The 72,089-nt window shown below is 44.2% G+C and overlaps 1 protein-coding gene across 1 annotated transcript; it reads right to left on the bottom strand.

The window, feature by feature from the left end:
• Window positions 1–38,368: 38,368 nt before the first annotated feature.
• Window positions 38,369–44,555, bottom strand: PCDH18 (protocadherin 18). The gene is made up of 4 exons (XM_044300964.1): window positions 41,706–44,555; window positions 41,334–41,419; window positions 41,083–41,249; window positions 38,369–39,276 (listed from the first exon to the last, which is right to left on the bottom strand). The coding sequence occupies exons 1-4, from the start codon at window positions 44,202–44,204 to the stop codon at window positions 38,597–38,599; spliced, it is 3,432 nt and encodes a 1,143-aa protein (XP_044156899.1). The 5' UTR covers window positions 44,205–44,555; the 3' UTR covers window positions 38,369–38,596.
• Window positions 44,556–72,089: the final 27,534 nt, after the last annotated feature.

The following is a 72,089-nucleotide window of genomic DNA, read 5'->3' as shown; positions in this document are numbered from 1 at the left end:
AAAACTGCATGATTTTAGGATTGTTTTTTAATATAAGTAGGGACATGGAAATTGAAAATAAAAAAAATAAAATAAATATTTTTTACATAAACACTTGATTTAAACAATAATTCATTTTCCGATGACACAGTCCTTAAAACAGAACTTGATCTTGGAAGGCAGTAGAAAAAAAAAAAAAAACTTCCCAAAGAAAACATTTATGTGGCTTGTCATCCTCTCTTCTTCTCTGAGGACCCATGTAATACTACTGTCTGTGCACGCCATACTGTGAGTAATTAAGGAGTGGTGTCCCATGAGAAACAACATTTTTGCAGTTTAAAAGCAATGTAATATGATGCTCTCTAGAACCATCAAGGGATGTTGATATAGTCGACATGTATTTCATGCAATTCACTACTGCCTAAAGAAAGAAGTGCTCTCTATAGTTAACTCCGTCCATGCTGTGACACTCACAACTCTAGTAATCCACAAAAGTCATATTTAAGGGCTGTAATTCATTATTGAAAGGAATTTAACCTAAGATAATCGTTTTCCAGGAGAAAATGACATATTTCAGTGGATTTTCTCGTTTTGGCTACACCTTAATAAACCAGAGCACTTGGGATCTTCTAGGGTTTGGTTAGTGAAGTAATCCTGTTTGTTTAATGAAAATGACATGAACCATCACATCGCCCATAGATTACGAGCAGGCCGAATTCGATGACCTGGAAGGGTGCGCCCAAGAATATTTTTTCTATGTTCTTCCTAGATCCCATCCACACCAATAGATTTTAGGTCTTGCGCAGTTTGCTATATTACAGCAGTTTTTTGTACAGAAGCCATTATAATATACCAGCAGAATTGCACTGCACTTCTATATGCCTCCAGACAAGTTGGAAACAACTATGGCATGATGTATCAGATGCCATTATGCATCATGGAGTTTTCTTTCCTTAAAAGCATTGTGGGTTGCTCTGCTGTGTGCATGTGCTCTGCCACTCCATTCAAAGTTTACAGGACTGGTGGAGACAGTGGTGTACAGAGCCTGGTGTGGCATGGCTCATATTTGACCGACGCTCCATTCAGACTCCTCCTCACTGTGGTCATGAAGTTAGGAAGGGCGGTCCCTGTTCTGGTGATCACCGGAGTTCCCAGCAGTGGAGCCCCTATTGATTAGACATTTATCATCTACAGTATCCTATGGATTGTGAATAAACCCCTTTAAGCTTTACACTACATAGCATTCTGTCAATAATTTTAATGTTTTTTTAACAGTATGTAGAGATGCTCAGATAAAAGGCTACTAGACATACTCAAATTTCCTACTATAGTGTATTAAAGTGGTCATCCAGGCGTTTAATATTGATGGCCTATCCTTAGGATATAATAATATCTGTTTGGTGGGGTTCCGACACCCGGCACCCTCACTGATCAGATGTATGAGGAGACGGCGCGCAGTGTGCACGTGTCATCTCCCATCTCTCTTACTGTTCCTCGCTGCTTTGCCAACTGCGCGCACTGTCTCCTCATGCAGCTGATTGGCAGGGGTGCCAGGTGTCCGACCCCCGCCGTTCTGATATTGATGACCTATCACGAGGATAGGTCATCAATAGAAAAAGCCCGGGAAACCCCTTTAAACAATTAAGTCCTCGAGCTCTGATGTCCGATCATAATTTTATTTCACCTATTAGTGTGGAATATGTACATACTGTCAGGGGCGGACTGGGAAGTTAAAGTGGCCCTAGAAAAAAAACTAAAAATGGCTGCATGGCGTGTAGATGGGTCTAAATTGACAGAAGGCAGATCCAACAAAAGTAGATGGGGCCAACCCAAATAGTGGGGGCCAGCAATAAAATTTTGCGGCACAAAATACCACCCCAACAGAGCCAAATACCGGAGTGCAGCACAATATGCTGCCCCAGCAGGACCAAATGCCACAATGCACCACAAAATAATGTTCCAGCAGCACAAAATACCTCCCTAAAAGATGTTCCACTGTAGTGGCCAGCACAACTTTCTGTCCTCCTACTCAAGTTGCCTCTGGATGGCAGTACAGTTGAATTCAGAACTCAGGAGGACACTTGTAGTCGCCAGCCAGTTACATAGCTACTTGATATTCCCAGATATAGGAAATCATTACTTACTTAGGCTACTTTCACATTTGCGTTCGGGGCTCCGCTTGTGAGTTCCGTTCAAAGGCTCTCACAAGCGGACCCGAACTGATCCGTACTGCCCCAATGCATTCTGAGTGGATAAGGATCCGCTCAGAATGCATCAGTCTGGCAGCGTTCAGCCTCCGTTCCGCTCAGCAGGCGGACACCCGAACGCAGCTTGCAGCGTTTTAGTGTCCGCCTGGCCGTGCGGAGGCGTGCGGATCCGTTCAGACTTACAATGGAAGTCAATGGGGACGGATCCGTCTGTCCTGGCTCCGCTTTGACACGGATCCGTTAGAAACCGTTCACGTCTCTGTGCATGCCCAGTAACTTCCTGTCCCTCCCCCTCATCGTCGGCCATTTTGGATCATCGACTTGGTGAGACTGGTAAGTATATGAAGTTTTGTCTGTTTGTCTATCTTTCTTTTTTTACTATCTATCCATCTATCTATCTCTCTATTTCTAGGGTGGGGGGGCTGCTGGCACTTGGGAAGGGGTGTGTGTGTCTGGAACAGTGGGAGCCGCTGGCACTGGTGGTGTGGGCTGCCTTTATGGGGGGCTTCTGGCACTGGGGGGGGGGGCGTGTGTGGCTGGAACTGTGGTTGCTGCTGGCACTGCGGGGGTGTTTGTGGCTAGAACTGTGCGGTTTGCTGGCATTGCAGGGGTGTTTGTGGCTGGAACTGTGGTTGCTGCTGGCACTGCGGGGGTGTTTGTGGCTAGAACTGTGTGGTTTGCTGGCATTGCAGGGGTGTTTGTGGCTGGAACTGTGGTTGCTGCTGGCACTGCGGGGGTGTTTGTAGCTGGAACTGTGCGGTTTGCTGGCATTGCAGGGGTGTTTGTGGCTGGAACTGTGCGGTGCTTCTGGCACTGCGGGGGTGTTTGTGGCTGGAACTGTGCGGTTTGCTGGCATTGCAGGGGTGTTTGTGGCTGGAACTGTGGTTGCTGCTGGCACTGCGGGGGTGTTTGTGGCTGGAACTGTGCGGTTTGCTGGCATTGCAGGGGTGCTTGTGGCTGGAACTGTACGGTGCTTCTGGCACTGCAGGGGTATTTGTGGCTGGAACTGTGCGGTTTGCTGGCATTGCAGGGGTGTTTGTGGCTGGAACTGTGTGGTGCTTCTGGCACTGCAGGGTTTTTTGTGGCTGGAACTGTGTGGTGCTTCTGGCACTGCAGGGGTGTTTGTGGCTGGAACTGTGCGGTGCTTCTGGAACTGCAGGGGTTTTTGTGGCTGGAACTGTGCGGTGCTTCTGGCACTGCGGGGGTGTTTGTGGCTGGAACTGTGGGGGCTGCTGGCATTGGGGGGGCTGAGGGCACTGTGGGAAAGTTGTTTTGAACTGGGGGCCTGATGTCATTGTGGGGGGCTGCTGGCACTGTGCGGGGCTGCTGTCTCTGGGGGTGTTTATATCACTTGGGGGGATTATGGCTCCTGTCGGATTAATTTTTTTAATCATTTTATTATTAGGGTCGTTCCAAAAAAATAAATAAAATTTGAAAGAGACATCTGCGGTGGGGAAGCCCAGATCTAAATTTTAAAAAGTAAGTATTAAAAAAAAAAAAAAAAAAAAAAATGTTGATATATGAGGAAATAGTGCTCTACAAGTTCCTTTAACGTTATCTGCATTTTGTCTGGTATTCTGTTGCGTACAGATGTCATCAAAGAAGACATCCGCCATAGACTGGAGTAACCCACCCAGAAGGCGCCGCCGTATCCAGTGGCCGGTAAGTATAAAATCAACACTTGGAGTTTTTACTGTTTGATTCGTTGCATTAATCAGTATGTGCTCTTATTATAGAGTTCTTCTTCATCATCTGCGGAGGGCTCTCCAGCTATGCCCAGCTCACCTGCCGGAGCACCAGTGCTGGAATCGCCAGCGTCCAGGGGAGGTGGACCAAGCCAGGACCGGGGCTGTCAAGAAGTAAGTATATATATATATAGATTTCGTAATTTTTTTATTTATTTAAGTACAGTCTTCTAAAAAAAAAATATTTGTATTAGCAATCTGCACCTAGAGCCGCCAGCGAGGATCCCCCAGTCGCCTCCAGAGTCCACAGGAATGAGCGTGGCGGTCGTAGACGTGTAAGTATTGAATTTAGTAGTTTTAATTAGCATTTTGTATTAGGATTTACATAAAATTTTCTATTTCCTTTTTTCAGGGTTCCCTAGGCTCCACCAGCGAAGATGAGGAGTTCGGGGTTCCGAGCATATATAACCTGCTCCTCATCCAACTGGTGGAGGCGTGTCCAGCATTATGGGACCACTCCGACCGCCACCACGCCGATCATCGCCGTACCCAGCGGCTCTGGAGGGATATCTCTGCTGAAGTTTTTGAGACCTGGGGGGATCTAGATGCGGCGGCTCAGGAGAAATATGGTAAGTAAAACAATATGTATTTTAAAACATTAAAATATTGTTCTTTTCCTTTCATCATGCTGATTTTTTTATTTTTATTTTTTTCGATAGTCAAACTGGTTATAACGCGTTGGCGATCTATCAGGGACCGCTTCAGGAGGGATTACAACAAGGAGGTTCAGGCCCCGAGTGGCTCCGGAGGAACCTCAGGGGCCACCTACATCCATACGGCGGCCCTGGGGTTCCTACGAAAGGCAATGGCACCAAAAAGGTAAATATTTATAACAACTGTTTAAAAAATAAATTGTAAAGGGGCTGTCTGAGACAGGGTAGCGTTTGGCTCCCCTGTTTTGGCCAGCCCCCCACAGTCAGATGGACAACTGTTCTCTCTGTCTGAGTGTAAGGGGCTGTCTGAGACAGCGGAGCATTTGGCTCCCCTGTTTTGGCCAGCCCCCCACAGTCAGATGGACAACTGTTCTCTTCGTCTGAGTGTAAGGGGCTGTCTGAGACAGCGGAGCGTTTGGCTCCCCTGTTTTGGCCAGCCCCCCACAGTCAGATGGACAACTGTTCTCTCCGTCTGACTGTAAGGGGCTGTCTGAGACAGCGGAGCGTTTGGCTCCCCTGTTTTGGCCAGCCCCCCACAGTCAGATGGACAACTGTTCTCTCCGTCTGAGTGTAAGGGGCTGTCTGAGACAGCAGAGCGTTTGGCTCCCCTGTTTTGGCCAGCCCCCCACAGTCAGATGGACAACTGTTCTCTCCGTCTGACTGTAAGGGGCTGTCTGAGACAGGGTAGCGTTTGGCTCCCCTGTTTTGGCCAGCCCCCTATGGTATACGGTAGACATAGCATAGAACATAGATGTTTTATTTAAAGAATAGGGATGAGCGAACTCGAACTGTATAGTTCGGGTTCGTACCGAATTTTGGGGTGTCCGTGACACGGACCCGAACCCGGACATTTTCGTAAAAGTCCGGGTTCGGGTTCGGTGTTCGTCGCTTTCTTCGCGCTTTTGTGACGCTTTCTTGGCGCTTTTTGAAAGGCTGCAAAGCAGCCAATCAACAAGCGTCATACTACTTGCCCCAAGAGGCCATCACAGCCATGCCTACTATTGGCATGGCTGTGATTGGCCAGAGCACCATGTGACCCAGCCTCTATTTAAGCTGGAGTCACATAGCGCCGCCCGTCACTCTGCTCTGATTAGCGTAGGGAGAGGTTGCGGCTGCGACAGTAGTGCGAGATTAGGCAGATTAACTCCTCCAAAGGACTTGATTAACTGATCGATCTGCAGCTGTGGATCATTGAGCTGCTGATCCTCAATTGCTCACTGTTTTTAGGCTGCACAGACCGTTTGTCAGTCACATTTTTCTGGGGTGATCGGCGGCCATTCTGTGTCTTGTGGTGCGCCAGCACAAGCTGCGACCAAGTGCATTTAACCCTCAATGGTGTGGTTGTTTTTTGGCTAAAGCCTACATCAGGGTGAAGCTGTCACACCAAGTGCATTTAACCAGCAATAGTCTGTTCATTTTTTGGCCATATACAAAATCAGGGGCAAGCTGCGCCTGTCACCAAGTGCATTTAACCCTCAATGGTGTGGTTGTTTTTTGGCTAAAGCCTACATCAGGGTGAAGCTGTCACACCAAGTGCATTTAACCAGCAATAGTCTGTTCATTTTTTGGCCATATACTAAATCAGGGGCAAGCTGCGCCTGTCACCAAGTGCATTTAACCCTCAATGGTGTGGTTGTTTTTTGGCTAAAGCCTACATCAGGGTGAAGCTGTCACACCAAGTGCATTTAACCAGCAATAGTCTGTTTATTTTTTGGCCATATCCCAGTCTAATTCTGTCACTAAATCCATACCGGTCACCCAGCGCCTAAATACTAGGCCTCAAATTTATATCCAGCTAAATCTGTCCCTAGTGCTGTAGCTGGGCGAGTTATTTAGTGTCCGTTCAAGCACATTTCTTGTTCTGGGTTGAAATACAATTCCCAATTTAGCAATTTCATAATTTAGTGGTTTCTGCTATATCAGAGCTATTTGAAATCTATCCCTAAAAGGGTATATAATATTCAAGGTGCACATTGGGTCATTCAGAATAACTTCACACACACCCGCTACTGTGTATTTCCAAGTCTAATTCTGTCACTAAACCCATACCTGTCACGCAACGCCTAAATACTAGGCCTCAAATTTATATCCAGCTAAATCTGTCCCTAGTGCTGTAGCTGGGCGAGTTATTTAGTGTCCGTTCAAGCACATTTCTTGTTCTGGGTTGAAATACAATTCCCAATTTAGCAATTTCATAATTTAGTGGTTTCTGCTATATCAGAGCTATTTGAAATCTATCCCTAAAAGGGTATATAATATTCAAGGTGCACATTGGGTCATTCAGAATAACTTCACACACACCCGCTACTGTGTATTTCCAAGTCTAATTCTGGCACTAAACCCATACCTGTCACCCAGCGCCTAAATACTAGGCCTCAAATTTATATCCCGCTAAATCTGTCCTTAGTGCTGTAGCTGGGCGAGTTATTTAGTGTCCGTTCAAGCACATTTCTTGTTCTGGGTTGAAATACAATTCCCAATTTAGCAATTTCATAATTTAGTGGTTTCTGCTATATCAGAGCTATTTGAAATCTATCCCTAAAAGGGTATATAATATTCAAGGTGCACATTGGGTCATTCAGAATAACTTCACACACACCCGCTACTGTGTATTTCCAAGTCTAATTCTGGCACTAAACCCATACCTGTCACCCAGCGCCTAAATACTAGGCCTCAAATTTATATCCCGCTAAATCTGTCCTTAGTGCTGTAGCTGGGCGAGTTATTTAGTGTCCGTTCAAGCACATTTCTTGTTCTGGGTTGAAATACAATTCCCAATTTAGCAATTTCATAATTTAGTGGTTTCTGCTATATCAGAGCTATTTGAAATCTATCCCTAAAAGGGTATATAATATTCAAGGTGCACATAGGGTCATTCAGAATAACTTCACACACACGCTTCTGTGCATTTCCAAGTCTAATTCTGTCACTAAATCCATACCGGTCACCCAGCGCCTAAATACTAGGCCTCAAATTTATATCCAGCTAAATCTGTCCCTAGTGCTGTAGCTGGGCGAGTTATTTAGTGTCCGTTCAAGCACATTTCTTGTTCTGGGTTGAAATACAATTCCCAATTTAGCAATTTCATAATTTAGTGGTTTCTGCTATATCAGAGCTATTTGAAATCTATCCCTAAAAGGGTATATAATATTCAAGGTGCACATTGGGTCATTCAGAATAACTTCACACACACCCGCTACTGTGTATTTCCAAGTCTAATTCTGGCACTAAACCCATACCTGTCACCCAGCGCCTAAATACTAGGTCTCAAATTTATATCCCGCTAAATCTGTCCTTAGTGCTGTAGCTGGGCGAGTTATTTAGTGTCCGTTCAAGCACATTTCTTGTTCTGGGTTGAAATACAATTCCCAATTTAGCAATTTCATAATTTAGTGGTTTCTGCTATATCAGAGCTATTTGAAATCTATCCCTAAAAGGGTATATAATATTCAAGGTGCACATTGGGTCATTCAGAATAACTTCACACACACCCGCTACTGTGTATTTCTAAGTCTAATTCTGTCACTAAACCCATACCTGTCACCCAGCGCCTAAATACTAGGCCTCAAATTTATATCCTGCTAAATCTCTCGTTAACGCTGTCCTGTTGTGGCTGGGAAAGTTATTTAGTGTCCGTCAAAGCACATTTTTTGTTCTGGGTTTAAATACAATTCCCAATTTAACAATTTCATAATTTAGTGGTTTCTGCTATATCAGAGCTATTTGAAATCTATCCCTAAAAGGGTATATAATATTCAAGGTGCACATTGGGTCATTCAGAATAACTTCACACACACCCGCTACTGTGTATTTCCAAGTCTAATTCTGTCACTAAACCCATACCTGTCACCCAGCGCCTAAATACTAGGCCTCAAATTTATATCCTGCTAAATCTCTCGTTAACGCTGTCCTGTTGTGGCTGGGAAAGTTATTTAGTGTCCGTCAAAGCACATTTTTTGTTCTGGGTTGAAATACAATTCCCAATTTAGCAATTTCATAATTTAGTGGTTTCTGCTATATCAGAGCTATTTGAAATCTATCCCTAAAAGGGTATATAATATTCAAGGTGCACATAGGGTCATTCAGAATAACTTCACACACACGCTTCTGTGCATTTCCAAGTCTAATTCTGTCACTAAATCCATACCGGTCACCCAGCGCCTAAATACTAGGCCTCAAATTTATATCCCGCTGAATTTGAATACAATACATTGGGCCAAATAATATATTTGTTGTTGTGGTGAACCATAACAATGAGAAAAACATCTAGTAAGGGACGCGGACGTGGACATGGTCGTGGTGGTGTTAGTGGACCCTCTGGTGCTGGGAGAGGACGTGGCCGTTCTGCCACATCCACACGTCCTAGTGTACCAACTACCTCAGGTCCCAGTAGCCGCCAGAATTTACAGCGATATATGGTGGGGCCCAATGCCGTTCTAAGGATGGTAAGGCCTGAGCAGGTACAGGCATTAGTCAATTGGGTGGCCGACAGTGGATCCAGCACGTTCACATTATCTCCCACCCAGTCTTCTGCAGAAAGCGCACAGATGGCGCCTGAAAACCAACCCCATCAGTCTGTCACATCACCCCCATGCATACCAGGGAAACTGTCTCAGCCTCAAGTTATGCAGCAGTCTCTTATGCTGTTTGAAGACTCCGCTGGCAGGGTTTCCCAAGGGCATCCACCTAGCCCTTCCCCAGCGGTGAAAGACATAGAATGCACTGACGCACAACCACTTATGTTTCCTGATGATGAGGACATGGGAATACCACCTCAGCATGTCTCTGATGATGACGAAACACAGGTGCCAACTGCTGCGTCTTTCTGCAGTGTGCAGACTGAACAGGAGGTCAGGGATCAAGACTGGGTGGAAGACGATGCAGGGGACGATGAGGTCCTAGACCCCACATGGAATGAAGGTCGTGCCACTGACTTTCACAGTTCGGAGGAAGAGGCAGTGGTGAGACCGAGCCAACAGCGTAGCAAAAGAGGGAGCAGTGGGCAAAAGCAGAACACCCGCCGCCAAGAGACTCCGCCTGCTACTGACCGCCGCCATCTGGGACCGAGCACCCCAAAGGCAGCTTCAAGGAGTTCCCTGGCATGGCACTTCTTCAAACAATGTGCTGACGACAAGACCCGAGTGGTTTGCACGCTGTGCCATCAGAGCCTGAAGCGAGGCATTAACGTTCTGAACCTGAGCACAACCTGCATGACCAGGCACCTGCATGCAAAGCATGAACTGCAATGGAGTAAACACCTTAAAACCAAGGAAGTAACTCAGGCTCCCCCTGCTACCTCTTCTGCTGCTGCCGCCTCGGCCTCTTCTGCTGCTGCCGCCTCGGCCTCTTCCTCCGCCTCTGGAGGAACGTTGGCACCTGCCGCCCAGCAAACAGGGGATGTACCACCAACACCACCACCACCACCTCCGTCACCAAGCGTCTCAACCATGTCACACGCCAGCGTTCAGCTCTCCATCTCACAAACATTTGATAGAAAGCGTAAATTCCCACCTAGCCACCCTCGATCCCTGGCCCTGAATGCCAGCATTTCTAAACTACTGGCCTATGAAATGCTGTCATTTAGGCTGGTGGACACAGACAGCTTCAAACAGCTCATGTCGCTTGCTGTCCCACAGTATGTTGTTCCCAGCCGGCACTACTTCTCCAAGAGAGCCGTGCCTTCCCTGCACAACCAAGTATCCGATAAAATCAAGTGTGCACTGCGCAACGCCATCTGTGGCAAGGTCCACCTAACCACAGATACGTGGACCAGTAAGCACGGCCAGGGACGCTATATCTCCCTAACTGCACACTGGGTAAATGTAGTGGCAGCTGGGCCCCAGGCGGAGAGCTGTTTGGCGCACGTCCTTCCGCCGCCAAGGATCGCAGGGCAACATTCTTTGCCTCCTGTTGCCACCTCCTCCTTCTCGGCTTCCTCCTCCTCTTCTTCCACCTGCTCATCCAGTCAGCCACACACCTTCACCACCAACTTCAGCACAGCCCGGGGTAAACGTCAGCAGGCCATTCTGAAACTCATATGTTTGGGGGACAGGCCCCACACCGCACAGGAGTTGTGGCGGGGTATAGAACAACAGACCGACGAGTGGTTGCTGCCGGTGAGCCTCAAGCCCGGCCTGGTGGTGTGTGATAATGGGCGAAATCTCGTTGCAGCTCTGGGACTAGCCAATTTGACGCACATCCCTTGCTTGGCGCATGTGCTGAATTTGGTGGTGCAGAAGTTCATTCACAACTACCCCGACATGTCAGAGCTGCTGCATAAAGTGCGGGCCGTCTGTTCGCGCTTCCGGCGTTCACATCCTGCTGCTGCTCGCCTGTCTGCGCTACAGCGTAACTTATATGCGACGTGCCCACCAGGTGGAACTCCACCTTGCACATGCTGGACAGACTGTGCGAGCAGCAGCAGGCCATAGTGGAGTTTCAGCTGCAGCACGCACGGGTCAGTCGCACTACAGAACAGCACCACTTCACCACCAATGACTGGGCCTCCATGCGAGACCTGTGTGCCCTGTTGCGCTGTTTCGAGTACTCCACCAACATGGCCAGTGGCGATGACACCGTTATCAGCGTTACAATACCACTTCTATGTCTCCTTGAGAAAACACTTAGGGCGATGATGGAAGAGGAGGTGGCCCAGGAGGAGGAGGAGGAGGAGGAGGAGGAGGAAGAGGGGTCATTTTTAGCACTTTCAGGCCAGTCTCTTCGAAGTGACTCAGAGGGAGGTTTTTGGCAACAGCAGAGGCCAGGTACAAATGTGGCCAGCCAGGGCCCACTACTGGAGGACGAGGAGGACGAGGATGAGGAGGAGGTGGAGGAGGATGAGGATGAAGCATGGTCACAGCGGGGTGGCACCCAACGCAGCTCGGGTCCATCACTGGTGCGTGGCTGGGGGGAAAGGCAGGACGATGACGATACGCCTCCCACAGAGGACAGCTTGTCCTTATCCCTGGGCAGCCTGGCACACATGAGCGACTACATGCTGCAGTGCCTGCGCAACGACAGCAGAGTTGCCCACATTTTAACCTGTGCGGACTACTGGGTTGCCACCCTGCTGGATCCACGCTACAAAGACAATGTGCCCACCTTACTTCCTGCACTGGAGCGTGATAGGAAGATGCGCGAGTACAAGCGCACGTTGGTAGACGCGCTACTGAGAGCATTCCCAAATGTCACAGGGGAACAAGTGGAAGCCCAAGGCCAAGGCAGAGGAGGAGCAAGAGGTCGCCAAGGCAGCTGTGTCACGGCCAGCTCCTCTGAGGGCAGGGTTAGCATGGCAGAGATGTGGAAAACTTTTGTCAACACGCCACAGCTAACTGCACCACCACCTGATACGCAACGTGTTAGCAGGAGGCAACATTTCACTAACATGGTGGAACAGTACGTGTGCACACCCCTCCACGTACTGACTGATGGTTCGGCCCCATTCAACTTCTGGGTCTCTAAATTGTCCACGTGGCCAGAGCTAGCCTTTTATGCCTTGGAGGTGCTGGCCTGCCCGGCAGCCAGCGTTTTGTCTGAACGTGTATTCAGCACGGCAGGGGGCGTCATTACAGACAAACGCAGCCGCCTGTCTACAGCCAATGTGGACAAGCTGACGTTCATAAAAATGAACCAGGCATGGATCCCACAGGACCTGTCCGTCCCTTGTCCAGATTAGACATTAACTACCTCCCCATAACCATATATTATTGGACTCCAGGGCACTTCCTCATTCAATCCTATTTTTATTTTCATTTTACCATTATATTGCGATGCTACCCAAAGTTGAATGAACCTCTCCTCTGCCTGTGTGCTAGGCCTAAATATATGCCAATGGACTGTTGCAGTGGTGGCTGACATGAAGCCTGATTCTCTGCTATGACATGCAGACTAATTCTCTGCTGACATGAAGCCAGATTGTCTGTTACGGGACCTCCCTCCTCTGCCTGGGTGCTGGGCCTAAATTTATGACAATGGACTGTTGCAGTGGTGGCTGACGTGAAGCCTCATTCTCTGCTATGACATGCAGACTGATTCTCTGCTGACATGAAGCCAGATTGTCTGTTACGGGACCTCTCTCCTCTGCCTGTGTGCTAGGCCTAAATATATGCCAATGGACTGTTGCAGTGGTGGCTGACGTGAAGCCTGATTCTCTGCTATGACATGCAGACTGATTCTCTGCTGACATGAAGCCAGATCCTCTGTTACGGGACCTCTCTCCTCTGCCTGTGTGTGTGCTGGGCCTAAATATATGCCAATGGACTGTTGCAGTGGTGGCTGACGTGAAGCCTCATTCTCTGCTATGACATGCAGACTAATTCTCTGCTGACATGAAGACAGATTCTCTGTTACGGGACCTCCCTCCTCTGCCTGGGTGCTGGGCCTAAATATATGCCAATGGACTGTTGCAGTGGTGGGTGACGTGAAGCCTCATTCTCTGCTATGACATGCAGACTAATTCTCTGCTGACATGAAGCCAGATTGTCTGTTACGGGACCTCTCTCCTCTGCCTGTGTGTGTGCTGGGCCTAAATATATGCCAATGGACTGTTGCAGTGGTGGCTGACGTGAAGCCTGATTCTCTGCTATGACATGCAGACTAATTCTCTGCTGACATGAAGACAGATTCTCTGTTACGGGACCTCTCTCCTCTGCCTGTGTGTGTGCTGGGCCTAAATATATGCCAATGGACTGTTGCAGTGGTGGCTGACGTGAAGCCTCATTCTCTGCTATGACATGCAGACTAATTCTCTGCTGACATGAAGACAGATTCTCTGTTACGGGACCTCCCTCCTCTGCCTGGGTGCTGGGCCTAAATATATGCCAATGGACTGTTGCAGTGGTGGCTGACGTGAAGCCTCATTCTCTGCTATGACATGCAGACTGATTCTCTGCTGACATGAAGCCAGATCGTCTGTTACGGGACCTCTCTGCTCTGCCTGTGTGCTAGGCCTAAATATATGCCAATGGACTGTTGCAGTGGTGGGTGACGTGAAGCCTCATTCTCTGCTATGACATGCAGACTGATTCTCTGCTGTCATGAAGCCAGATTGTCTGTTACGGGACCTCTCTGCTCTGCCTGTGTGCTAGGCCTAAATATATGCCAATGGACTGTTGCAGTGGTGGGTGACGTGAAGCCTCATTCTCTGCTATGACATGCAGACTAATTCTCTGCTGACATGAAGACAGATTCTCTGTTACGGGACCTCCCTCCTCTGCCTGGGTGCTGGGCCTAAATATATGCCAATGGACTGTTGCAGTGGTGGGTGACGTGAAGCCTCATTCTCTGCTATGACATGCAGACTAATTCTCTGCTGACATGAAGCCAGATTGTCTGTTACGGGACCTCTCTCCTCTGCCTGTGTGTGTGCTGGGCCTAAATATATGCCAATGGACTGTTGCAGTGGTGGCTGACGTGAAGCCTCATTCTCTGCTATGACATGCAGACTAATTCTCTGCTGACATGAAGCCAGATTGTCTGTTACGGGACCTCTCTCCTCTGCCTGGGTGCTGGGCCTAAATTTATGACAATGGACTGTTGCAGTGGTGGCTGACGTGAAGCCTGATTCTCTGCTATGACATGCAGACTGATTCTCTGCTGACATGAAGCCAGATCCTCTGTTACGGGACCTCTCTCCTCTGCCTGTGTGTGTGCTGGGCCTAAATATATGCCAATGGACTGTTGCAGTGGTGGCTGACGTGAAGCCTCATTCTCTGCTATGACATGCAGACTAATTCTCTGCTGACATGAAGCCAGATTGTCTGTTACGGGACCTCTCTCCTCTGCCTGGGTGCTGGGCCTAAATTTATGACAATGGACTGTTGCAGTGGTGGCTGACGTGAAGCCTGATTCTCTGCTATGACATGCAGACTGATTCTCTGCTGACATGAAGCCAGATCCTCTGTTACGGGACCTCTCTCCTCTGCCTGTGTGTGTGCTGGGCCTAAATATATGCCAATGGACTGTTGCAGTGGTGGCTGACGTGAAGCCTCATTCTCTGCTATGACATGCAGACTAATTCTCTGCTGACATGAAGCCAGATTGTCTGTTACGGGACCTCTCTCCTCTGCCTGGGTGCTGGGCCTAAATTTATGACAATGGACTGTTGCAGTGGTGGCTGACGTGAAGCCTGATTCTCTGCTATGACATGCAGACTGATTCTCTGCTGACATGAAGCCAGATCCTCTGTTACGGGACCTCTCTCCTCTGCCTGTGTGTGTGCTGGGCCTAAATATATGCCAATGGACTGTTGCAGTGGTGGCTGACGTGAAGCCTCATTCTCTGCTATGACATGCAGACTGATTCTCTGCTGACATGAAGCCAGATTCTCTGTTACGGGACCTCTCTCCTCTGCCTGTGTGTGTGCTGGGCCTAAATATATGCCAATGGACTGTTGCAGTGGTGGCTGACGTGAAGCCTCATTCTCTGCTATGACATGCAGACTAATTCTCTGCTGACATGAAGACAGATTCTCTGTTACGGGACCTCCCTCCTCTGCCTGGGTGCTGGGCCTAAATATATGCCAATGGACTGTTGCAGTGGTGGCTGACGTGAAGCCTCATTCTCTGCTATGACATGCAGACTAATTCTCTGCTGACATGAAGACAGATTCTCTGTTACGGGACCTCTCTCCTCTGCCTGGGTGCCGGGGCCTAAATATCTGAGAATGGACTGTTCCAGTGGTGGGTGACGGGAAGCCAGATTCTCTGCTATGGAACCTCTCTCCAATTGATTTTGGTTAATTTTTATTTATTTAATTTTTAATTTAATTCATTTCCCTATCCACATTTGTTTGCAGGGGATTTACCTACATGTTGCTGCCTTTTGCAGCCCTCTAGCTCTTTCCTGGGCTGTTTTACAGCCTTTTTAGTGCCGAAAAGTTCGGGTCCCCATTGACTTCAATGGGGTTCGGGTTCGGGACGAAGTTCGGATCGGGTTCGGATCCCGAACCCGAACATTTCCGGGATGTTCGGCCGAACTTCTCGAACCCGAACATCCAGGTGTTCGCTCAACTCTATTAACCCCTTAAGGACCGAGGACGTACCGGTACGCCCTATTTCCCGAGTCCTTAAGGACCGAGGACGTACCGGTACGTCCTGACTTAAAACCGTAACTCCGGCGCCGCGGGGGTTAATCGGAACGGGATTTCGGCTGAAATCATTCAGCCGGCATCCCGTAACAACGCAGGGGGGGGTCATTTGACCCCCCCGTATCGGCGATCGCAGAAAACCGCATGTCAATTCAGACCTGCGGTTTTCTGCGTTTCCGGTCCATTCGGGTGTCCTGTGACCCGATGAACCGGAAAAAGACTGCGATCGGTGGCGTAATTATACACCACCAATCGCAGTCCGAGGATTTGAGGAGGCGGTGCTGGCCCTGGTGCTGAACACTGCTGTCCAGGGTGCTGATTGGTGCAGGGGAGAGAGGCGCGAGATTCAAACTTCCTGCGCTCCTCTCTCCCCTCCTCTTCCTGTTCTGCACGAGCACCCGGCAGCATCGTCCAGCACCAGCTCCTGTGTCCCCCTAATCGGCATCCATCACCCTCCTGCACCCATCGCCACCCAGGTAGGTTAGGGTCAGTGAGGGAGAGGCACCGTTAGGCAGGGAAAGAAGGGAAAAGTAAGTTAGGAAAAAAAAAAAAAAAAAACTTATCCAAACTTCCATCTATCCATCTAACCCTAACCCAGACCCCCCCCTGCCACTTGCCCCCCCCCACCAGCCCCCCCACCCCACACCAGCCCCCCCCACCCCACCCACCCCCCACCAGCCCCCCCACCCCCCACCAGCCCCCCTCCTCACCACCACTTTTTTTTTTCTGCGTGCGCTGACTGGCCGGCACTTTTTAGCGTCCGTCCACTGTTAGCGCATCGCCCGCCCCACACCCCACCGACCGCTGATCACCGTTGTACCGCTGATCAGCAAGTTTTAACTTTTTTTTTTCCTAACACTTGCCCTTTTTTTTTGCCTTTTTTAGTACGCGAACACCCGTTGCCCACACACACACGCACATATAATAAAGTTTTACACACACGCACACCTACACGCACACACACCCATGGCCCGCCGGGTGTTCTCGGCCGAGGAGGCATATGCCCAGATTGCCTCCGACTCTGAGAGCCCCAGTGAGGATGAGGATGACCCCACGTTCCTCTTATCATCCGCATCCTCCTCATCATCATCGGATGACGATGAGCCACCAAGGCGGCGGAGACGCCGCCAGGCGGAGCCAGGGGCCCCACATGCTAGGGATCCTGTGGCCCACCCTAGTACGAGCCGCCCTGGGGTTCGTACTGGTTTCCCGGCCCACCAAATAAGTCCACCGGAGACCCCTGCCGATGAACTTAGCTGGTGTCCCCCAGTGGACTTTGAGCCTGAGATTCCGGATTTCGCTGGCAATCCTGGAATCCAGATTCCCACAGTGGGGTTTACTGAAATAGACTATTTTAGTTTTTTTTTCAGTAACCCACTGGTGAATTTGATGGTGGAGCAGACGAATCTGTACGCCCAACAGTTCGTCGCTCAAAACCCAGGCTCAGTTTTGGCTAGACCCGGTGGCTGGACGCCGGTCAGTGCAGCCGAAATGAGGACATTTTGGGGCCTCGTGCTGCATATGGGTCTAGTCCAAAAACCCAGTGTCAGACAATACTGGAGTGGGGACGTCTTGTACCAGACCCCACTGTACAGTATGGTCATGACACGTCACCGGTTTGAGGCCATCCGGAAATGTCTGCATTATTCCGATAATGCAGCATGTCCACCCCGAGGTGATCCTGCCTATGACCGGCTGTATAAGATACGGCCGGTCATCGATCACTTTGGGGCCACATTTCAGCAGGCCTACGTACCTGGAAGGGAGGTCGCGGTTGATGAGTCGCTCATTGCGTTCAAGGGGAGACTCAGTTTCCGCCAATATATTCCCACAAAGCGGGCGAGGTATGGCGTGAAGCTATACAAAATTTGTGAGAGTACCTCAGGGTACACTTACAAATTTCGTGTGTACGAGGGGCGAGATTCCCGTATTCAACCCCCAGAATGTCCCCCCACTCTGGGTGTTAGCGGGAAACTCGTGTGGGACCTTATGTACCCACTGCTGGATAGTGGTTACCACTTGTACGTGGATAACTTTTATACCAGCATTCCCTTGTTCAGGTCCCTTGCCGCCAGATCCACGTTCGCTTGTGGGACCGTGCGGAAAAATCAGCGCGGCCTCCCTGCCTACCCCCTCCAGGTACCTATCCCCAGGGGTGAGACCCGTGCACTTACCAGTGGAAACCTGTTGCTGGTCAGGTATAAGGACAAGAGGGATGTCCTTATGCTGTCCACAATCCACGGTAACGGCACCACCCCAGTCCCTGTGTGAGGTACCGCGGCAACGGTCCTCAAGCCCGATTGTATCGTCGACTACAATCGGTATATGGGAGGAGTTGATCTCTCTGATCAAGTCCTCACGCCATATAACGCCATGCGCAAAACCCGGGCATGGTACAAAAAAGTTGCGGTCTACTTGGTGCAGGTTGCCATGTACAACTCTTTTGTACTATCCCGAAGCGCTGGCAGCACAGGGACATTCCTCCAATTCTATGAGGCAGTCCTCAAGGACCTGATCTTTTCGGACCGGGAAAGAGCAGGCCGGAGTACCTCGGGAACTGGAGGCGCCCGGATCGTCCCTGGCCAACACTTTCCAGGTGTGGTCCCCCATACTGGAAAGAAGGGACGAACCCAAAAAAAGTGCAGAGTGTGTCACAAGAGGGGGATACGGAAGGACACCACAACTCAGTGTGACACGTGCCCCGATCATCCGGGCCTCTGCATTATCAATTGCTTCAGGGAGTATCACACTTCCATGGAGTACTAAATTTTTATAATCCCCAACAGTTCACTAGAGAACATAAAACACTATGGCTCTCAGACTTTGGAGACACGAAAACTATTTTTCTTTCCCCAAAAAATATTAGTTTTAGTGCAGGCATCCTCAAACTGCGGCCCTCCAGATGTTGTAAAACTATAACTCCCAGCATGCCCAGACAACCTACAGCCATCATCAGGGCATAGTGGGAATTGTAGTTTTACAACATCTGGAGGGCCGCAGTTTTAGGATGCCTGCTTAGTGTGTCCAAAGTCTGAGAGCCATACATATTGGGCATCGTCGCGTGCGTAAAAGTCGTCGCTATAAAAATAACTTTTGACCAAACGCCTCGGATGAACGGTGTTAAAAATATAAAATAAAAACTGTGCCAAAACACCTATTTTTGGGCAAAATTTCAATTTAAATCCATTTTGCCGGTAATAAAGCAAGGGTTAACAGCCAAACAAAACTCAATATTTATGGCCCTGATTCTGTAGTTTGCAGAAACACCCCATATGTGGTCGTAAATGGCTATATAGCCGCACGGCAGGGCATAGAACGAAGGGAACGCCATACGGTTTCTGGAAGGCAGATTTTGATGGACAGTTTTTTTTTTGACACCATGTCCCATTAGAAGCCCCCCCTGATGTAGCCTAGACTAGAAACTCCAAAAAAGTGACCCCATCTAAGAAACTACACCCCTCAAGGTATTCAAAAGTTACTTTACAAACTATGTTAACCCTTTAGGTGTTCCACAAAACTAAATAGCGAATGTAGAAACAATTTTAGAATTTAATTTTTTTGTTACATTGCCTCAAAAAAGAGTAATATAGAGCAACCAAAAATCATATTTACCCCTAAAATAGTCCCAAAACAACAACCACCTTATCCCGTAGTTTCCTAGATGGGGTCACTTTTATGGAGTTTCTACTCTAGGGGTGCATCAGGGGGCTTGAAAGGGTACATGGTGTAAATAAACCAGTCCAGCAAAATCTGCCTTCCAAAAACCATATGGCGTTCCCCTTCTTCTATGTCCTGCCGTTTAGCCAAATAGTAGTTTACCACCACATATGGGGTGTTTCTGCAAACTACAGAATCAGGGCAACCCATTTTGAGTGTTGTTTGGCAGTTAACCCTTCTTTTACTCCTGGAAAAAATTGATTATATTGGAAAATTTTCCAAAAAATTGAAATTTCAAAATAGTTTCTCCATCTGCCATTAACTCTTGTGGAACACCTAAAGGGTTAACAAAGTTTGTAAACCCAGTTTTGAATACCTTGAGGGGTGTACTTTCTTAGATGGAGTCACTTTTCTGAAATTTCTATTCTAGGGGTGCAACAGGGGGCTTCAAATGGGACATGGTATAAACAAAACCAGTCCTGCAAAATCTGCCTTCCAAAACCCATATGGTGTTCCCCTCCTTCTATGTGCTACCGTTCGGCCAAACAGTAGTTTACGACCACATATGGGGTGTTTCTGCAAACTACAGAATCAGGGCAACCCATTTTGAGTGTTGTTTGGCAGTTAACCCTTGTTTTACTCCTGGAAAAAATTGATTATATTGGAAAATTTTCCAAAAAATAGAAATTTCTAAATTGTTTCTCCATCTGCCATTAACTCTTGTGGAACACCTAAAGGGTTAACAAAGTTTGTAAACCCAGTTTTGAATACCTTGAGGGGTGTACTTTCTTAGATGGAGTCACTTTTCTGAAATTTCTATTCTAGGGGTGCAACAGGGGGCTTCAAATGGGACATGGTATAAACAAAACCAGTCCTGCAAAATCTGCCTTCCAAAACCCATATGGTGTTCCCCTCCTTCTATGTGCTACCGTTCGGCCAAACAGTAGTTTACCACCACATATGGGGTGTTTCTGCAAACTACAGAATCAGGGCAACCCATTTTGAGTGTTGTTTGGCAGTTAACCCTTGTTTTACTCCTGGAAAAAATTGATTATATTGTAAAATTTTCCCAAAAATAGAAATTTCTAAATTGTTTCTCCATCTGCCATTAACTCTTGTGGAACACCTAAAGGGTTAACAAAGTTTGTAAACCCAGTTTTGAATACCTTGAGGGGTGTACTTTCTTAGATGGAGTCACTTTTCTGAAATTTCTATTCTAGGGGTGCAACAGGGGGCTTCAAATGGGACATGGTATAAACAAAACCAGTCCTGCAAAATCTGCCTTCCAAAACCCATATGGTGTTCCCCTCCTTCTATGTGCTACCGTTCGGCCAAACAGTAGTTTACGACCACATATGGGGTGTTTTTGCAAACTACAGAATCAGGGCAACCCATTTTGAGTGGTGTTTGGCAGTTAACCCTTCTTTTACTCCTGGAAAAAATTGATTATATTGGAAAATTTTCCAAAAAATAGAAATTTCAAAATTGTTTCTCCATCTGCCATTAACTCTTGTGGAACACCTAAAGGGTTAACAAAGTTTGTAAACCCAGTTTTGAATACCTTGAGGGGTGTACTTTCTTAGATGGAGTCACTTTTCTGAAATTTCTATTCTTGGGGTGCAACAGAGGGCTTCAAATGGGACATGGTATAAACAAAACCAGTCCTGCAAAATCTGCCTTCCAAAACCCATATGGTGTTCCCCTCCTTCTATGTGCTACCGTTCGGCCAAACAGTAGTTTACGACCACATATGGGGTGTTTCTGCAAACTACAGAATCAGGGCAACCCATTTTGAGTGTTGTTTGGCAGTTAACCCTTGTTTTACTCCTGGAAAAAATTGATTATATTGGAAAATTTTCCAAAAAATAGAAATTTCAAAATTGTTTCTCTATCTGCCATTAACTCTTGTGGAAGACCTAAAGGGTTAATAAAGTTTGAAAAAACAGTTTTGAATACCTTGAGGGGTGTAGTTTCTAGAATGGGGTCATTTTTGGGAGGTTTCTATTATCTAAGCCTCACAATATGACTTCAAACCTGAACTGGTCCATAAAAAGTGGGATTTTGAAGATTTCTCAAAAATTTCAAAATTTGCTTCTAAACTTCTAAGCCTTGTAACATCCCCAAAAAATAAAATATCATTCCCAAAATGCTACAAACATGAAGTAGACATATGGGGAATGTAAAGTCATCACAATTTTTGGGGGTATTACTATGTATTACAGAAGTAGAGAAACTGAAACTTTGAAATTTGCTAATTTTTCTAAATTTTTGGTAAAAAATGTATTTTTTTATGCAAAAAAAATAACTTTTTTGACCCAATTTTAGCAGTGTCATGAAGTACAATATGTGATGAAAAAACAATCTCAGAACGGCCTGGGTAAGTCAAAGCGTTTTAAAGTTATGAGCACTTAAAGTGACACTGGTCAGATTTGCAAAAAATGGCCCGGTCCTTAAGGTGAAAATGAGCCCGGTCCTTAAGGGGTTAAAGAACAATTCCTAACTTTCCTTTTTTTTTTCTACAGAAGTGCCAGCAGCACTCGGGAGCCTGACCAACCTCCTGAGGCGGAACCAGAACAGATCGCCAGCGCCAGCCCTCCTGTCCCTCATGTATCGGCTCAGGATAATCCGGGTCCCCTACCGGGTCCCTCCGCTCAACAGAGGCTCTTAGGTTTCCGTCAAAATTTGAGAGCCCTGGTGAGCGGGCAGAGATCCGGTAGGCCAAGTCGAGCCGATTATGCGAACCTTGTAGAGGTCGTTTCCGACGCTCTAGAAGGTTTTGCCCAACATCAGATGGAGTTTGGTGCTGACTTGATTTGCCACTGGGAGGAGGCGGAGTCGGCGTATCAATGCAGCCCAAACTACCATTATGGGCTAAGCATGATCGGTTTGATGGACTCAATGACGCCCGAGCAGTTGCATGAGTTTAAGATCATGGTAGAGAACGGGTCATGGGATCGTAGACCCTATGATTGGCACATGAACAAGCAAATGCTTGTTCATTGTTCAATCTTGTGCCCTTTCATATGAGCCCTTGTGGTAGTCACGGTCTGTCAGCATCATCAGGAATTCATTAATACATTGTGATTTTAACGTTTAATGATTTCGCGATGACGCTAATATAACTAGTGTGATAACCACAAGGGACACGCAAGGGACATACAGTTTTTAAAGGGGTATTCACATAGACAATGGGGGGATTTCACTTGAATATGCCCCCATTGTCTTATAGGTGTGGGTAACATTGGTAGGACCCGCACCTATATTGAGAACGGAGCCCGGAGCACTGTTGCTGGAGGACAAGAAATTTCCCATGGTATGTCCACCACCAAGAGCTAATCTCCGCCTCTCCCATAGAAATGAATGGAGGGCGGCAGCACAGTGCGACCTCATCTACTTTCTTGGCTTCGTTCTCAATATATGTGAGGGTACCAGCCGTGGGACCCGCACCTATAAGACAATGTAGGTATATCTTAAAGTGGTATGTCCCCATTGTATGAGATGAGAAAACCCCTTTAAGGCCTCTTGCACACGACTGTATGCCACAAGAGACATACGGTCCGTGAGCGGGCCATATGTCCCGTAGTGGCATTGATTGTGCACATTGTGCACATGAGCTGCCCGCGGGGATATAGTCTTGCACTAATAGATTATATGAGTGCGGGACAATAGCCCAGTTTGCGGCACAACATGGTCAGCATCATGATGCTCTGTACTCCTGTACACACGATCAATGACGATCAGGGACATATGGCCCTCTAACGAACACTATACATTAAGTGCATGTAGTCGTGTACAAGAGTCCGAAAGGTGTGGTCCATTATCAAAGTTGGACCAGCTTTGGAACTTCTATAAGATAGCCATGGAGAAATATAGGAGCATTACAACCCTATAGATCTCAATACATGAAGATGGAACCTAGAGATACTTTTCCTTCCAAAACGGATCCGCTAAACGGATGACAAAACAGAAACCAACGTGGCAAACGGATCCGTAATACAGACGGATCCGTACAAACGGATCCGTCTGAATGGCTTCCGTTTGGCTCCGTTTAGTCAGTTTATTGACGGATCCGTTTGAAATGCCCTTCAAACGGATCCGTGAAACGCTAGTGTGAAAGTAGCCTTATCTGGTGTTCATAAAGGTTCAGGCAGTCCTCTGGGCATTGGCTCTCCAGGAAGTTTCCCTGTAGGGTCTATGGCCAATTCACCCCTGCATACTGTATATCAATTTGACTGTATACTAAAATGTACTACCCCTCCTCCACAGAAATTCCTGAAAGATCAAAGTTGGCTCCTTTATTGAGCTCTATTGTATTTTCCTTTAGACATCTTTAGGCTACATGACCTCAGTGTGGAGTAGCCTGAATATTTCTCAGCTGCCTGAGCAAGGAGTTTTGTTGAACTCGGAGACATAATGAGGTACTGTATGGCCCCACATTTTCGTTTTATGGCTCCATACAGCTTGGAGATTGTGCATGTGGATTGCCTACATTAACCTGCATGCTAAGTAGTGGATGTATCTCATGTATCTCACTTATGTGTGGGAAATTAGAATACAATCTAGCTAATGTACTTTTGAGGATAAGCCTCCATAGGCGTCCTTAGGTTTTTCTGGATTGCCCTATAAAACAAATAGGATGTGGGAATGCTGAACTACCGGCAGTCTCTGGAGACAGCCTACATAAGGACATTTTCTAATGAGTGGTTCACTGGGTTACATTTCTGTTCCATTCCAGTTGTGCACTCCGAATGACCTGCCAGATGTAACCCTTCTGTTCTCAGATACAAGTTTGTTAGCATTTTCCTCTTTTGTGTTTGCTTAAGCTGATTTTGGGCATCTGGCCGGGCTTTGTGAATGATTCTTCGGCTCCTTCTTTCTCCATAGAAATAAACAGGGAAATCTGCCTTTTACAAATGTCCTTTCGTAGTCCATGTATCTACAGCTAATTCCTCAATTAAGGCAGACACCATTTCATAGCTAAAAGTAAAGATTTCATTATTATAATTAAAATAATGACACATTCTGTAGAAAACCACTTTGCCCTGCTTGTTATATGGCCTATTAAACGAGGAAAAGTTACATTAAATTGCTGTGGCAGTTATAGCGAAAGTAGCTTCCATTCTGCTTGATACAAGATGACTTCTCCTATGTTCTCTTTGACCTTCTCTGGGTATGCAGGTACAATGCACCCTTTTGTCAAATGTCTGCCAAAAAGGAAAAAAAAAAAACGTAAAATACCACAGCGTCCAGACTGTTCATTGCAGGAGTCATCAAACTTTAAAACCAACATCATTCAAAATTAATTGCTACAATTGTATACCAGATCGTCATTTAAAGGCTATTCATGAAATCTCCGACCAGTCATAAAATATGATTAATTGCAGTGTGTGAGTAATTGTATAAGGAACCCTGCTCTGAGATAACATTAGTGCTTTATGAGCCTGTAATACATTCCTGTGTAGGGTATTTTATACAGAATAGAATATGATTGCATCATTTCTTGAAGTAATTGAGATTTAAAAAAAAAAAAATGTTGGGAAAATATTGCTACAAATTGTATGAGAACTTGTGGGGTCATTTATCAAACTGGTGTAAATTAGAACTGGCCTAGTTGCCCATAGCAACCAATCAGATTGCACCTTTCATTTTTAACTACTCCTTTGGAAAATGAAAGGTGGAATCTGATTGGTTGCTATGGGCAACTAAGTCAGTTCTACTTTACACCGGTTTGATAAATGACCCATTTATTTTTAATGGTTTCTTTTGCTATTATACAGGTAGATATTTTGTCTGTCCTATTAAAGGACACATTTGATATCCTTCATTTAGCACATGTTGATTAACTAAAATTAGGTTAGACATCTGTAGAGCTAGAATTATTACTTCATTGACTGCACGTTAAACTACCATTTGCATTTTGCACGTGGTAACACAGCACTGGCTAATATACATGTAGAGCACGAGTGCACAACCTTTTCTGGTTGGGGGCCACATTGTCCACATTGTTGGGGGCCAAAATAAAACTTGAATAGGTGTTACCTACTGAAATACTATGGCATAGCAAACATACATCAATAATGTCTAGTTACATTTCCTGGACTCCCATCTAATGGGAGAATACATGAAAGATACATGTGAGCAGCCACAAGACATAGACATACTGTTACCAGCTAGTTGGGGGGCCACACAGAATGTTAGGATCCTGGAACCTAATATGGAAGGATCCGCATGGGATTATGATCATGACTAGGTCATTAGGTGAGGTTTTGGCGGGAAATTTTCCCGCCGAAAGTGGTGGTCAGTGTGGCTAAATTTAGCCATTGTTGCTGAGGGGAGGTCAAGGGTTAGGGATTGGCTAGTTAGGGCACCTATAGGGGAAGGTTGCTGGGCAGATTAATTGTTGATGCCCAGCAACAGTTAGGGCATTGGCTGATGATTTGTGGGGTTGGGGTCTATCTATGTATATATTGCGGTGGCTGTCAGTGATACAGCTGTCAGCAAAAACCGCAAGATTAGAGCTGCACTCTGCCTGTCTGCCCCCTGTGAGGATTCGCCTGCTGTCTGCCGTTGCTGTGGCCGTACCTGATGGAGGATTTCGTCGCTGCCCTGCGGAGCCGTGCTGAGGAGGAGGGAGCGTCTGCCTGGCTGGAGGCTTGCCTGTCCGACCTGTCGCCTGCTGTTCGGGAGCTGCCTGTAGCTGTGGGAGCCCTCTGTGGTGATGGACCGGAGCCTGCGATTCCTGTTGCTGCCTTGCCTGCGCTGCGCTCTTCTCAGCGTGAGAGGAGGCAGCGCACCCGTTTTTCCCCTTCTCCATCCAGGTCCTCTGCTGAGCGGCGGCGTCCAGAGAAGCGGCAGGCATCGGAGTCCGGACCCGGAAGTAGCGGTGCCGGCGTGACGTCACTTCCGGTGGTGCAGCAGCCTATTGTGTCCCCCAGGAACTTCGATGGAGCTGATGGTTCCGGTGGTCCTTTGTTTCCCGGGCGCCCTCTGGTGGACAGTCAAGGAACTTCTTTTCGCCGCAGAAGTGGGAAGAGGTCCAGGACCCGCGGTCATCAGGGGCAGCGTCCAGCTGTGCGGCTCCACTCCGGTGTTGAGCTGCGGGCGGATGCGTGCCAAGAAGATACCTCTTTGCCACCAGGAGCGTCGTCGCTTTCCCCTCCTCACAGGACTGAGGCTTTGTCTGATGGTGAGTGCCTTAGTGGCTTTGCTCCGGTACTTACCTCCTTGTCCTCTGTCCTCTCCTCGCTTCAAGCTATGATTCCCGCTGTCCCGCTATCTGCTGTGCCGTCTGCCGTTGCGGATGATGTTACGTCCGCATGGCGGTCGGTCGGGCAGAGGGATGAGCAGAATTCTGACAGCGAAGGTTCCCTCCCTCTTCCGTTATTTTGTAAGCGGAAGGGGGTAGCGGAGACTTGTTACAAGGAGGCTCTCCCTTGCGAGATGTCTCCTTTAGGTTTTCATTTGCCTGTTTCTGTTAAAGAAAAAATTTGGCGTAATGATTTTGTTGATATTTTATCTCTTCTGCCTGCGTCTAAGGATTTTGTAATTAAATTAGACAAGCGTGATGAGAAGACCGAGGAGGATCGGCGACGTCCGATTCCTCGGTCTTTCAACAATTGGTTGCAGGCGTATTGTATTTTTTGTAGTGTCATGGGTGAGAAATTTCCTCAAAAGTGTTCTGGGTTATTCCAGCATTTAGATAATGTTTTGGAAGCCTATAAAAATTTTGGTGGTGTGGGGTGGTTCTCTTATGATGAAGGTGTGCGGCAAAAATTGTCTGTTTACCCTGGTATGCGTTGGGGGGCAAAGGATGTGGGTTTGTGGCTCAATTTGTTGGTGCCGCATCGTACCTCCTTTTCCGCCCCTAGGCAGCAGCCGCCTCCTACGGTTTCTCAGCCGTCTGCTTTGAGGAGGGGCACCTGCTTTGCGTTCAATGAGTCGCAGTGTCGATGGCCTTCCTCATGTAGATATCGGCATGAGTGTACCTTTTGCGGAGGCAGCCACCCCATGGTGCGTTGCTTCAAGAAAGCAAATCTGCCCTCTCAGCCATCCGCAAGGGAGTATGTTTCAAAGAGCCTGGACTCCAGTAAGGGTAGCGAGCATGGGTCCATGGTTAGAGCAGTATCCAAATCGCAAGATGGCGGAATTACTACTTAAAGGTTTTTCTGTGGGTTTTATTTTGCCTTCATTTTCAGGTTCTGGTTGTGAATGGGTTAATAATCTGTCTTCTGTTTATTAATTCCCATCCGTGGTGCGTGCGAAGTTGATGAAGGAGTTGGAGGCGGATAGGATTTCTGGTCCTTTCTCTTCCCCTCCTTTTGTCAATTTCCGTCTCTCACCATTGGGTATTGTACCTAAGAGGGAACCTAATGCCTTTCGTTTGATTCATCATTTATCTTTCCCTTATGGGGCATCTTTAAATGATGAGATTGATAAGACATTATGTTCTGTTAAATATGCTACCTTTGACGCTGCAGTGGACATGGTTCGCTCGTTTGGTCAGGGTGCTTTAATGGCAAAGGCCGACATTCAGTCGGCTTTTCGCTTATTGCCGGTTCATCCGTCTTGTTTTAATTCTCTGGGTTTTCAGTTTCAAGGGTTGTTTTATTTTGACAGATGTTTACCTATGGGTTGTTCTGTATCCTGTTTTTATTTCGAAGCTTTTTCCTCTTTTATTGAATGGGTTGTGTCTGTTAGGTGCATGAAAGGCGCAGTGACGCATTATTTAGATGATTTTTTGTTTATTGGTCCAGTTGGTTCCCCAGTTTGTTCTGCCTTGTTGGATTCGTTTTTCCAGGTTTGTTCCGAGTTTGGTGTTCCGTTGTCTGCTGAGAAGACTGTTTATCCTGTTAATTGTTTGGAGTATTTAGGTATTACTATTGATTCAGTAAAGGGGGAGTTTCGTCTTCCTCAGGAGAAGGTAATTAAAATTTGTTCTGTGATTTCAGATCTGTTGGGTAGGAGGAAAGCTACGGTTAAGGAGATTCAGTCATTGCTGGGTCTTTTGGCTTTTGCATCTAGAGTTATGCCAATGGGTCGGGTTTTTTGTCGTCGGCTGGCGGCCTTGATTGCTGGTATTAGGAATCCGGTTTTTCATGTTCGGTTGTGTAGGGATAGTAAGGAAGATTTAGTGATTTGGTTGGAATTTTTTAGGGATTATAATGGTCGTTCCTTTTGGCAGGATCAGTTTGTGTTTGCCCCCTCGTTAAAGCTGTTCACGGATGCAGCAGGGGCGTCCGGTTTCGGGGCTTTCTGGAATGGACACTGGTGTGCGGCTGCGTGGCATTCTTCTTGGGTGGATAATGGTGTAACAAAGAATATAGTGGTTTTAGAATTGTTCCCCGTTATTGTGGCTCTGGTTTTATGGGGTAGGTTTTTTGCTAATAAAAGGATCTTTCTACACACAGATAATAAGGGGGTGTTATTTGCGGTTAATTGCTTGTCTTCAAAGTGTCCATTAGTTGTAAAGCTGTTACGCCATTTAGTTTTGCTCTGTTTGCAGCTAAATATTTGGATAAAGGCGCGCCATATTCCAGGTATAGATAATTCTATTGCTGATGCTTTGTCTCGGTTTCAGTTTCAGAAATTTCGCTCGTTGGCAGCGGGTGCCGATTTGGAAGGGGAAATGTGCCCTCCACATCTGTGGAGTCTGATCTGGTCCTAGGAATGTCGTATCTTCAGTCGTCAGTAGCCCCAGCGACGTGGTCAGACTATGTCCGTTCGTGGAGTCGTTGGTGTCGTTTTGTGGAAGGTAGAGGTGGGTCCCCCTTTGTGAGTAATGAGGTTTCGGCGTTAGCTTTTTGTCTGTCTCTTTTTAGGATGAGGTTAGCTCATGCCACGGTAGTTAGGATCTTGTCCGGTGTTTCATTCTTTCTTAGGATTTTGGGGGTTCCTTCCTTTATGGAATATTTTATGGTGAAACAGATGTTGAAGGGTTATAAGAGAGGTAACTGTGCTTCTGACAGCAGGTGTCCTATCTCCCCTGATTTATTGGTTGCTTTGTGTGAAGCTACAGCTGTGCTTTGCATCAGTGATTATGAGTCTCTGCTTTTTTCTACCGTATTTTTGTGCATGTTTTTTGGGGCTTTCAGGATAGGCGAGCTGTTGCCGAAAAGCAGCAGGTCTGGCTTAGGGCTATTGTTAGCTAATGTGCACATTCATGCTAACTATGTTTTGTTTTTTCTTCCTACTACTAAGACGGATCAGGCTGGACAAGGTTCTTGGATTCGGGTGGGCAGGGTCAGGTCAGATGACCTCTGCCCGGTGAGTATGCTATCGCGTTTCTGGAAGTGCAGACCTGTCGGTGGTTCTCTGTTTTTTGTTCATCAGGATTTTTCCCCTTTAACACAGTATCAGTTTCGGAGGGTGTTGTGTAAATGTCTTAGTGTATTGGGTTTGGAGGACTTTCGGTTTACATCACACTCCTTCAGGATCGGGGCTGCATCCACAGCAGCTCAATTTGGTTTGGGCTCTTCAATAATTAAGAGGATTGGGAGATGGTCCTCCAATCGCTTTAAGTTGTATGTTCGTCCCTTTCATGATGGCCTCTAATGTTGTTTGTCTTCTCAGGTTTCCAAGGCGTCACCGTATGGATCGTTGGCCATTCCTTCGTTCATTGGGCCCAGCGGAGAGCTGCAGGAAGGTCGTACGGTGATAACCTGTCATGGTCTATGGACAATGTTAGGGTCCATTGGAATGGTGTCAGAGGACTACGCTGGGAGGGTATTGTTGATGTGATTTTAGAAATGTGTTCGTTGTATCCGGACCCTGATATTATTATTCTTCATGCTGGTGGCAATGACGTGGGGAAGCTTGGGACCATGGAGTTAGCCTTCAGCATGAAGCGTGCTTTGGTCCGGTTGCGGCGATTGTTTCCTGTGTCACGTTTGGTTTATTCAGAGATGGTTCCGCGGCTGGTATGGCTATCTTGTGCGAATCTGAAATACCTGGATAAGATTAGGATTCGCATCAACAGAGTCATGGCGAAATTTATGCCCTTGGTTTGGGGTTTCTCCTATCGACACGTGGACTTGGAGGGAGGTTTGCCCGGCCTGTATTTTTCTGATGGTGTTCATCTGTCTTCCATTGGTCTTGATATATTTAATTTGGGCTTTCAGGCTATGATAGAAGAAGCTATGGGTGGGGGGGGGGGCCATGCCTCCTGCTTAGTCGGTCTGGTCCGGTGGGTAAAGTCGCTCACTGAAATGGTGAGCGGACGAGTTATTCGGGTATTTAGGCCGAGCTTATGGCTGGTCTAATCTTGGGTATTAAGCTGGTTGGTCCGAGCTTATGGCTGGACCGTTACATGGTTATAAAGGTTATATTGGTACATTGGTTTAATGTTCATTTGGTTTAAGCTGTTCTTTAATAAAGCTGGTCGTGGCCAAAATCTTCCACCATATATTGTGTCCACGTGTCTTATTTATTTATTTCAGTTGTGTTTGGTAAGTGCTTTGGATGCGGGTTTGTATGATCTATAATCCCATGTTAGGATCCTGGAACCTAATATGGAAGGATCCGCATGGGATTATGATCATGACTAGGTCATTAGGTGAGGTTTTGGCGGGAAATTTTCCCGCCGAAAGTGGTGGTCAGTGTGGCTAAATTTAGCCATTGTTGCTGAGGGGAGGTCAAGGGTTAGGGATTGGCTAGTTAGGGCACCTATAGGGGAAGGTTGCTGGGCAGATTAATTGTTGATGCCCAGCAACAGTTAGGGCATTGGCTGATGATTTGTGGGGTTGGGGTCTATCTATGTATATATTGCGGTGTCTGTCAGTGATACAGCTGTCAGCAAAAACCGCAAGATTAGAGCTGCACCCGCCCGCCCTCCCAATTTTGCTATGCTGTCACGACCGCTTTATTAGAAGGAGGGGTAAAGTCGCTCACTGAAATGGTGAGCGGACGAGTTATTCGGGTATTTAGGCCGAGCTTATGGCTGGTCTAATCTTGGGTATTAAGCTGGTTGGTCCGAGCTTATGGCTGGACCGTTACATGGTTATAAAGGTTATATTGGTACATTGGTTTAATGTTCATTTGGTTTAAGCTGTTCTTTAATAAAGCTGGTCGTGGCCAAAATCTTCCACCATATATTGTGTCCACGTGTCTTATTTATTTATTTCAGTTGTGTTTGGTAAGTGCTTTGGATGCGGGTTTGTATGATCTATAATCCCATGGTATCAAGGGCCAGGCTGCAGGTTGCACACCCCAGATGTAGAGCTACAGTATAGCCTGCCATGCCATACTTATTACTGTTCATGTTCATATAAAACCTTCCACTTCTTCAGCAACATCCAAAGTAGATGTGGTTTGTAGGACTAGTTGTAGCACCAACTATTCTTATTATATTCATACCATCTAGAATCAGCACAGTTTCATGCATTACGAAGGTACCTAACACACCAAGGTGCCCATTCCAGAGGCCTGAGAAGATTCACATCAGGGGACCAGGGATCTAAAGCCTGAGTTCCCAAACAATACTGTACAGTCAGAGCACTCATTAAGCACCCTTTTCATAATATAGCAATTAAATAATGAGAGAAAAGAAGAAATGAATCGCACATCCACTGCTAATGCTATGATCTCATCCCTGCGTTCCTGCAGGAGACAGCACTAAATAGCGCATGTGTACTACCTCCATGCTACATGCTAAATGAGGCATTTGTGTACATTATGATCAAAAGGCAATAAGCCCACTCACCACGCCAAGGTTGCCTCTATGAGTGTGTCCTACTCTAAGATTGGCGCAGCACTACACTGCGACCACCAGCGCTGTGGCGCCATCCCGGCCGGCGGCGGGACCCAGTGGCCAAACAGCACCCCTGCTGCCTGACCATGCCAAACCTAGCTCTGGGCCCCACCAACCAGCCAGAAAAACAGCAAAGTGGCCCCCATGCAGCACCGCACCAGGTGATTTTAATTAGCCTAGTATTCAGTAGTAGGGGTTAAATTAGCCTATCATGCTCTCAGTTGGAGTTCCTGTGAGCTTCAGAGCAGGTGAGCTTTGACAACTGTTCACATGGTGCGGTGCTGTTTTTCTGGCTGGTTGGTGGCACCCAGAGCTAGGTATGGCATGGTCACGCAGCAGGGGTGCTGTTTGGCCACTGGGTCCCGCCACCAGCCGGGATGGCGCCACAGCGCTGGTGGTCGCCGTGCAGCGCCGCGCCAATTTTAGGTTAGGACCCACTCATAGAGGCAACCTTGGCGTGGTGAGTGGGCTTATTGCCTTTTGATCATAATGTACACAAATGCCTCATTTAGCATGTAGCATGGAGGTAGTACACATGCGCTATTTAGTGCTGTCTCCTGCAGGAACGCAGGGATGAGATCATAGCATTAGCAGTGGGTGTGCGATTCATTTCTTCTTTTCTCTCCTTATTTAATCCATAATATAGCAATAACTGTGTATGTATCATAAGGCCTTCTCTATCCTTTGTCCTGCCTTGATCACTATGTTTAGTATGGAACCGAACGCGATCAGAACATCAACTTCAGTTCCTTGTAGAATCTGCACAGGCAACAGTCAGGTGTGGGGATATTGGCACTAACCACTTTGGAAAATAAAGATTATTACCATGAACTCCTTCATCCCATAAACCAAGCTAAACCTAAGCGGAGCAGTATAAAGGCCCCAAACACAAGAACCTATTGTTAACTGACCCCGCTATTTTCAGAGATGTCGGCTGACAATCTAATGCATATGGAGAGCTGTGTAGGGGGAAAGAAGGATTGGACACATTGAATTTCAATGCCTGATTCTTTTATTCTCCAGGGATATAAGCCACCACCACTAGAGGTGTCTAGCAATGGCTTTCTCCACTCTCTTTACTGAGAACACAAACAAACTCAGCTCATGCATGTATGGTGGAGTCAGGAGAAATACTCTATGACATATATCTTATAAAACTAAACTTGAACTTATTTAAATGAAAAGAGTTGTCCAGCTTTGGAGCCAACAATCCCTGGAGTTCTCCCCTTTCCCCCTTAACATAAAACCCCCCTCACCTGTCCGTATACTGAATTGATAAATACAACATATGTTGCCAGAAAGAAATCCTTCTGGTCGTGGTTTTGTCTTTATTAAATCTGTCCACTCCAAAACACCCCCAAAACTAGAGTAAGCTTGTATAGTGTAAGTGGTGCTGAGTCCAATTATGTAATTTTTATCTTCATACATCGCATTCTGATGTTGTCCCCCTCCAGACTACCAGTAAAATGCATTGTTAGGACTCCTCTTTGAGTCCTCTCCATTATATGCATGAATACGGGAGTCCTCTCGATGTATTTTACTAATGGTTATTAGGAGCAAAGTGAGTATGAAGATAAAAATTCCATAACCGGACTCAGCATCACTTACACTGTACACCACTTACTTTAGTTTGGGGGGCATTTCTGAGCTGACAGATTCTCTTTAAGGTGCCCATACACATTAGTCTAGCTTGATAAAAATGGACAATTTCAACCAAAATGACGGTTTGTTGGTTTAGATTTAACAACAAATAATTGTTTTTGCTGACCAATGACAGACCATTATCATCCGAAAAGAATTTGACTATGTTTAATATTTTCGTACAACAGTCAGACAAAAGATCTTTCACTCAAGGAAAGATCATTTGCGAATGAAAGATCTTTAGTCAATTACCTGGTTTCAACATGTATGTCCGGTTTTAACAACTGTAACAGACAATATGGACTAAAATGTGTACGGCTGTGTCTGTGAAATGATCATTCACCAGATGGTTGTTTGTTCAACTGCTGTTCAACTTTCAACCAACTTCTATCTAAACCTTTACTTCTGCCATCTGAGCCCAATTTGCTTAGGGATGACAACAGGAAGATGTTTAGGGGTGGAAAGGACTGTGACATCACAGCAGTTTTAGCAGAACCATCAATTAGAGGTTTTCTAAAGATCTGGCAGATTGGAGGATTGTGGACAGTATTGATCTGGCCATTTACAATGATAATTTTAAAGCCCACAATGAAGTGACCTGTGTTCCTCTGGGAATCCACATATCAACAACTGGTGTAGGTTAAAGACCTAACAGTCTGTTTTATTGTTTTATTACATCTTTGCGACACTGTATTGTAATTTAAAAGGGAAATACAGTTGTGAAATGTGCCATTACTCTACCTTGTCTTGTATAAAATACATATATCTAAAAGTACATTTTTTTTACCTAAATAGCTAATCAAGTCAGTGATAGGGACTGACTCATGACACAATATCACCAGCATATGCCATCAATGCCCTATCAGTGGGGGTCTGAATGCTGTGCCCAGTCCTCAATACTACAAAGAAATTGACCTGTCACTTTGTCTCCTGTTGGCTCTATTCAGCTTTTTCATACAGCCACAAGGTTGTCCCTTTATAGTCAGAAGCCTATCATGATGCCTGCAAAAAAACTGGCAAGGCACTCACAATCTCCTCAAACCCTATCAATTGTGCGCTGATGACATGTGCTATCAATATGCCATTAAAGGTATTTTACAGAACAACATTGATCACTTATCTTATTCCATCAGTATTAGTTAGGTTATTGATAATTGATCAGTGGTGTTCTAACTCCCAGAACCTCTGCTGATCAGTTGTTGGAAGAGGTGCTCTAGTGAGTGCTGTGGCCTCTTCCTAGGCCATCAATATCACATTATGGCCTATGCGGAGGTCACTCCCATTCAAGTGAACGGGGCTGCAAAACCAAGCACAAACGCTATGTAATGTACAGTGCTGTGCTTGGTATTCTGTGCGGAGACTGCTCACCAGCTCACAGTGGCCTCTTTAAACAGCTGATCCTGAGGATAGGTCATCAACATTGTACTTCTGGAAAACCGGTTTCAGGAGACAACCAGTTTGAAAAATAAAACAACCACATAGGTGTCCAGATTTCCATTTATCTTATAAATATATTTTATTTCTGAATATCCAGGGGCAATATATTTTTAAACAAATGAGAAAGACTACCTAACTAGTTTCACACCAGCGTTAGACAGCTCCGGCAGGCTAATCCTTGCCGAAACATAGATGACTGGAGCTGACATTAATGGACACTACCTGATACGGTGGAGATCCGGTCGCAAACTTGCAAATATCCTCGGCATATTTGCCGGGTTGCGGCCGGATCTCCACCGATCCCCATTATAGTGAATGGGGCCTGATGGCGATACGGTAGGTTCCAGCAATTAGGGAATGCAGAGAGGTCAGGCAGGGAAAATAGCTAGTGTGAAACTAGCCTAAGGTCAAGTAAGAAGGCAGACAAGGTGCAACGCTTTGGTTGTAACTTTACGAAAGCTACCAAGCACTGTTGCTTTGTTCCCCACTGCAGAAAATATTAAGAGGCCACAAGCCTAGACTAAATTTTGCTTTGAATATTTTCTGAAACTGCGTGACATACGGAGTAAATAACAGCCTGATCTCAAGTCATGGTGTGAATTTAATATATGCATCACATCAATGGACAGATGATTTAACATAGTCGGCAATTTCACTGCTGCCAGCTCCCTCACAAATCACCATATGTTACTCTATAGAATATAGATTTGGTGTGTGGCATCCATACAAATGTCCTTCAAGCATCTCAGATTAGCTTCAGCCAAACATGCCAACACTGTGGGTGTGATGACCACAATATGACTGCAATATCCATTAAGATGCTAAAATTAATTACAGAGGCGAAGGATTTCAGTGGCAGCCGGATCTATTTCTAACATGAGAATCTATTTCTAATATCAACTTAAGTGGGGATGAAAATATTTGACAACTTATCACAATTTCTTTCCTGAACATAATTGGAGTAGTAAGGCAAACAAAATGTTTAAAGTATGCCTAAACCATCTAGTGTTTTTTTTTATTATTGTTACAAGTGTCATAATAATGATTTTTGAAATATATTTTATATATCAAAGTTCGGGCCTTTCTGAAGCGCTCTTCACTGCAGCGCATACAGAATCTGTACATCGAAGCAATGCATGTGTTGTACAGATTCTGGTTTCTACAATATGTGCTGCAGCGGGCGCTGTACTGTCAGGAGCGCACATCGCTGCTCCTGCCTGTGCCCACTCCGCTGAAACCTCTGCCGCAGATGCGCGCTACCAGGCTTTAGCGCAGCAAACTCAGGCAGGAGCTCTGCATAGCACATCTCTTGCCTGTCCTTGGTCCACCGCAATCTCTGCATAGAACATTAGGATACCCTGCACTGAAGTGCTACACCAGATGTGGAGCGTAGCAATAAGATGGAGGAGATTTCAACAAATCCCATCCACATGTTCCGCACAAAAACAGCGCAGAAAATGATGTAAATGAGTACATGTTGTGCAAGGGTTCTAAGCATACACAAAATGAACTTCACAAAAACTAGAAACACATTGAGGCAGAGTTATCAAAACTGATGTTGGCTTAGGCTACTTTCACATCTCCGGTTTGAATTCCGGCAGACTGTTCCAGCGCTGCTGGATGCAGTCAGAATGTCCACCAGCCCCATAAGTATAATGGGGTCCGGCAAAGATCCGTACGCATTCCGTCAGACAAGCGGAGAACTGGCCGGACACAAACCGCTGCATGCTGTGGTTTGTGTCCGGTCGATTCTCCACTTGTCTGGGGTAACAGCCATGCTGGAGTTTAGGCTAATTTCACACTAGCTATTTTTGCAGATCCTTCATGGATCTGCAAAAACGCTTCTGTTACAATAATACAACCGCATGCATCCATCATGAACAGATCCGGTTGTATCATGTCTTCTATAGCCATGACTGATCCGTCTTGAACACCAATGAAAGTCAATGGAGGACGGATTTGTTTTCTATTGTGCCAGATTGTGTCAGAGAAAACGGATCCATCCCCGTTGAGTTACATTGTGTGTCAGGACTGAACCATCTTGCTCCTCAGCACATGGTAGACAGAAAAACGGAATGGTGACTGAACGGAGGCAAACTGATGCATTATGAGCAGATCCTTACCATTCATAATGCATTAGGGCAAAACCGATCCGTTTTGGACCGCTTGTGAGAGTCCAAGACGGATCTCACAAACGGAAAGCCAAAATGCTAGTGTGAAAGTAGCCTTAGCTGTCCATATCAACCAATCTGATTATACCTTTCATTTTCCAAAGGAGCTCTGAAAAATGAAAGGTGGAATCTGATTGGTTACTTATGGGCAATTAAGCTATTTTTCCTTTATACCAGTTTTGATAAATCTCCCCCATTGTCTTTTCCATTGTTAATCCTTAACTGGGTTGTCCAGCGTTTACAAAGTGATGACACCCTCAGGATAGGCCATCACTAGCTATCACTGGTGGTCTGACAACCTGCATTCCTGACGTTCAGCTGTTCAGGTGTAGCTCCACAGCCGAAAGTTGGTGCTGGTACTAAACAGCACTGTCACGTTGCTCCAATTGACTTTAAAGGCAACAATGCTGCAGTGATGAGCTTGTCCACTACAGGGTTAATGGAGCGGTGTCGTTTCAGGGAGTTGCACTCAAACAGCTGATTACGAGTGTGGAGTGTCGGACCCCTGCTGATTAGTTAATGATGGTCTATCCTGAGGATAGGCCATCACTTAGTAAAGGCCGAACATCTACAAGGGATGGATTCCATATCTAATTCAAACACATCATCATTTAGGCAGCAAGAATTTTCATAGATATCAATAAAAAGCCCTTAAAAGTTAGGCACCAACAGCAAACTTCTCCTCTCCTGGGATTTGGCCACCACATTTAACATAATTAGATATAATGCTCAGGCGTGACTTTTGCTTACAGATGTGTATAGTATGTCTATAAAGAACAACAGAAGATAAGATGAAGATTAATAGTGACAACATTTTTTATTTTAAGTGTAATATTAAAACATGTGGAAATCAATTCTACAAGTGTCAGGTCCATATATAAAAGTATTAAGTGAAGGGGGTTTGCATATTTAAGTTGTATATCCTCAGGAAGTCAACACAAAACACAGTGACCTGTCGATCAACAGGGATCCATGGCCTGTTTGATTGGTTCTTAGAAAGAGGAACAGTCCAAAAAGTTTCCATGCAGTAAAACATGCCATACAAAATACAAAAATAAAATTTCTTTATTTTAAATTACACATAAATATAAGATACAAATGTATTTTTAAAATACAGATAGCAATAGTCACACTTGTTTTGTGTACATATGAAAATACAGCATTTGAATATTTAACATACACAGACACATTTTTATAAATGCAACCAAATGTCAAGAAGTGTTTTTGATTGTTCTGGAACTCCATAAATATGGAAAAAGAATGTAACAAAGTCGCCTAATTTTGCCTCACGTCTTGAAGAAGTTTATTAATTTCAGCCACAAGTTCACTAGCATCCATAAGTTCATGTTTCCCATCATTGAGATGATTAAGAACATTATCAAAGTCATCTTCTTCATAGTTCTCTGGGATCTCCTCCATGGCTGGCAACCACTTAGAAGACGGTTGTGCACTGGAATGATTTCCTATTGAAGGCCCACCAACATTGGTGGGATTTTGAAAATGTGTGTTTGCTGCCCATGCAGCGACCCCTTGGGGGTAACTTACTGTCTTAGTAGGCACTTGGCCTTTCCGTCTCTCTAAAGAGTTTGAGCGTTCAGCTTCAGTGCTTTCAGTGTAGTTGTCCATAGATGGAGGTAGCAGGCGTTGGAAAACACTGCTCATTTCAGTGAGGAGGGAAGATGTGCAGGCTTCTTCCTCATGCTGAGACTCCTTGCCAAATGTAGAGAAACTTTTCTTCTTCTCATTCTGATCAGTAGGAAGCACATCATCCTCAAGAAGAGGACCCTGTTGTGTCTGCTGCTGGTTTTGTGGCTGTGTCTGCTGGAGAGGTTGGACTTCTTCACCAGGGATGAACATGTTATTCCTGTAGTCTGCAGAAGGAGAGGGAAGAGGGGGCATCCAGCACTGATCGGAATGTCCTAGAACCCTGCATTCGTCTGTACAGTATCTCATGACTGTAAGAAATGAGAAGAAAAACATAATAAATCACTCGGTGGCTCAAACGGTGGTATACATTTATACAGATGCTTGGACTGGCCACAGATACACTATAACCGGCTGTTTCTTCTGTAGAGAAGATCATGATATGCCATTTTCTCATTATTGCAACAGGAGGCACACTCTGCCCTCATACATATATTCCCAGACAAAGACTTTGCAAAACCTATGCCAAGAATCTCATAAATTCATCTCTACCCTGACAGGACCTGTTACAGTAGCATTAAAAGGTAATGCTTTTTTCTGCCTTACTGCCCAAATCTCATTATTACATTTCCTACAAACGATCCAATTTTCTTTTTTTTAGACATCCAGTATTTTTTGCGCCTTTTAAAAACGCTGATGCCCATACCACCCTGGTGAATAAAGAGGATGAAAGAGTACAGGCAGTAAGGGGTTAACCAGTCACGAGAGTGATATTTGTTGGGGATAAAAAGAGGAGAGAAAAAAAATAACCCAGGTGTATTTGGATGAAACTAACAGACACCATGGTCAAATTACTAAAGCAGTGCACTGGGAAGGATGAAAAGGCACGAGAAAACAATACAAGGGGACAGATGGCCTGGCTGAAATACAGCATACAACCACATTGAACATAGGTTCCATCTGCGGGACCCTTACAACTAAGGACAGCAGGAGCTGGGGGCTGTGTGGAGGGAGTGCTGTCACTATCTGTGGGGGAGGGCCCCCAACTCATTGTTCTCTAAGAAACCCCTTTGCACTTAGCTGACATTTTTAAATAGATTAGTAACCCCCCCATGATACCTAACTTGTGTGGTGCTACACTAGCTGCTGTTAGCCTAATAAAAGAGCACTGTTTAGTACATAACCAAAAAGGGTGAACCATGCTTGTGCAGGATGACCTTGGGAGGACACGGTCCTGCTGATGGTGAGCATTCAGCAAAATAATCTGTACACACTTCACAAAGAAAGGTTTTTTTCTTCTGCAATCACACGACTCTCATGGTCTGGCCAAACCCTCAGTTCCTAGGATTGGGAAGATTTGCTAAGACTTTCTGCTGCTTTGTGAACAAGTATTGATTGTTCACACACACAGAAACATTGATTCCCCACCCAGTCCCTGAGACATTATATGATCATTCTGCTATTACATTACGGCTAGTATGGCTTATACACAATAAGGACAGATGACTCTTCATGGTGTCTGCAGTCTGCTGCTAGAGATGAACCAGCCTGTTACACAAGGTCTGCATCATAACGTAGAGGACAAAACCTCCTCATCATCACATCAACTAGGCTTTTTTGACCATCACATGATGTGCATCTCAGAGTTTGCAAAATCAGACAGATTCCATGACATCCTCTAGTCCTACATGACCATTTAGAAGTGACACATTTATTTTTAATATTTGGGGAGAATGTAAGAGTTTTTCATAGTTTAATGTTTTCCATGAAATGGTTAAGTAATGATTCATTTCCCGGAATTTTTAGATGTTTTTTCCCTAACCACTGACACTGATAGGTTACCTCCCCTGGCCTAGCCTTTCAGCATAAATTCACATGGAAATGAAACCTACCGTTTAGCTAAAACTGCTTTTGCTTTGGGCAAAATGCTCAATATTGTCTCTGTCTCATCTCTACCAGCTGTGCTCTGTAGCTGTAAGCAAGCAGCGCCAGGCAGGAGAAAGCCGAGAGTTTAAAGGTTCCTTTGTGTTTTATGTATGTTTGTGTTACATTGTATCCCTTCGGTATCAATCAGACAGGCAGCAAATGGATTAGACAGGAGACATCACCAAGCCTACCTGGAGGCATTCTATGCCCATCAGTAAGGAAAAGTTCACTGAATCCTTCGCCCAGAAGTCTGTCAATTGGAGAATCTCTGCCCAGGTCATAATCACTGTCTCCTGCTTCACTATCACCACGACCACTGTCTTTCAGACTAAATTTATCCATGTCTTGAAGGGCATACCTGCAGAACAGTATAAAACATGTAAGTACAATTTTATCTCCAACCAATGTAGGTGTAAACCTGCAGAGCTATTTAGTATCTCACCTGTAGCTTCTAGAATACTTGTTTCCTCGAAAGCTTGGTCTTGGCTGGTACTGTCCCTGGTGAAGCATGGAGAGCAGTTGGGATACCTGCCAACAGACATGAAGAAAAAAAACAAAACATTATTACAGTCTATTAGGTGGTGAGACAATAGACAGCTTATGTAGTAAATCTCCTGTTTTACACAAAAGTAAGATGATGGAATGGTTCTATATATGGTTTAGACTACCAGGAGAAAAGGGTTGGGAACTCTCAAAATCTGTACCAAAAGTTGCAAATGAAACTAGCTAAGGGCTGAGACAGAGAAGGAAAGAGAGCGTGAATAAAAAGAGAGGAGAGGAATTGTTATATGAGTATATAAGAGGTCCTATTTACCTCAACAGCTGGAGTAGCATGGGTCAATTCCAGAGAGAAGGTATCTGGTACATGATTAGATGAGATTGTCATTAGACTGTTGAGAGACTGGCGACTATGATGACTTTGCCTGCTGCTCATCTGGCCACGCTCCAAGGTAGGAGAAGGTGATGGAGATGACCTGTGATGGGATCTGATAGGAAGGGTCCCATTCATAGTAGGCACTAATGTAATGTCCCCTTTGTGAATTTGTCTTGAAGGCCTCTTTGGATGATGCTGATAAGTTGACTCTGCCACCCTGCAGTTGTATGATCTGTTGTCCTTCTTTTCTCTGTTACACCTTGTTGCAAAAATAACCATGATGACTAAAAGAACTGCACAAATAGCTCCCAAGGAAATAATAATCATCATTGAGACATCCATAGAGGTCTGGTTAACATATGTGGCCTCTGTACTGCCAGCAGCATCAGGAGTTTCAAGAATATGACATTTTAGTAGTGCTTTAGTAGATCGTGGAGGAGTCCCTTTGTCATGAACCAAAACTAATAGGTCCCATTCTTGGATTGGGAAAGTCTCCATACTCATATTAGTGAAAATTTCGCAAGATTTGGCATCAATAAGAAAAACATCAAATTCATTCCCTGCAATGATGGAACAAGTGAGTTCAGAGTTCAAACCAGAGTCTCTGTCCATTGCTTTTATTTTGGTAATTAAGAAGCCACTATCAGCATCCCTGGGGACGGAAATCTTTGCAGTGTTATTGTGAAGAGCAGGGGCCACAATGACTGGGGAGTTATCATTTTCATCTACAACTGTGAGAACCATTGTAGCATTGGTGACCAACTGTGGAACTCCACTGTCTCTGGCCTGGACGGTGAAGACAATCTGATTGATTTCTTCATGGTCAAACGCCCTTAACGCATATATTGCACCATTGGAGGGGTCAATAGTTACATAGGTTGTAATAGAGCTACCTTGAATAAAGCTTTCAGGAATAATATATGTCACTTGACCATTTTCAGCTTGATCTGGATCAGTTGCCCTGACAGAGGTAACATGTGCGCCAGGTAAATTGTTTTCCACCATAACAATCTCGTATCTGCTGGTCTGGAACCTTGGTGGGTTGTCATTCTCATCACTTATCTGCACTGCAAAGTGCTTGACTGTGGAGAGACTTGGCAGCCCCCTGTCCTCGGCTACGACAGTCAAGCTATACTCAGACCTCTTTTCTCTATCAAGTGTGGCGTTGGTCAGTATTAAGTAATTGTTTTCGTATGTTTTCTGCAGCTTGAATTGTCCATGTCCATGAAGCCTACAAACAATTTCTCCATTTAGTCCAGAATCTTTATCTACCACCCTTACCAAGGCCACAAAGGTATCCAGAGGAGCACTTTCCGAAATGTAAGCAATCTCCTTACCAGACGACATCAGATTGATATTGATTTCCGGTTTGTTATCATTCACATCAATCACGTTTATAATAATCTTGCAGTGACCCGGGATAGAATTGGGTCCCATATCCTGGGCCTGAACATCAATCTCATAGGACTTGGTTGTCTCATAGTCCACTTGCTTTATTAAAGTCAGCTGGCCCTTCTCAGGATCCATTCTGAAAGTTTCAGCGATTTTGGGGGAAACATTGCTGTTAAAAGAGTACACCACCTTTCCATTGGCTCCTTCATCGGGGTCTGTGGCATTGAGGTCTATAAGTAAAGTCCCCACTGGGGCATTTTCAGGTAGCTTGATAACATAAGACTTCTTGTCAAAAGCTGGGCTGTTGTCATTGGAGTCAGAGATGGTAATTTTGAGGATTGCTGAGCCATATCTCTGGGGGACCCCCATATCTGAGGCAGTAAGCTGGAGCTCATAGCTAGACTGGTGTTCCCTGTCAAGCTCCCTGACCACAATAAGTTCTGCATATTTGGCACCATCAGTCCTGGTTTTCACCTCGATCTTAAAATATTCATTCTCTGACAGGGAATAGGTATGAAGGGAATTTTCTCCAACATCAGGGTCAAAGGCGCTGTCTAGGGGGATCCTGGTGCCCACAGCAGCACTCTCAGAGATCTCGATGGGGATGAGGGCTCTGGAGAAGTGGGGCGCATTGTCATTGATATCCAGCACCTCCACCTCCACATGGAAGAGCTGCAGATGCTGTGTGGGCAAGGTGATCACATCAAACTCTATGGAGCAATTTAAGTTCTTCTGACATAGCTGCTCCCGGTCGATCTTGGCCCCGATACTAATCTCCCCATTATCCTCCTTGACTAGGAGAAGAGGAGTCTTCCCCTGCTGCATCGCCTTAAAACGCACCGACGAAGGGTTCGGCAACTTGGACAAGATATCGGCCACATCCTCCGCCAGCCTGGCGACCACCGAGCCCACCATCTGCTCCTCGTAGATGCTGTACTTGAGGTTCTTGCCCAGGATGGCACAGGGCTCCATGAGGAGGACCACAGACACCGCACAGAAGAACACCCCGCTCATGTTCCTACCGATCCACTGTCTCCTCCGGTCCATCCCCGGCAGGCGATTAGGAGGTGGCGAGTTGTGTAGCCCGGAGAGACGGCTGCGGTACAGGCTAACAGACGCTGCGGTGTGCACAAAGTTTGGACATACAGCCGGCGGTGCGGGGGTGTGCTCCGCATCACATCAGGATGGCGTGCACGTCCAGCATGGGAGCTGCAGTCTTCTCCCCCTCACGGCTCTGCAGCAGACTACACACCCGGGATCGCGGACTCCAGACTACCATCTGCCCAACTTCACTCAACTCACACAAAGCTGCTGCTCTGCATGTGCGCGGCCCCAGCCAATCAGCGCACGGGCACAGTGTCGGGCTCCTCCCCCTGCATCCACTCACCCTACAAAGGGGGGCGCGCGGGGAAACTTTCCGGGCAGCACGGGCGAGCTGTGACAGGGGGAGGACCACCGCTGGTGTCACCTGTGGGGGGCTTCACTGCTGGACTTACTGTGCCATCCACCTACCTACAGCCATCCATAGACCTACCTCTGTATATGGCGATCCGTCTGTCTCCATACAGTTATCTATCTATCTATCTATCTATCTATCTATCTATTATCTATCTCTCTGCTATCTATCTATCTGTCTATTATCTATCTATCTATTGATCCACCTCTAGCTAGCCATCCATCTCTATTTATCCATCCACATCTATCTTTCTATCTATCAATGTCCTATCTTTCTTTCTACCTTTATATCTATTATCTATCTATCTATCTATCTATCTATCTATCAATGTCCTATTATTCTTTCTATTATCTATCATCTATCCATTTCTAGCTAGCCATTCAAATCTATCTATCTATCTATCTATCTATCTATCTATCTATCTATCTAATATCTATCTATTTATTATCTATCGATCCACCTCTAGTTAGCCATCCATCTCTATTTATCCATCTCTATCACCCATCCATATCTATATGTCTATCTATCTTTCTATCAATGTCCTATCTTTCTTTCTATCTATCTATCTATCTATCTATCTATCTATCTATCTATCTATCTATCTATCTAGTTTCTATCTATTGATCCACCTCTAGCTAGCCATCCATCTGTCTCCATAGAGTTATTATATATCTATCTATCTATAAATCTATCGATCCACCTCTAGCTAGCCATCCATCTCTATCTATCTATCTATCTATCTATCTATCTATCTATCTATCTATCTATCTATGTCCTATTATTCTTTCTATTATATATCATCTAGCCATTTCTAGCTAGCCATTCATATCTATCTATCTATCTATCTATCTATCTATCTATCTATCTATCTTCTATCTTCTATCTATTGATCCACCTCTAGCTAGCCATCCATCACCATGTATCCATCCATATCTACTATCTATTATCTATCTATCTAATCTGTCTATCTTTCTTTCTTCTATCTATCGACCCACCTCTAGCTAGCCATCCATCTCTATCATCCATCCATTATCTATCTATCTATCTATCTATCTATCTATCTACGGTATCTATTATCTATCATCTATCCATTTCTAGCTAGCCATCCATATCTATCTATCTATCTATCTATCTATCTATCTATCTATCTATCTATTATCTATCTATGTCCTATTATTCTTTCTATTATCTATCTACGGTATATATTATCTATCTATCTATCTATCTATCTATCCATATCTATCTATCTACGGTATATATTATCTATCTATCATCTATCCATTTCTAGCTAGCCATCCATATCTATCTATCTATCTATCTATCTATCTATCTATCTATCTATCTATCTATCTATCGACCCAGCTCTAGCTAGCCATCCATCTCTATCATCCATCCATATCTATCTGTCTATCTAACTTTCTATCAATGTCATATCTATCTATCTATCTATGATTATCTATCCATCTATGTCATATTATTCTTTCTATTATCTATCTACGGTATCTATTATCTATCATCTATCCATTTCTAGCTAGCCATCCATATCTATCTATCTATCTTCTATCTATCTATCTATCTATCTATCTATCTATCTATCTATCTATTATCTATCTATGTCCTATTATTCTTTCTATTATCTATCTACGGTATATATTATCTATCTATCTATCCATATCTATCTATCTATCTACGGTAATGTCTTGAGGCTTGAGGAAGGCTCGCGATTTGAGCCGAAACGTTGCACCACTGGTGTGAATAAAGGGTTCACCATTTTTACTTTTGGAGTGCCGCTCGTTTTTCCTAAAATATTCATCAGGGAAGTTAGTCCATTCCCTTTGGGACGTGCACCCGTTCTCTCATTTGGAAGCCAGTGCCGCCATTTTTCTTCATTTATCTATCTACGGTATATATTATCTATCTATCATCTATCCATTTCTAGCTAGCCATCCATATCTATCTATCTATCTTCTATCTATCGATCCACCTTTAGCTAGCCATCCATCACTATTTATCCATCCATATCTATCTATCTATCTATCTATCTATCTATCTATCTATCTATCTATCTATCTATCTATCTATCATATAAATAGATTATTTCCATACCATCTGTTATTGGACTGTTGAGGTCCTCAGGGTGTGACCACTAGTGCAGAAGGTTGGGGCAGAGGTCTCCACCATTGCAGAAGAACCTTGTGTGCTGAACTTCTCCCACCGTTGTAGTTTTCCTAATTACCAAACCAGTAGTAAAAAAAAACGCTTCTGAGACTGCAGCTATGGTGGGTATTGGCGCGGTTCTCTGCAGCACCAATCTACAAGGCCCTTACCTGTCCTCAGCAGATACCTGTACCTTCGATACTTCTCATGTCCTATCATATGTATCTCCCCATACAGTAGACCTGGATTCTGCTACATCTGTACGCATGGGATACATATCATACTGAGGTATCTCAGCCTGCTGACAACTGTCTGAACCTATATGTGAGCTACCTACCGCTGCCTCTGGCTTTCATTTGCTGTAGTCTGACAGCTTGCAGCCAGGTTTGATGTATGGTGCCATCTCTCAGATGAGGACAGTGACATCATCGATAAATTCTCTTTGGTAGAGATGATTATTGTTCATATGTTTGGCACCTCCCTCACTAATACTAATTACGATGTGCCACACTTTAGAAAATGAAAGGCTTGTGGATTGACCTTCACATTGTTCCTGTGGAGAAAAACTCCCTCACTCAGTGATACCAGGTTGTGGAGGTGAGGAAACGGCTAAACCGGACCTCAGAGTAACATCTCTAAAATGGCTGATCCGGGGATTACAGTAGATAAAAAAAATATGACTCCCTGCAACCTTCATGAAGTGGAAAATGATTGGCAAAGTGGGTCAACCATACGTATACACATTAAGGGCTCGTTCACACGAACGTGTGAAGCCTGTGTCCGTGCTGTGGACCGCAAATTGCGGTCCGCAATCCACAGACACCGTCCGTGGGGCAGACGCATGGGGATTGCAGGCCCATTCACTTGAATGGGTCAGAGAACTTGCTCTATCTTTTTGCAGTGCGGAAGCACGGAAATGAACCCCAGAAAGGTGCTTCCGTAGTGTTTAGTTCCACACCGTTCTGCATCTCCGGATTTGCGGACCCATTGAAGGGAATGGGTCCACATCCGTGATGCGGAATGGCCACGGAACGGTGCCCGTGTATTGAGAATCCGCAAATGCGGTCCGCAATACGGCAACGGGCATCGCACGTTCGTGTGAACGAGCCCTAACATTGTATAAACAATAAGAAAAATAGGTTTTCCAGCTAACCCGCAAACTAATGAAGGTCCGAAACTCCCCTGGCTAATTACAGGAAGTACGGACCAATCCCCGGACCTTGGGTTGAGAAGGACTCCAAAAGAAAAACTTGCATGATCCAGCGCCTTAATGGTAAAATATAACTCTTAATTCAATATATTAAAATCTCCATGTCGTCCTCCGGCAACGCGTTTTGTGCACAATGCACTTTCTCAAGCTTTGATAAAGCACATTTTGTGCCAAATGTGTTGCCGGAGGACACTATAGAGATTTTCGAATCTCGAAAAGTTATATTTTATCGTTAAGACACTGGATCATACAAGGTTTTCTTTTGATACTGTACACATATAGATTTGGGTCAAGCACTGCCTAGATTTCCCCACGTTTTTGGCTGAAGTCTTCCAATGGCCAAGCGCTGGTGTTTACTTTTCAAGCAATTGGCTAAAATGGCCAAAATTGTCAATTTCACCTGACTTTTATCTCATGTGTATGGCTCCCCCAAAGGGGTTCTTCAGGAATAATAAACTAGTTCTCTGCTTGCTCCCTGACTCTGATGCTACTCAATGGCTCACGTTCCTCCATCTTCTGGGCCCCCGGCTTTGCATCAGTATTTGTAGGCCAAAACTAGGAGTGGGTCCAAAGCATAGAAGTGCAAATCGTTCCATTAGAGTTTTTCTGTGTAGGTTCCACTCCTGGTTTTGACTTTCACATGAGGAAATCCAGGCTGTGCGAACGTGGCCTGAGGCATATGGCTCCTCACTTCTCCAAGGTGCAGAGCAATTTCAAGTATGATTAGTAAATTTGAACTAAAAAAGGAATTTCCATGGAGGCCAACATGGCACATGTGTGAGACGGAGCTCCAGGGGATAGGACTGAATTCTACAGCGCTAGAATTCCAGGATGCTTATTTTAGGATGGGGTCCCATTGAGGGAAACGGACTTACAGTGAATGATGGTGAGACGTATACATGACAAAAAGCATGCTGAAACTACGATGAAAACTCACAGACACTGTATACATTTGACAGACCCATCGGCCAAAGAGAGCGCGTAGTTGGTATATACAGTGTAAATGTATACTCATATGTCTACAGGTTAAAAAATTAAACGGCACCATAACATATGAGTTTCATGAGCCGTATGAAATAGCATAGCCAAATATACTTTTTATTACCATATAAAAAAGTTTTTTTATACAAAAGGCACCCTTTTAACATTCCTATAGGCATTAGAGATGGGTATGCTACAGTATATGTCTAGGGGGGAGACTGACAGTGTAACTCCGTCTAAAAGAAAAAGTGTCTCTGCAGCCAATCATAGTGCAGCTTTCATTTTGTATTCTGTTGTTGAAAAATGAAAGCTGCACTGTGATTGGTTGCTATGGGCAACAAAGACACTTTCTTTTAGACAGTTTCCCTTCTGTAGCGGATGTGACAGATATAGGGCAAAACATAAGGGAGGGGGGGGAGATTTACTAAAGCTGTTGTTTCCTATGACAGTACTAGTAATAAGTACACTAGAGTAAGATGCTCCAAGGGGCACAGGCCTAATAATACATTTGGCACATCTTCTGGTGCCATATACTGAAGAAGGCCCACACCTTACACTAAGCCCACCCCTTTTCTCAAAAATAAAAAAAAAGTGGCAGGAAACTAAAACAGTTACAAATTATGGCACACATATGGAGTGTACCATAATCTGCAAATTTTGAATGCTACTATTATGATGTAAAAGTAAACACTGATAAATCTTCTGCATAGAGCCTAGGGGGAAATTTGGCTTCATGCTCTGGTTTTGGTATAAAATCCACTGGTGTAAGATGCGCCAAAAGAGCACCCGATGGAAGTCAATGGGAGAACCCCAGGCACCCCCTGCTCTGAAAAGGGGAGGGTGTCAGGACTCTAGTTTGGCTAAGGAGTCCCTGCTCTGACTCCATATATAGCTAGATCCATATATGGAGTCAGTGCTTGGGGACACCCCAGTGTATTTAAATCTAATTTAGCCTGTATTTCAGAAAAGTTTTGGCCGAGATTTAAACTCACGACCTTCTGCATTAGAGGGAAGGCACTTAACCACTCAGCTATAATAGCTGCATAGCCAGTTACTTAAATAAAAAAAAATAAAAAAAAAAAAAATATATATATATATATATATATATATATATATATATATATATATATGTGTAGTATGTATAGTAGTGTAGTGGTTAAAGTTCTGGGCTGTGATGCAGGAGCCATGAGTTCAAATCTTGTCACAAACTTTTTCAGAAAAAGAGGCTAAACCTAATTTAAACATATATATATATTTATATATATTTATATATATATATATATATATATTTATATTTATATATATATATATACATACACACACACATATATATATATATATATATATATATATATATATATATATATTGAAATTAACAAGAGGTCTAGCAGGCACTCTCTATATGGAATAATGCTGAGGAACTAGAGTATATGTTAGAAATATTCTAATTTGCTGTGGATAAAACATAAATTGATGATAGACAATATTAAAAATGCATAAAAATGGATTAGAATATAGATAAAAGCTGTGCTAAATCGTGCCGATTGGGCGCCCAATGTATGGAAAAATAAAAAATAAAAAAATATATAGGAGATGTCTCCCAGAGACTCACTGATGAAGGGACCGTGCATTGTCCCGAAACACGTATAAGGACGTGGAGGACACTGGAAATTCTTTATTTCAAGTCATATGACCTACTGTATATGCAAAGATTGAACTATCACGCATTCATTCCCAGGAGCGCTCCTTACAAGCGACCCGATTTAAACAGCAGCCCGGCGATTTTGAGTCTGATCACGTGACCCCTGATTAAAACCACGTCATACTGACCAAGTGACGCGTGACACCAGGTATCCACGTGGGACGCCAAGAGCCGGAGATCACAGCTGCCTCAGAGACGGTCTGCTTGATTCAGTCCATACCGGTAGGGTAAGTGTACTCCAGGCTAGTGACAGTGCTCTGATTTCCCTCCATAAATATACCCGTATATATTGTTGACAAGCTACACTACAAACAAGACACAAGTTTGAGATACATGTCTCACGGCTTGGAAACAATGCTACAATATTGAAGCTTTTGAGACACTGTAAAATAATCATTACAATATCTCTCTTTATCAGTGTTCTCATTTTTTACCATGGTTCTCCTCTTACAAAGTAAGGTGGACTATGACAATTGACTAAAGCCTGCCACTTACAGTACAGTTACAACGCCGTTAACACCTGTATGCGTTTATCTGCCTATTTAAGGTATACTGCATATTGGAACCGTCTTTTACTGCAATACTTACTAACCATAGGACTGCCTAACACCAGTGACTTACATTGGGAGACATCTCCTATATATTTTTTTATTTTTCATTTTTCCATACATTGGACACCCAATCGGCACAATTTAGCACGGCTTTTATCTATATGCTAAACAATTTTTAGGCATTTTAATATTGTCTATCATCAATTTATGTTTTATCCACAGTAAATTAGAATATTTCTAACATATACTCTAGTTCCTCAGCATTATTTCATATAGAGAGTGCCTTCTAGACCTCTTGTTAATTTCAATTCACACCATTGGATAGGGTGATCCATTTAGCAGTTCTGCACCTCACCTGTTTTGATCTGAAGAGTGGAGCCACCTTTTCTATTTTTGCATCCAGTTGATATATACTTTATATTCTTTAAAAAAATAAAAATAAAAATTGCAGCTATTATAGCTGAGTGGTTTGAATCCCAGCAGAAACTTTTCTGAAATACAGGCTAAATTAGATTGAAATACACTGGGGTGTCCCCAAGCACTGACTCCATATATGGACATAGCTATATATGGAGTCAGAGCAGGGACTCCTAAGCCGCGGACTCACACTGAGGGATTCTCTCACTGTACAGCGATCTTCTGCATAGAAATAGAGGCTAAATCAGATTTCAATACACGCGGTCGAGCACACGCGGTGTTTGGCGTATTTGTAAGGCCTCATGCACACGACTGTGGAATTTGTGCAATTTGCGGAACGGCACGGACAGCCTTCAATATAAATGCCTATTCTTGTCCGCAAAGAGCGGACAAGAATAGGACATGTTTTATTTTTTTAGCGGGGCCACGGAACGAAGCAACGGATGCGGACAGCACATGGACTGTTGTCCGCATCTTTTGTGGCCCAATTGAAGTGAATGGGTCCGCATCCGAGACGCCAAAACGGCTGCTCGGATGCAGACCCAAACAACGGCCGTGTGCATGAGGCCTAAGTCAAACAGAGGAGTGGAACATGCAGAGAAACTGTATAATGGAAAGGTCTTTTACATCAGTGTTCCTCAACTCCAGTCCTCAGGGCCCACCTGTCGGTCATAATTTGAGAATATTCCCCAGAATGAATACCTGTGGTAAGTCCTGATGCATTGGCACTAATTATATCACCTGTTGAATACTAAGGGAATCCTGAAAACCTGACTGGCAGGTGGGACTTGAGGACTGGAGTTGAGGAAATCTGTTTTACATGTCCTGGAACTACTTCTGGTTTTTGGTTACATGTACTGATAAATAAGCAAAGAGGTATCTCCTAAGGAAGAGAACCAGATTTCTTTCTTGGTTATATTACCTTGTCAAATCTCAAGACTTCTCGGAAAGTCAGATTTTGACTCATATTGACACACTTCCAATGGTGGCACTAACAAGATGGCTCTCTTCCTTGGAAGATAACTCTTCGCATATTCATTTCGCATGGAGCATTGCCAATAATTCTCCACACTATAGAGTACTTCTAGTAAGTCTCCATACAGAACCGGTCTCTTTAAAGGGGTTGTCTCACCTCCTTATTTCAGTCCTCAGTACACGGCTCCTGGGGCACTTCCTGGGTTGTAGTGGGGGGGGCAGTACCTCTGCTGTGATTGATGGAGCAGGCATGAGGCGCTGGGATAATATAATGCCGCCCCTTGACTACACGTGCACGCTCGTGAGGCTGCTAGACTATTTGAAACACTAGCAGTCTCAGCGGAGCAGACCTTGTGCAGTTTGTGACAACCTATGGTAAGTGGTTGCCGTGATTTGTGTCTAACAGGAGAGAATGACAGAGAGGTGGACGGGAATGGGAGCTTCTGCGCATTTGCTGCACTGCAGCGGTGGCCGTAATTCCTGGCGACGAGCAGTGTATAAAGAGGATGAAGAAGTAAGATAGTGGGGACCAGAGCCATTTCTGCCAATTTATCTACATTAGTAAGTTACTTATATCAATGTCATGCACATAATGATGAGTTGAGACAACCCCTTTAAGGAGATTCAGCACCCTGCCTAAGCCCATGTACTGAGGAAAAATACTGACCATGTGAAAGTAGAAGATGCAGAAGACAAGTTTTACAGAAAAAGCAAAGTGGCAGTTGTTTTGCATAGGACTGCAAGTTCATGCAATGATTTTGCCATCACAACCATAGCACAGAACATCAGTGATCTATAATGAATGTAGTAAATCAGGAGGAGAAATGAGAATGACTTTAGTAAATATGATGGTGATGCCTTTTATTGCAGATTTCTTGTGACCATTTCAAATGGGGGAGGGTGGCCTTGTGTCAGAGTGAAACTGAGGACTGACCTCGAGCAGAAGACTTATGCTGTTGGAAAAGAATAGATGAAGTTAAAAGGCTGCAGTGCACTTCCCCCAAGGCAGTGGCACACGTAAAGAAAACAAAGGCATATTATGTCATAGAATGAGAATAGCCACACTTCATGGCCTCCAAAGGAGGACTCAACGCCTGTAGCTTTCAACACCTTAATAGATGGCTGCAGCAACTGTATGAGAATCATGTGCATCAGCGATGGAAGTAATTTGGTTAAATTGGGCTTGATCAATGCAAGGAAAATTGCAGGCAAATGACAGGACTTTTGCTAAAAGTGTCTCCTACCTCACTTGTCGCTTTAATTTACCTGCCTGTGGTGGCAGAAAGTGCTCATTGTGAGCCTTCATTAAGCAGCGCGACAACGACTGGAGATATCAGTGGACACAGCTTATCTAGTAAGTGCTTTATTTCTTAAGAAATCGGAAGGAGCAGGGAAGAAGTGACAGCGGCACAGCAGATGAGGAGTCACTCTTCTATGCCTTAGTCGCACAGTGGGAAGTTTACTGAGAAATGTTATCATGTAACAAACTTAAATAAAACCCAGCGTGGAGCTGCGCCACATTATCCACAGCTTCTCTGCTTTCTGTTATGTGAAGGGATCTTCATAACCTTGACTGGGTTTACATGATACTACACGGGCAGTAGCATTTGTAGTGCCCACATGGAAAATGGAGCGTTAAATATTCTTGATGGCTTGTGGCCCCATACTTGTGGTCAGGGTGTAGCTAAAGGCTCATGGGCCCTAGTGCAATAGTTCAGCTTGGGCCCCCTTCCCTCAGTGCTTTGTGGCCAGGAGCAAGGAACCACATAGCCTTCCTGCTGCCTGAGGCAAACATTGAAACAGCACCCCCCTGACCAAACCCCTTCCCTCCAGCCAGAGGTGTAACTTGACCAGCATGAACTTTCTATAATGCATGTGTCTTCTTATGGGACACAAGGGTCTTTGGGCCCCTCAGGCTCTTGGGCCCGGTAGGGATTGCCTCTTCTACACCCACTATAGCTACGCCCCTGCTTGTGGTTCTTCAGTGAGTGGGAGCTGTGGATACTATGGTCTGCCAATAGCACCTTGGTTTACCTCGGTCTAACGTCTACTAGCATTTGAATGCCAAAGAGCAGGACATTGTAAGGCTACTTTCACACTAGCGTTCGGGCGGATCCGTTCTGAACGGATCCGCTCATAATAATGCAGACGGAGGCTCCGTTCAGAACGGATCCGTCTGCATTATATTAGCAAAAAAAAGCTAAGTGTGAAAATAGCCTGGGACGGATCCGTCCAGACTTTCAATGTAAAGTCAATGGGGGACGGATCCGCTTGAAGATTGAGCCACATTGTGGCATCTTCAAACGGATCCGTCCCCATTGACTTACATTGAAAGTCTGGACGGATCCGCACGGATCCGCACGCCTCCGAACGGCCAGGCGGACACCCGAACGCTGCAAGCAGCGTTCAGCTGTCCGCCTGTCCGTGCTGAGGCGAGCGGAGCGGAGGCTGAACGCCGCCAGACTGATGCAGTCTGAGCGGATCCGCCTCCATTCAGACTGCATCAGGGCTGGACGGCTGCGTTCGGGTCCGCTCGTGAGCTCCTTCAAACGGAGCTCACGAACGGAAACCCGAACGCTAGTGTGAAAGTAGCCTATGTCCATCCAAGAGCCTTCCCAAAAAGAGTTTACAACCCCCACCCCTTAATTTCATTAAGTCTTGCTCCTTTTGTTAGACCTATTTTTATACACGAGGCCCAGTTTTTTCTTAGTAAATAACATAGCCCAATACTATCTTCTATCTTTTAATGTAGCTCTATTGAGGACAGAGGAGTAACTTGAAGCACCTGAGTCCTAATACAAAATTGGGAACTGGGCCTCTCTCCTACCATGAGACATTTATTATAATATTGTTTTGGTACAGGGATGACAGGCTTTTGGACCATGTCAAATACTAGGGTCCAGATTTGACTGGCACCTCTGCATCCCTGTAGCTGCACCCTGGTTAAGACACCTTACTATATAGTTGTCAATGCCTAACAATCACAAGTATTAACACCAATACACTAAAACTCATGGACAGAACCGTTTGCTCCTATAGGGTCCTTGGGTATGTCTATCTTCACATATAGGAACCATCATTATGACAGTGTATGCCTACCAATAAGAACCATGGATCTGGAACAGAAGATTGGACCCTATACTATCTTTTCACAGTGTTTCTCCGACTCACACTGGTACTTCTTTCCTTTTCTCTTCCTCTGCACCCTCCCTGTTTTTGACTCTTTCTTGGTCCTTCTGTTTAAAATCTGTTTCCCTTCCTTTTCTTTTTGCCTGCTTCTCCCTCCTACTTCTGTTACGACTCCCTCTCTTCTGCCAGAAGTTCAGACCTCCCCTGTATTTTCTCATCTACCGTCGTCAGCCACTTCTTTTCTCTGATGTCTAAAAAGTAGAGGTTCTTCTCATTTCATCCATATCCCTTTCTCCTTTCACACACCTTTCTCGTCTCTTCCATATTCTCTTCATCCAGACGCAGACCACCTCTCTTACACCGCCATGTGTTCCCTCACAAACCACTTCTACCAATATTATTACACCACCCAACCTTTACCCAGAAATGGCCCCTTTTTTCTTTTCTAATGCTCAACTTTTACCAGATGTGTAACCCACCTCATTTCTTCCCCGCCTGCTCTCCTGCCTCACACATCCTCTCTTAATCTGTACTTCCCTTTCTTCCCTTATAACCTCCTCTTTTCTCTTATACTCTTTCACCCCTCCTCTTCTTGCTTATTTTAGTCTGCATGCCTGTGCCCTTCTATATAACTTCCCATCCCCCCTTTCATTTTCTTTCCACCTTTTCCTGCATTCTCTCTTTCACCTCTTCGCTCCCTCTCCCTTCTGTCAAAGTTTGCAGACACATTTCCAGCCTGACTCTGATCTATCCATGTAGACCAGGCTGGGGAACGTTACCATGTCACGTCAAGATTATTTCTGACAAGTGTATTTCTTTCCCTGAGCTTTCTTTCTTCTAAGAAGCGTCTTCTCATTTCTCTCCTTGGCTGCACACACTTATTTATTGTATATGGAACACATTTTACTCTCACCTTTCTCCATCTCATTTCTGTTACTACTTTCACGCAGTGACTATTTCTTTGATTTTCCTCCCTTAGGTTTCTCTGCAGGATTTTTTTTTTCCGCATAAAACCATAGTGCAGTTTCTTTTTTCTGAAGAGGCGAGTTGAAGCCCAGCATGAATCCCCCTCCCTTTAAGAATTCTAAAGCATTTTATATACCATTGTTCCCCTCTTTCACAAACCAGCGCCGTGTGGCAAATTGTGCAGAATGGAAATGCCTATAATGAATGTATTTAGCATTGGGTCAGGCTGATGAACATTTCTCCTCATGAATAATGCTGTTTTTACAAGTTGTCTACTCTTTCAATGGCTGCTGAGCCACAGTTCACTCAAACCTTCTACCAGCAACTGAGGTCTATAGCCATCTGGCTGAAAAGCCCGACCATTCATGTCCATAATTATATCACTTCAGGCCCCGCAAACATCAAAAGCTGGAACTGAATGAGTCAAAGATGGACTGAAGAGGATTGAAAGATAATCTAATTTTGTTACTTCATGGTCAGATTTTATTAAAGCCCTAAAAACCCTCCTCCAAACAGTTTCCACCACTTTCTTTCATACAATTATTGGAAAAAATGGTTTCTTTAAAACCCCTTTCAAATGTTAAGGCACTTTTTTTTTGTATTAAAATAAGAAAAATAAGAAAGAAACAGTTATTGCCTTTTCCACGGCATGTGTGGGATGAATTATTCATAGGTAGAAATAGTTTCAGTGCCACATACTAAAATATTTAAAATGGTGTGTAAATTAATATATACCCACATGAAATGGGTTATTTTTTCAGCAACTGGCAGACACTTTTAGAAATTATTGATTTGAATATAAGAAGCTTGAAAAAGAGAAAAAAAAATAAAAAATGCATCTTCAAAGTCATTTAGCAAACTTGTGAGAAGAAGGTGCTCACTTCAGATCGCCTCTGGAGAGTAGAGACTTTAGTATGTGGCTTAGATGTTTGGAAAACATGACAGGTAGAGGAGAGCTTTCTGTGAGCCATTGTTTCCTGCTTTCCTGGGGCCTATTTGCATGCCATTCATTTGGTAGTTTTCTTACAGGACATTTCAAGGTGCTCCAGTTAAATAAACCTACTCAGGAGGGCGATGGGCTCTCTTACAGAGCAGTGAGAGTTGTTTGTTTGCTTTCTACGGCTCACAGCACCTTTGACACTAGGATCTTTGTTGTGTCTTAAAGAGGAGAGCTCCACGTGCAGAAACAAGGGGCCATGGAGATGTCTTTTTGAAGAAAGAGGCTTGACTGAGCCCTCTAGACAGGACACTCAAACCTTCTCTGAACTGTAGCAGTCTGCTTTACAGAGTCTACGACGTAGCTGAGTGAGGCTAATGCCTTTACAAGAAAGCAGACATTACGTATGCATACTATAGTGGACACATTGATATATCTGACCCCACCGTGCCTGTCCAAAAATATCCTTCATGTACTTATACTTTCAGAAATGTACAGATCGCTTTATCATATGTTACATAAACATACACATCTGTTATCTGTCTGTCTGTCTTTCATCTATCTGTCATCTGTCTGTCTATCTCTGTTTATCATTCATCAATCTCTCTCTATCTCTCTATTATCTGTCTATTTTTCTATCTATCTATCTATCTATTACACCACGCAACAACAAAAAACTTTTTGTCTGCTGCTGGGCAAAAACCATTTGTCCTGTACTAAATCGAGTGTGCGGATTACAAATCCGAGGTCAGAATTGTTGTAACGCGAAATGTTGCTATACATAAGTATGCCTAAATAAATTAAGCACTTGGAAAGCATTGACTCATTTTAAACAGAATTAGTTTTACTCCAATATTACCTGATCTGCATCAAAGTTTGCGTAGTAAACAGTGTATGAAAATGTAATGGAATAACAAAATTTCAAAAAGTCTTGTTTTTCAGTTTAAAAGTCTTACTTGACCAAGGCCCATTACTGTAAAAAGTGCTTCAGGCACCTGCTTTTGTGTTTGTGAACGGTCATATTTTCCTGTTGCAAACACCAGCAGTAGTCCCCCATCATGTTCTCCATTGTATAAATATCTTCATGGAACCGCTCTCCATGTTCGTCACTTACATGTCCCAAATTGGGTGAGGAAAAAGTCCAGATGGGAATGTAAGAAAAAGCACTTTCAATGACATTCGGCAGCCAAGTTGTTCATATTCTGTAAGCATGTTGTCTACTAATTCAGCATAGTTTGCAGCTCGTCTGTTCCCAAGGACGTTCTGCACTACTAGCACAAATGCATCCCAAGCTGCAAGACGCACTCGCTCTGACAGATTCTTGCGCTGATCATAAGTAGTGTATTTGCCACATATGTAGCAGAAATTGTCTGGATCTTTAACACATTTGTGTTTATCCATCTTAAGTTTCAAAACTGATAGCACTATAACAGATCACTTTATCAAAATCTGTCCAGCTTGCCTTATATACTTACTGCTGATATCAGCCTGAGAGCGTCTGAACAGGTCAGGACATGTCCATTGGAATATCGCCAATATAATGCATTAATATTATAACTGAAAAGGCTTTGCATGTATAACTTAAAATCTAGACATGTCAGGCAATTTCCGAGTTCATATTTGGAATCGGTGCGCTCATTTTAGTATAAATCACATGTTTTTCTCTCAGTAGCAAAATCATTGTTGCACGGTGTTATCTATTTAGCTATCTATCTGTATGTTTATCTATCTATCTATTATCTATCTATTGTAGGAAGGCGCAAGGGTCTGTCGTTGATGGAAGGTATGTATCAATGAGGTTTCTGGCCTTGGTGAAGTAAGAGCTGGTATTTTCAGGTGTCAGCAGCAGCTCATGCTGATTGACACTTTGCTATTTTAGTATGGCTATATAGCTGATCCGGGACAGCTCTTACTAGGAGTAGGCAAAGTGATGGGTGGGTGACTACTCCCCACGATCCAGGCCGGGTCTTGACTGGCCTATAAAAATCCCAGCCAGCACTGTCAGCTGTGAGTGGATTACTCCTCTCTGACAGTGGAGCTCTGTCAGTCTCTGTGTTGGGACCTGGGAGTTTGGGCCTGGGTAAAGGCCTGCTGCCTTGTTGGTGTGAAAGGAGGTGGATTCGGCCTTGTCCAAAGACTTCTTCTTTGCTGCATGGTGTGAACAAACACCAGAATCACAAGGTGACTGTTTTCCTTGAAACTGACTTTTTGTTTTGTCACTTAATTAATGTGTGAATAAACACTGAACTGTTTAATTTAAGCGCTTTGTTGTTGCCTCTGTACTGCGTCCGCTAAACTGCTTATCTATATATTATCTATCTATATATCTGTCTGTCATCCTTCTGTCTGTCTATCTATTATCTATATATCTATATATTATCTATCTATATATCTGTCTTTCATCTATCTACCTGTCTGTCTACTAGATCAATATGGAGTGATCCCTTGTTATATGTCCTACTGGGGCATATTGAACTCAAAGAGAAGGATCCTCAAATTGTGATCCACCTTTATGCGCCGATTCTCTTCTAAAAAGCACCACATACATCTATTAATGTAGCGTTAAAAGCTAATCTATCTATCTATCTATCTATCTATCTATCTATCTATCTAGTTATCAATCTACAGTGGAGGAAATAATTATTTGACCCCTCACTGATTTTGTAAGTTTGTCCAATGACAAAGAAATGAAAAGTCTCAGAACAGTATCATTTCAATGGTAGGTTTATTGTAACAGTGGCAGATAGCACATCAAAAGGAAAATCGAAAAAATAACTTTAAATAAAAGATAGCAACTGATTTGCATTTCATTGAGTGAAATAAGTATTTGAACCCCTACCAACCATTAAGAGTTCTGGCTCCCACAGAGTGGTTAGACACTTCTACTCAATTAGTCACCCTCATTAAGGACACCTGTCTTAACTAGTCACCTGTATAAAAGACACCTGTCCACAGAATCAATCAATCAAGCAGACTCCAAACTCTCCAACATGGGAAAGACCAAAGAGCTGTCCAAGGATGTCAGAGACAAAATTATTTCCTCCACTGTATCTATCTATCTCTCTCTTTCTGTCTATTGTTATCAATCTATCTATCTATCTATCTATCTATCTATCTATCTATCTATCTATCTATCAAATCAAATCAAATCAGCTTTATTGGCAGGACTAAATACATTTTAGCATTGCCAAAGCAAGTGGGAAATAATTGGGTAGGGTTGGGGGTGGGGACACGTCCAGGGTGGGGGTATAGGAGTCCATGGTATATCAGGCTCCTCTCAGTCTATGGCAGGCAGTAATATATTGTGCTGCTGTGGCCGCTGTGTTCTCCTCTTCCCCCAGCAGTATGGAGAGTCTCTCTTCCTCTTCCATGGAGGTGAAGTCAGGGCAGAGATCAGACAGTCTCCTGAAGTGAATCCCTCACTGCTGAGTATTTGGGGCACCGCAGCAGGAAATGAGCCTCATCCTCCACGGCCTCCTGGTCGCACTGCTGGCACAGTCTGCTCTCCCTGGGCATGTACCTCTGTCGATGACGCCCGGATTCAATGAGCAGGCTGTGGGCGCTCAGTCTGTACCGGCTCAGGATCTGTCGGTCTTTTGGATTGGGGAGTTTCTCCAGATATGGGGCCAGTTTGTACTCCCTCTGCAGGCTCTGGTACACTGTCAGCTTCTGGGATGTTCTTATGTCGTTTTTCCAGACGCTAATATACTCCTCTTTGTACTTGTGTATCGTCCTCTGGATTTCGCCCTTTGTCAGACAATATTGGTTGGTGGCTTGGGCAGGCTGGGTTTGGGTAACTTGTTGCAGGGTGCTTTGTTTTTCTGGGGCTTCTTGGTCTAGCAAGGCTTTGTGATGGTAGGAGCTGGGACTGCTGCTATGAAGATGGGATCTGAATGATAGCGCCCTCTTCTGTACAGCAAAGTAGAGTGGGAATCTGCCCAGTTCTGCTCGACAGGCGCTGTTTGAGGTGCCCCTGTGGACCTGAAGAAAGTGTTTGCAGAGTTCTAGGTGGAATAGTTCTGTTGGCCCAGAGTCCCACTTTGCCTGGTCTGGGTATATGTCTGGGCCCCAGACTTCGCTGCCATACAGGAGGATTGGGGCGATGATGGTATCGAGGAGTTTAAGCCAGATGGTCACTGGTGCTTTAAGATGATACAGACGCCTTCTGATGGCATAGAAGGTTTTGCTCGCCTTGTCTTTCAGAATTTCCATGACTTTCTTAAAACTCCCTGATTGGCTGATTTCTAGGCCCAGGTAGGTGTAGCTGTCTGTTTCTGAAATTGGACAGTTGTTTAGCAGGAAGGGAGGATGCCCGGCTGCTTTTCGATTTCTTTTCTGGAACACCATGATGTTGGTTTTCTTTTGATTGATGGGCAGTGCCCACGTGTTACTGAACTTCTCCAGGATTTTCAGGTTATCATGGAGACCTTTTTCAGTTGGCGATAGTAGCAGAAGATCATCTGCATAAAGGAGAAATTTCACCTCAGTGTCATGGAGGGTGAGACCAGGTGCTGTGGAGGACTCCAGAGCCGCCGCCAGCTCATTGATGTAGATATTAAACAGAGTTGGACTGAGGCTGCAGCCCTGTCTGACTCCTCGGCTCTGCTGGAAATAAGCTGTTCTCCTCCCATTTATCTTCACGCTGCATCTGTTCTCAGTGTAGGAGCTTCTGATGACATCATATGTTTTTCCTCCTATTCCGCTTTCAAGAAGTTTCGGGAATGGGCCCAGATGCCACACTGAGTCAAAGGCCTTCTTAAAGTCCACAAAGCAGGCATAGATCTTTCCATGCTTTGTATTGTGGACATGGCTCTTGATGAGGCTCTGCAGGGTGTAGATGTGGTCCGTGGTGCGGTGGTTTGGTATGAAGCCTGCTTGGCTTCTGATCTATCTGTCTAGTTATCTCTCTCTTTGCCTTTCTGTCTGTCTCTCTTTCTGTCTATAGTTATCTATTATCTATCAATCTATCTATTTATCTATTTATCATCTATCTATCTATGTATCTCTCTGCTATCTATCTATGTATCTATCTATTTAGTTATCTCTCTCTTTGCCTTTCTGTCTGTCTCTCTTTCTGTCTAGAGTTATCTATCATCTATCTATCTATCTATCTATCTTTTTATCTAATCTATCATGACTACCCTGTTTAGTTTACATACTTTACTGTTTCTACAAGTGTAGTCACTGCCTGTTGTAATCTGTAACCACAGAGGCAATTTAAAACCCAGATCAATATCTGTAACATCTTGGAACAATTGAATATGACTTATTATATTGGCCAGCTTGTTCAGAAATGAGGGCTGTTGCAATGCTATCTGCCTATGTGCATACAACACTGTTTCTATTCATCCGCCATACAATGCCCACGAGTGGCCGTGCCCCAATTAGGGAGTTATGTATAAATACATGCGTAAAGTGACCTCATTTACAAAAGTCATCTTTTATAAATATGCATGGCGTGTACAAACATATAGGGAGCCACAGGATCTCGGAATAATGGATTATTAAGACTGCTTGTTACTCTTTAGGGGGATAATATGGAGTTTTTGCTCTTTTTTCATCTTCTGTCTATGGTGCCATAAAGTCAGCAAACATTTCTGGTCTTATAATAGTCCTTTCCTTCAACAAAAGATCAAGCAGGTGGCATGCAGCAAAGCTGAGCCTATCACCACCTCCAGGGTGCCAGAACATCCCTCAAAGTTCCTGTCGAAGGAATTTGTTGGTGGGATTTGGATTGTAAAGGCACGTGAGCATCTGTCGCCTGCACTGTCTCATTACCATTCATACAATTAACTCCTGCAGCCAGTGCAAGGCATCCAGCAATCCTCATTAGCATAAATCAATCCCTGCTCTCTTCTTCTCCCTGACATCCAGATACAAAGCTAGCAGGACACATGCTCGGTCTTCTATCCCAACCCAACACTGAACCAAAGTGTATTTTTTTTTTTTTCTTGAACAATACCGTCTTATTAGGCTGAATGCAATGTTATGTTTCAGTACAATGTGTCATTACGCATGGCGCTCTAACAGTTTGCATCCTATTGGTATGGCCCGTAGTCTGTTACCATCTGAAAGGGATTCTTGGGACAAATTGCTGAGCATCTGTTTCTACAAATCTGGAGGTCATTTTGTGCAACACATTTCAATTGTTTTTTAGGCAATAATCAAGCATTATTATGGGCAGAGATGTGGAAAACTATGACGGTCCAACAATCCAATTGGAAACATCTGTAATGGAATGAGATTCCAATGTAATTGTTCGCGGCTCTGCTGATGAAACCAAAACACGGAACTGTGACTGACAAGTTAGCTGGAAATGATACATTGCGTTGTGTACGAGTTATATAAGCAACCGAACACGTGAAATATTGTGTTGAAGGAAAGATGTATATTATCGTTATTACTATTATTATCATACACATCTACTCGTTCAGACATTCAATATTTCCAGCTGATTTCATGACAGTTCTGCTCTGTTGCGGGCATATAGGGTTAATTGGCCAGAAGATAAAATCATTAATCTGATTAGTAACTTGTCATTACCTTTTTAATTTTCTTGATTGCATTGTAAGTGTTCGATTAAACATTGTATCGCTGACCTATTAAATATTGCGCCTGCACTGTGCAGTATATATATATATAGATATATATATATATATATATCTATATATATATATACATGCAACCTCATATACAGATATGATTCCCTACGCCCTACTTTTAACACTTATCCCTGCCTGTCTATGGCTAATTTTAGATTGCTTCTCTGACCCGAACTCACAGCACGATAATAACTTATGATACTGTGAGTTCCTGCCCGACTGGGAGTTTCCTCTACTGTACTCATAAAATGCCATGAGTTCAGTAGAGTAGACCAGCAGTCAGACGAAAATTCACTGCATTATAAATCATCATGATGCTGTGAATTCAGGTCAGAAGATCACTGTTTGGTCCAGGAAATGTGGCAGTCACATCGAGCATGTGATCAGATAGTCTAGTTCATTGTGCTGAGCGGCAGGGACAATATTCAAATTTGTGATATTTAGCGAATATTTGGGTGAATATCCGCCATATATTCAATAAAAAAATGTGATAAAAATTAGCATTGCGAAAATTTGTTATCATCAGTCATTATTTTCTTGATTGCGGAAATCGACAATTGAAAAATTTGCAATAAAAATTTGCATTACGAACATTCGCAAATAACACTACTCCTAAAGTCAAAGATATTGCAGCCTTCTCATTGGCCCACAAGCGAGAAGCAGGGAGGGATCATGTGTACTGAATAAAAAAAAACTCTTGAATATTCGAAATGACGAATATATATCACTATAATTCTCAAAGTGCTGATATTCGTGATAAAAATTCGCAATTCGAATATTTGTGATCAACACTGCTAGTTCAGCGCTTCTCAAACTATGAGGCTGGTCACACTTGTGATGCATCAACCAATTGTTGGCATAGCTAGGAAGTGATTATACGATTTACAGGCCTTTCTGTGGCTGCACCAGTCTCTGGTTTAGCAACACAACTGACTCCGTTTGTGCTTATTTTAAAAAGGGTTTTCCCATGACTGATGTAAAAATGAAAATCAGACATCATATAGTACATGACAATCTGTTTCTAAGAAAGCTAGAACCAGCCCTGTACCTCACATGGATCCAGAGATCTTCCCATTCATTGGTCCAGGTGCTCTGATAGATTTATTTCCGGCTGGCAGCTCAAGGCGCATGTCCTTTCTCAGGAGGCCTTCCCCTTCTGCTGCAGCTTTTTCAGAGGATATGGCTGGGGATAGTTAAAGATTTAAACTGAGCATGTGCAACCACTTTAGTGAGGTGGACAACAAATAAGGAAAAGAACAAACAGCCAGTGGTGCTATACAGATGCTATAATTGAATAGCTGAGAGGCTATACTAAATTGTTAATTATATGCAATTACGAAAGTATTCAGACCCAGTTGCTGGGTTAAAATATGTAGAATGTTATTTTTTTAAATTTGTTTTTATTTTTGTTTTTAGCACAACCTGTGTTATGTTGGGTTCAGGCGAAACATTGCTAAAATAAATTAAGCTAATAAAAAGTTTTGTATGTCCAGCAGCCAAAAGTGAGGCCTATGTTCTGGCTGGTGAGGCCTCAGTATAAAAAATTATTGAGAAGTCCTGGTCTATAGACAAGTATTGTAATATAATGGAAGAGGCCATAAGCCATGAAGCATGAATATGGTGAGAGAAGTCACCATGGCATATTATTTCAGCTGTGTCTCCAGCTAACGAGGAGTCTCAGTGGTTAACATCCAGTGGCACTCCAGCTGTTACTTGAGCAGGTCTTCCATCAAGCCCAGCACCCCATGAGTTGATTGAAAACCATGATTAATGACTTAAATAATGACAAAGGCTATCTGAGTTTTGACTTAGCAAGCATGAGATTGCATTATGACATGTTCCCCCAAACTTTCAACACTCCAAATGAAGCAACATGAGATATGACTTACTCCTGCCTCTCTATGTGTTTACATAGGGCTATATAATATGCAAGTGTGACCTTCAGAAGATCTCACATGAGACCACATGTGGTTTCATCAACACCTTTCATTTCATTACACTCAAAATGAAACACATTAAACACATGCATCGGAAATTCATGTAAATCACATAATGAATAGCTTTTTTTCATTATTACTAGGGATGGGCTTCTCTTCATACCACCCATGTTGATCACAGCAGGGATTGTTTCCGGTATCATACTGTTCTATCTGCTTTCATAGCATTAAGGGGTCCTTTATAATTTCTCTTGCCTCAGGGTCCGTATTAGATTATTTTTTTTTTAAATGAAGACACTGTAGAGGAAGTGAAAGCAGTAAAAGCATGTGTGTGGTAAAGATGGTCCTGGTCAGTATGATGGACAAGTCAGTCCAGTGTGATACCAGGAAAACTCCTCTGCTGAGCTTGGTACCAGGCACCTAGTTGAGAACTACAGTTTTCTGCTCACAACGGATCTCATCAATCGCAACACTTAAATTGTTTTCCCAGCTGGACCTTCTGCTGTTTTAAATAAACCTACATAGATGATCTCTTGGGCCAGGCAACCATACATTTTCTCACAAATGTTCACTACAAATGGATATGTGGTATAGTAAATCCTCCTTAAAAGACCATCCATATATAGGCAAAATTGACTGTGATAGATTTTCGGTTCCAGTACAGTGTAGTATCCATAATGACCATATTCTTTAAGAAGACCAAGAAAACAAACTTGAGTAACTGCTATTTCAATACTAGATTACTTAGTTCAATTGAAAATCTGAACTTGTACAGTGTAAATGTTTCTTTACACAAAACAATTATCGAGACAATTATCAGGAATAAATGTTCATGTGAATGCTCATTCATGTTCATCACACATGTAAAGGTGCAGCTTATCACCCAATGAACGAGCATCGGCCTAAAACATAGTAGATGTGAACATCAAAACCATTGTTTTGTAGCAGCAGATTATACTGTGTAAACAACAATCTGATGCCCAGAAACAATGATCTGTATGGGGACAAGCGATCACTGCAGTGATTGCTCGTCCCCCTATAGTGGAGGTGATTGCTGCATAGAAATGCTGCTCTCACCTCCTCTGCTAAGTAGGCCAGTGGCCAGTCACTAAGAGTAAATCGGTCTTAAAGGGAATGTGTCAGAAAATGACCTATTGTTTAAATCACAATTTTTTTTCCAAGTCACTATTTATATAAAAGGAAAAAACCTTGGGTATAATCCTGCCATTTTTACACTGGCCACCAGGCCTAAAATATATAAAGGCTTCCTGTCTTTTGAGAGCAGCTAATGGGTTATAGACAAAATGGGCCAGAGCTGAGCCCATTGACTTCTGTGGGACAGTTTTCTTGGCATGCTCTGTGACCTGTGCAGCGGTCAGGAGGGAGCCCATAAGCAGTAACATAGTGACATAGTAACATAGTATATAAGGCCAAAAAAAGACATTTGTCCATCCAGTTTGGTCTATTATCCTGCAAGTTCATCGAGAGGAAGGCAAAAAAAATAAACTGTGAGGTAGAAGCCAATTTTCCCCACTTAAGGGGGGAAAAAAAACTTACCGACTCCAATCAGGCAATCAGAATAACTCCCGGATCAACGACCCCTGTCTAGTAGCTATAGCCTGTAATATTATTACGCTCCAGAAATACATCCAGGCCCCTCTAGAATTCCTTTATTGTACTCACCATCACCACCTCCTCAGGCAGAGAGTTCCATAGTCTCACTGCTCTTACCGTAAAGAATCCTCTTCTATGTTTGTGTACAAACCTTCTTTCCTCCAGACGCAGAGGATGTCCCCTCGTCACATTCACAGTCCTGGGGATAAATAAATGATGGGAGAGATCTCTGTACTGACCCCTGATATATTTATACATAGTAATTAGATCTCCCCTCAGTCGTCTTTTTTCTAAAGGGAATAACCCTAATTTTGATCATCAGGGTACTGTAGTTGCCCCATCCCATATCTCGTTTAGTAGTAGATTTTCTGTGGTGGTGGGGATTTTTTTTAGGTGGTCTATAATAAACTCCTATTAGTATTTTATTATTGTTTTTGCCTCTATGTATTTCTACCCACAGTGACTCCACATGTTCATGTCCCTCACTTATATCTTCCCGGAGTGTGGGCTTTAGACAGGACTTTACATAAAGGTAGACCCCTCCCCCTCTCCGGTTTTGGCAATCCTTTCTAAACAGACTGTAACCCTGTACATTAACTGCCCAGTCATAGCTATCATCCAGTGGTAGCACTATTGTGAATGGTATATTCTGTGCTATCTATATAAAGGTGTTACATCTCATTATTATTCTGCCTGTAATGATAAGATAACTATTGAAAAGTTATTTATCAGGGGGAGAAAAACAGAACTGGATCGCATATCCACAATGCTATGCTTTGATCTAAATAAACTCGCTTCTCAGCGCTGTATTTAAGTGTACAGCCCCCCATATTTCATGCTGTACAAGAGGCATATGTGTACATTTTGATCAAAAGGCAAAAGTCCACTCACCACACCAAGGTCACCTCTTTGAGTGGGACCTTCTCTGACAAAAAGGTGCAGCACAATGCGGTGACAAAGCGGCACTGCCCTAGTAGGCGACGGGATCCAGGAGTCAAACAGCAACCCTGCTGTCCGACAATGCCACCCATGACACTGGGTTCCAACAACCCACCAGTACAGCACCACAAAAACAAAGGCCACCACGCAGTACTGCACCATGTGAACAGTTGTCTAACACAACACTTCCATTACTATCAGGAGCTACAGGTCAATGACCACTTCTATGCAGACTTCTGCGAAATTAAAACCACCTGTGCCGAATGGGAATAGTGCTGATACCAGTAATAAAGAAGGAAGACTTGAACAACATATCAGGGGGAGAAAAACAGAACTGGATCGCATATCCACAATGCTATGCTATTGAAAAGTTACCTGTATAGAATAGGAAATCAGGACCTATTATTATGCCTAGTGGCCACTGTGAAATTTTAGGATTATATATAGATAGTGACATGGAAAAATTACATAAAACTAAAATTATGTTTAAGGCTACTTTCACACCAACGTTTGCTGGATTTGTCATGGATAAGCAAAAACGCTTCCGTCATAATAATACAACCACCTGCATCCATTCTAAACGAATTCGGTTGTATTATCTCTAAAATAGCCAAGATAGATCCGTCTCTAAAACCATTGTAAGTCAATGGCGGATGGATCTGTTTTCTTCTGTGTCCGAGAAAATGGATCTGCAACTATTGACTTACATTGTGTGTCATGCTCCGCACCACATCGCAGACAGGAAAACACTGCTTGCAGTGTTATTCTATTCTTAATGGGGACACAGCCAAACGGAACGGAATGCATTCTGGCGCACTCTGTTTCATTCAGTTGTTTCGTCTCCATTGACAAAACGGAAGTGTTTTCCCCCGCTATTGAGATCCTATGACGGATCTCAATAGCGGAAAAGGAAAGCACAGATGTGAAAGTAGCCAAAAAATAGGTCATTTTCTGATACATTCCCTTTAAAGCTCTTTGGTCCTATGTGCTGACTATTGTCATCGTCTAGCTGGCTGGGACATGGACATGGTCAGCTGTGCCACTGCAATCAATGACTGGCTTCAGCGGTGAAGCTTGTATCTGCATTGTGGTTAATACCAACACATGCCAACTCTATGCTCAAGCATGTAATATTGCTGCTTTAATTTTATGTACACAGCCTGTGTCACTATAATCTCCATTCCTAAAGACATTTGTGTCCTTCACTTTCCTTTGTGATATAGTTGAAGATGCTTGACAGAATTTCTGCCTGTGGTTGCTGTCAGAGAACTGATCAAGATGTAGAATGTGTTTCTACTGTATATTCAAGGTGATCTAAGTGATTCATACAGTGAGATCTGAAAACCTGCGTCGAGGCAAGATGAAATCCCTCACCACTCTGTACTTGATTTTACTATATGCAGTAGTCAGTAGAAACCGATACTGGCATATTGTTTCAGCATCTATAATAATTTATGCGATATGGGTTTTATTAGTATAGTGTTATGTACGTGACAGACGTGTAAAAGGTTTTGTCGATACAAGATCTCCGGAGCTTAAGCCCAGAAACATGCCATATAATTTGACTTTATGCCATAGTTTGGTCTACTATGGTGGCTGTGGTGGGAACATTATTTGGTCACAGTCTGGATCAGGTTTTCCACATTAGGGTAGGACACATGCTTGTAAAATACATCTGTCAAGCGGAGATGACTTCCCGATTTAAACATATTTCAGCATTCCCATGTAATTCTTTTTCTGAAATGGTTTTTCTATTTTTAGGTAAATAATCCTAAATCATAGATCATGTCTAGTAATCTTCAGCATATAAGTATATATGTAAGACATATGGACATCCCGGAGCAGAAGCCCCTCCATTATCTAGAGCAGTGCTCCAATAATGAGTGACTGCCGCTATTCAGGCCTCAGGGTCACCATGTATTACATACTAACCTATTAATCTGAAGGGACCTTGTTCTTTATTTCCCTTCTGCTTTCCACCAGCAATATCATCTGATTGTCAGGGCTTTTAGTAGATAGACCCATGATGATTGATTACCGTAGAGGCTTTGATTCCAAAACGTGATAGAACAAACATTTCAGAGCTACAGCTGTAGGGATAGAAGTGATTGCTTTCATGTACACAACCATATAGGCTGCTAAAGAACCATGATATGTACTTTACTGACTAATATACACTAATATTCTTAGAGATCCATACAAAAGTGGATAAACAGTTGGCATTTATATAGAAGTGACTATAGAAAGTAAGCAATGTCCTGGGAGAGCAAACACAGAATAATTGAGTCTGAATGATCCTGTCAGCACACACATCTGAGTAGTGACTATCACCCCTCTTGGGAAATGGGTGTCGATGGCTACCCCCTTGGCTAACCACTGCCTCACTAGCATCAGGAGCGCAAACTAATATGTGTGGAAGGTTACTGACGGAAGTCTCTTAAGGCTGTATTACACCAGCCGATTGCCGGGAAGATCTTCGCTGACAAGCCTTCTGGCAGGGTAATACTGCCACCGAATAACCTATGAACAAGCCCATTCATCGGGAAATCGCAACCTTTCAGCAGATTTTAAAATCATCGGCAGAGTGTACCGTCTAATCACGATCTGCTGCCCGCAAACTGTTATTCTGTATGGGGACGAGCAATGGCATTGGCGATCACTCCTCCCCATACTGAGGAGGAGAGCAATGCATGTAATAGCAGGGGTCTCCTCCGCTAGCGAGCAGGCAATTGTCAAGAAGGAACGCTTCTCTGCCTGATCGCCTGGTGTAATACAACCCTTCTCTGCACTCTCTCAGTGGTTATACACTCACTTTTCTGGGAGTTATAGCCTGTGACCAGGCGCTAATGATTTGGGGTCTTGTTAGCCAATTTGATTTATTTAAATTTTTTTAGGAAACTTTATTAAGAAACTAGCATTCTAAATCGGAATGAACGTTCCCAATTATGACTGAAAACTGTTGAAAACAGTTGTCTACAATACAGCTTTAACCAACCTGAGCAGCAGCACCAAAAGGCTGCACAGTATTTGGCTTAGACTCAATAGTGATGGAAGAAATTGAGCATGATTGACTTAAAGGGGTTCTGCAGTTTGTTTATCCTCTGGATATATCATCAGCATCTGATCGGCGGGGTCCAACACCAAGGACCCCCACCAATCAGCAGTTTGAGAAGGCAGTGGCGCTCCAGCAGCGCCGTGGCCTTGTCACTGTTTACCGCTGGCCCAGTGACATCATGACTAGTATCAACTGGCCTGGGCTAAGCTCCATTCAAGTGAACAGAGCTTAGACCCGCCCAGGCAAGTTGACACTAGTTGTGACATCACTGGGCCAAAGGCAAACAGTGAGAAGGCCGCGGCGC

Source organism: Bufo gargarizans, chromosome 1, assembly GCF_014858855.1.
Source record: "Bufo gargarizans isolate SCDJY-AF-19 chromosome 1, ASM1485885v1, whole genome shotgun sequence".
Classification (NCBI taxonomy): Eukaryota; Metazoa; Chordata; class Amphibia; order Anura; family Bufonidae; genus Bufo; species Bufo gargarizans.
Note: the sequence above shows the minus strand (reverse complement) of the source record. Positions and strands in the feature narration are given on the sequence as shown.

Excerpts from the sequence above, each read along its gene's own strand:
- PCDH18 (XM_044300964.1), bottom strand. The coding sequence starts at position 44,204 with ATGGACCGGAGGAGACAGTGGATCGGTAGGAACATGAGCGGGGTGTTC. Across the intron at positions 41,420-41,705 it reads ATGCTACTCCAGCTGTTGAG|GTATCCCAACTGCTCTCCAT; the intron begins GTAAATAGGACC and ends GTCTGTTGGCAG. Across the intron at positions 41,250-41,333 it reads AAGTATTCTAGAAGCTACAG|GTATGCCCTTCAAGACATGG; the intron begins GTGAGATACTAA and ends ACTGTTCTGCAG.